General features: G+C 38.9%; 1 protein-coding gene and 1 long non-coding RNA gene across 3 annotated transcripts; one reads left to right on the plus strand and one right to left on the minus strand.

Moving 5' to 3' along the window:
• Positions 1-18,117: 18,117 nt before the first annotated feature.
• On the plus strand, positions 18,118-21,801 carry LOC138880439 (uncharacterized). The gene is made up of 2 exons (XR_011403092.1): positions 18,118-18,977; positions 21,422-21,801. It is a non-coding gene; the product is annotated as an uncharacterized lncRNA (long non-coding RNA).
• A 3,116-nt stretch (positions 21,802-24,917) lies between these two features.
• LOC104224599 (folate-biopterin transporter 1, chloroplastic-like) lies at positions 24,918-40,583 on the minus strand. 2 transcript variants are annotated; one of them, XM_009776282.2, is made up of 9 exons: positions 40,263-40,583; positions 37,285-37,514; positions 36,786-36,850; positions 36,543-36,705; positions 28,793-28,941; positions 28,447-28,692; positions 28,192-28,360; positions 27,994-28,086; positions 24,918-25,521 (listed from the first exon to the last, which is right to left on the minus strand). In XM_009776282.2, exons 1-9 carry the CDS (start codon positions 40,519-40,521, stop codon positions 25,366-25,368), a joined length of 1,530 nt encoding a protein of 509 aa, XP_009774584.1. In that variant the 5' UTR covers positions 40,522-40,583; the 3' UTR covers positions 24,918-25,365. The 2 variants fall into 2 exon arrangements, with proteins under 2 accessions (XP_009774584.1, XP_009774583.1); XM_009776281.2 differs by having other exon boundaries at positions 24,918-25,659; positions 40,263-40,582.
• Positions 40,584-72,089: the final 31,506 nt, after the last annotated feature.

Genomic DNA, 72,089 nt, shown 5'->3' on the forward strand with positions numbered 1-72,089 from the left:
TGCAGCGGTTATCTTTGGATTCGGAATGTATTTCCCTCCGGAATTTTCTCTACCAACATTGTGTCGGAAACCTGGTAAACCCATGGTCCCTGGTCATTTTCTATTCCCTCGACCGGTACAATGGCACTGCTGTGAGCATTTAAACTATCTTCCCCATGCACAACTATTTCTTGTTTATCCCATTCAAACTTGACCATCTGGTGTAGTATTGATGGGACTGCTTTAGCAGCATGGATCCATGGTCGACCCAATAGTAAATTATAAGAAACAGCTATATCCAACACCTAAAACTCCATTGTGAATTCAACTGGCCCTATTGTCAGTTCCAACACTATGTCGCCAAATGAATCTCTGCTTCCACCGTCAAATCCCCATACGCAAATACTATTCTTGTGGATTCTCTCCTCTTTTATTTTCAACTTGCTCAGAGTGGAGAGAGGGCAGATGTTCGCGCTTGACCCGTTGTCAACCAACACCCGGGTCACTACGGAGTTTTCACATTTCAAGGTGAGGTAAAGAGCTCTGTTGTGCTCAGTACCTTCCACAGGCAATTCATCATCAGAAAATGTGATTCTGTTTGCCTCAAAGATTTTGTTGGCTATTTTTTCCAAGTGATTCACGGAGATCTTATCAGGAACGTGTGCCTCATTCAAGATCTTCATTAAAGCTTGACGGTGCTCGTCCGAATGGATCAGCAATGACAATAATGAAATTTGAGCGGGCGTTCTTTTCAATTGTTCCACGATAGAATAGTCATGGAGCTTCATCTTTCTCAAGAATTCTTTCGCTGCTTCTTCAGTCACAGCTTTCTTTATTGGTGTTGGATTATTTTTAGTTTTTCTTAACTCTTCGGGAGTAAAACATCTTCCCGAACGAGTCAAGCCTTGCACCTCACAGACTTCTTCCTTGACTTCTTTTCCTTTGTACATTACCGTCACCCATTCGTAGTTCCATGGAATAGCCTTGTTGTTGATCACTGGTAACTGGGTTACTGGCTTGATAATAACCCGATCTATACGGGCTCCTTCCACGACTATGATGGGTTTGTTGGCCACCCCTGGTACAATCACCTTTGACCCTTCTTGCTTCGTGGCAACTTTGCTTGAAGATCCCTTCTCAACTACCACAGATGGCTCATTACCATTTTTGTTCTGCTTAGGTACCGAATTCTCCTCTGCTAACTGTTCATCTGGCTTGGCTTCATGAGGCCGAATCATCATGACGGTTTGTGATGGCTTCTTTGTTTCCCCATCAGCCCGTACTATTTCTATCATATTGGCCTCCTGATGGGCTGGCATTGGATTTCTGTTGATATTGGGAGTTTCGGGGGTTTGAACTTCAATTTTATTAGTATCAATCAACTCTTGTATTGCATTCTTTAAATGCCAACACTTTTCTGTATCATGTCCTGGTGTACCAGAACAATACTCATAGCTAACGGTGTAGTCCAGATTCTTTGGAGGAGGATTAGGCAGCTTGGATTATATTGGCCTTAGCATATCTAGCTGTCTTAGCCTGTGGAACAGACTAGTGTAGGATTCTCCCAATGGAGTGAAGGTTTTCTTTTTCTGTACCCTTTCACTCCTGAGTGCTTGATTAGGCCTGAAACCTGGTCCGGGATAGGTTCGCGGATAAGGGTAGGTACTTGGTATGACAGGAGCACGCCAATGAGCGTGGGCAGGTGGCTGATTGTATGCTTGCGCATGGTTGACGGAAAAATGAGGTTCTGACGGGTGATAGTAGTGTTGGGGTGAATTGTGGTGATAAGTTGGTTGGTGGGATCGATGTTGATTGTAGTAATAAGGTGAACCTCTGGACCCCGACCAAGTTCCTGAATCAACCATTGCCGCTTCCTCTCTTTTCTTCTTTCCAATCCCTCCTACTCCGCCTTGAATAGCTTGAGTAGTTGCCTTAATAGCCGAATAACTCATGATTTTATTCGTCTTGAGGCCTTCTTCCACCATACCTCCCATCTTCACTACTTCGTTGAATGATTTTCCTATGGCTGAAACCAAATGGGCATAATAAGTTGGCTCCAAGGCTTGTAGGAAGTAATCTACCATCTCACTTTCCTTCATTGGAGGATCCACCCTTGCTGCTTGTTCCCTCCACCGGAAACCATACTCTCTAAAGCTTTCATTGTGTTTTTTCTCAAATTTTGTCAAGGATAGTCGATCTGGGATGATTTCCAGATAGTATTGGAAGTGACAAGCAAATGCCTGTGCCAGGTCATCCCAGGTGTACCATCTCCCATGGTCCTAGCGGGTATACCACTCCAAAGCTGATCCGCTCAAACTTTGACTGAAGTAAGCCATTAATAATTCGTCTCTTCCCCCAGATCCTCGCATCTTGCTGCAGAAACCCCTCAAGTGGGCTACTGGATCGTCGTGCCCGTTGTGTAGGTCAAATTTGGGCATCTTGAAACCAACTGGTAATTGCACATTTGGGAACAAACATAAGTCCTTGTAGGCCACACTAACCTGCCCTCCTAACCCTCGCATGTCTCGGAACGATTGTTCTAAGCTTTTGACCTTCCTGAACATCTCTTCTTGTTCGGTATTTTTGACTGGCTTGTCAATTTCTGTTGGGAGGTCAAAACGGGGAGTAAATGAATGGATTTCGGAAGCTTTAAAAGTGGGCTCCGGGGGGTAGTATTGGTTGTCCTTGGCCTAGAACATAGGCTCACTAGGAGATTTGTGGAATGTAGCTGGGGGAGGTGCCACGAAGACAAGAGTTACTGGTGGAGGAGGGTATGGAACTGGTTTAGGAGGTGGAAACTGCGGTGTATGAGAGGTGGTGCCCCGGTAGTGCTGGTAGATGGGGAAACTCGGGGATAGTTCAGTGGAAGGATTATCCTGAGTTTGGGCTAGTAATGGGGTGGAGGCAGGGTTAGCTGGATAAGATGGGGTGATTGTCCTGTAGACCAAGTCCGATACATCTCGGCCATTTGTTGCTTAAGTTTAAGCATCTCTTCTTTCATTTTACCGACGTCCATCTCCTCTATCTCAATACATGTGTCGACAGCCGGGATAGACATGCTTTCGGGTATCAGTCCTTTTGATCTGGTGTGATAATGATAATATGCCAGTATACTCTTAGAAAAACTAACTGCTTGAATTCTGGAAATGAACAAACTTGTTAGTTTTGAGAGTTTAACACATATATAATTACACGTTAAGATGCAATGTTCCTAGACAAATAACCCTTTTCTATCGTCCATTTGCTCGGCTGCTTGTGTCATCCCAGCTTTTCTTGATCTTTCTTTTTATTGTCACTCACTCTTTATTTTATTCCTTCTTTTGATTGTGGTCGAATCTTATAGAGATTGCCTACGTATCATGTCTCCACATGAATCAGATCGTGCGTAGTTCCGGCGTAAAGCAATTGTCAACACTTTTATTTATTCTTGAAATAATACAAAGATGGACATTACATTTGGAAAACATTATAAGAAAATGGTTTAAAAACTCGACACAAACCCAAAAGACATAACTCTTAACAGTTGCGAACATGCTCCACTCCCCACTTTTGTTTTCAATCATTGGATCATCTGCTCACGGTGGGGCTTGACCCGGCTGACCTCCTAGCGTACGATACATTCTTTCTAACTCCATTGCCAGATGACGGGCAAAAATAGGTGCATGCTCTATAAACCTTTCATAATCCATCCCTTGGCAGTTCACATAACTTTGAGAGGTGTAAACCGTCAAATCATGGATTTGTGCCCTGAAATCTTGGAGACGTTGGTCTTGGTTTTGCAGTTGATGTTGGCGAGTGGTGGCTATATCTCTTATACGATCTTCGCGATCTAAAGCTGACTCTAATTGAGCTCGGAGTCTGGCCTGATCGAGTCTTGCCTGTGCTTTTTCTCTGTCGATGTCCGCGTGCTGATGTTCTCTATTGTACCTTCTTTCTTCTTCCAATTGTGCATGGAGTTGAGCTTCTGAATGTATCCAACGGTCTTTCTCTTTCTTGAATTGTGCTCTATCTTCTTCGGATTGCATTACTTGGCATTCCTTTTTAGACTTGGCCTCCTCGTTTAATTGTATGATTCTTTCTTTAGCCTTGCCTAATGCCTTTTCGGTTTTTTCCAAAATGGAGTCATGATCTTGCATTTTTTCCAAAAGATTGGCGATGATTTTTTTATCTTTCCAACTTCTTATTGGTGTTTCAGAAGCTTTCTTCATTTTTTGAAATTGAGCGTGAAGATTTTTGTTTTCACAAGCCAGACTCTTCTTTTCACCTTCTGCTTCTTGTGCTAGTAAGTCTTTCTCCAAATTGAGGTTCCTCAGACTTTCCTTTAAGGCATGAATAGTTTCTTTGTATCCCTTTTCCTTTTCTCCCCAAACTAATCGTTCTTGGATTTTTTTCGTTAAAGGTTTGAACATGGGGTCTTTTTATAGGCCTTCTCAGATCGGGTTCTGGTGCATCATCCACGCGGGATCGTTTCTCAAACCATCTTGCATATCCTGGATTTATCTCGCCCTTTGTAGTATCCGGAACTTGAGTATCATCTTTCAAGTACCGACATCCATTCCACATCTGCTGAATCAAAGCCTCGGGAAGAGTGGCTTCGGGGTGTAACTCGATCACTTGCATACTCAAATCCTCATCATCAGGCACCACTTGGTATCTCCCTAGTTGTCTTAGAACTCTCTGTGGCGCATATGGCTGGACGCTTCTCAATCCCAATAGAAGCAAATAATTGTTCAAGGTTGACATGTGTATCACTTCTCTTACCAGGAGCCATCCCAAAGTCCACTCAATTTGACATGCCATTAAAGATCTTAGATGAGATACCCAGGCTTCCACCCCTTCTGGAGATTTATAATCTTTTATTCTTTCTTCATAACTCTCGATGAAATTGTCATTTTGGACCATACTGCATGAACTTGGGGTGATGTTGGAGATGTTCAATCATCTACATTTGTAACAAAATTTTACACCCTTCGCAGACTTTTGCCCCTGATTTGCATAAAGTCAACGCCTGATAAATGTCTGAGAGAATGATCAGGGCAAGGGTGTGATTTTCCTTGGTAGTGAGGACCTGTACGATTTTTGCTGTGCGAATATCAATTGTTCGTTCTTTGTTTGGGAAGACCATGATTCCTAGAAAAGCCACCATGAAAGCGAAGCGGCGGTGAATCTGCCAGGTGTCTTTGTTCTGTTTGTTAGTAAGGCCCTTTTCATGAATTTCAAATCCGTCCGGCTTTCCGAACCTTGAATACAGGAAGTTGAAAGAACAACACCCTTTGACAACATTGCTTTTTCTGATTTGATTACTGATGTTCAGAAGACCAAAGAATCGATGCACTGAGGGAGCCTTTGGGAATATCAGATTTTGATTTCTTAAATCTCCGTCAAAACCAGCATATCCAGCTATCTCTTCTAATGTAGGAGTAAGCTCGAAATCAGAGAAGCGAAAGACATTGTGAACAGGGTCCCAAAAAGTTACTAACGCCGCAATCAAATCATCACGTGGTTTAACTTTCATAATATCTGTGAGAGTTCCCAAATGCTTAATGACCCATTTCTGACCATCTTCTCCTAACTCATGCCACCATATCTGAAGCCGAAATAGAAACTCATCTACATTTGCGAATGGTGGGTTTTGGGTGGTGCTCATTTTGTATCTGCGATTAGTTTTAACAAAATCAAGACTCCTTTTGAAAACAGACACTCATAAAAAGAAAATCATTTTTTTTTATTTAACAATTCTTCTTCCCTTTTTTTCAAAATTTAAAACTATTTTGGGAATTTTCTAAAACAGCTCATTTTATTTCTCGGCTCTCACAATGATTTTTTTTTCAATTAAGCTGGTCAACATGCAAATCCGAGGCAAATGAATGCACAAGTAGCAAGTAGGATGCATCAGGATGGTTTTTTCATTTCGGGTTCACCTGTCCTAGACAGACCCAACCCCTGTGTTGAGTCTCCAAGGTCAAATGTACATGATGCAAACAGACGTTCCTACTAGGGATCCGGTACGAGGCTGAGTTATTCTAAGTGAAAAACCTGAGGCAAATTGTTCTAGACCTGGCTTACCCAAACGGACAGGTTGAGCCGAAATGGGGGCAACGTACCGGGAGCACAAAAGTCTACCCGGCCTAGTTACTTGTCCCAACTTCGTCTTATTTGGTTTGACTTCTAACAGAAAGGTGGGCCACGCGCACGTGTGCACCATATATTCAGAAGACTCAGAAAAAAGAAGGGTTTCGTAGCAGTTTTTATATACACAATTCAGATAATATTGAAGCGGTAACAAGCAACATTTAGTACATTAAGCATAAATATGTGAAAGAAATCAAATAACAAACAAAGCCAACTATAACAGTTATTTTAAGCTCGAATTCTTGAACCCTAAACCTAGTGGTTCTGGGTTCGCAACTGATCCCCAGCAGAGTCACCAGAGCTATCACACCTCTCCTTTACACAACATTCCGGAGGGGGCGTGGTGTAAAGAGAGTTTTCTGATTAAAGGACAATCGAAACGGGATTCTTTATTAATTTCAGAGTCGCCACCTGGGATTTTTATGGCGTCCCAAGTCACCGGTTTTTAATCCCGAATCGAGGAAAATATGACTCTGTTTGTCATTCTGCGAACCAGAAATCCGAGTAAGGAATTCTGTTAATCCGGGAGAAGGTGTTAGGCATTCCCGAATTCCGTGGTTCTAGCACGTTCGCTTAACCATTTTTATACTTGGCCTAATTATCTTGATTTACTAAATACATTATTTCTTGTTGCATGATTTTTGTTGCCGCCTTTGGTTAGATTGTTTACAATTATAGACCTTCCTTGAAATGAATCACGCGTACGTATATTCGCATTATTTTATTTTAATATAAATGTAAAGAATTGTGTCACGCATACGTGTACACAATAAGATTGATAGTATTTTTTATATTCTTTATTATAAAAAATGAATTTATGGCTGAAATTACGAGTGCTTAAAATAAAATTACGAACATTCGTCACTCTTATATGATTAAATAGTGAACTGCACATCTCGGGTTATACGAAATAAATTAATTTAATAACCTCCAAAAAACCCCTTTTATTAAGAAAGTTTGCTCGAAGTTGCGTGAACGCATACTCCGAATTGTCTTTAGAAATGTAATCATGTCACGCGAACGTGTCCCCAATTACACAAAATATATTTTGATGGTAATATAAATTTTCTACAAATGTTTATTATGTCCATCTATTTTTAAATATGAAAGCCATGGGAAATCACCGAATGGAATGTCTCGAGATTTCTTTAAAAAAATCAAAATTTATTAGGTGTTGGCCACAAGTTATATTTTAAGTGTGTGAATTATATACCTCAAAACTATTCAAGTTAAAGGAATTAATGAGATAAAAAATAAATAAATAACGTGCAACTAAAACTACCATTTTTATCGTGAATACGGTATATGTATTTTGTTTATGTATTTTTAGTACTTGATAATTATATGCACAAGTTATTTATTATTTTCCTAGGCTTAAGACTAAGTGTATATGTTTAAAAACTTACCAAAGCGAATTACGTGTAAAACTAGGGAAAAAATTTAATTGATAAGCAAACTAGTAGTTTTCGAAGAATTTTCATTATTCTACTCGGAGCGAACTCTACTTTGTATATCTTTGACTTAAAATGTTGCAATTAGTATTCATAAATCCGACCTTCTTCTACACAACTTGTTTTTAGTCCAAAGTTCTAATTATTTGGTTAGTTTGCTTACGATGATTGAGTTTGGGATAGATAAAATCAAACCAATTTTTATCTCGGCTTATGCAAGCTATTTACAAATACTAAATCTATACTTTGTAAAAATCATTGATATTATTTTTATATACTATTTTTTAAGAAATGAGTTAATCGCATTCCTAAAATAAATGGGCCATTTGTTGTTAAGAAAGAGAACTAATCTACAAATTGATTTAATAAAATGATATTACATGTAACGTAAATACACATCTGAACCATCCGGAATATTCCAATATCTTAATCGTAACGAATTATATCGATTCACCTCTCACTTAGAGTTATTCGCATTATTAGGCCCTATTTTTTTATAAACGAGAATACTTATATCAACTAGAATTAAACAATATCGGACTTGACGAAGTTTACTAGCGTGGTTCCCCGATATTTTCATGTTACCAAGCGCTTAGTTAACATGGTCTAAATGCAAAGTTTAAAGAATAGTCAACTTTCTACCAAATCCCATGTCTCGATAATTCGAATATAACTATACTTAATGAGATTCTGAAATAAATAGAATCATTGCAAAGCTTATATTAACTTCAAAAGAGGATAATTAACTAATAGTTCTCATGTCAAGCGCAAGCTAATAGTTAACTAAAAAAAATTGAAACTCAACTAATGCCTTCTAATGGATAGCAGACATATTTGAAATTCCAGATTTCATTTCTCTATAATATTGAAACTTTGCAGTATCATGAGTCTAAATATACCTAGAAATGAGGGTGAAAGAGGTAGTATTCAGCAGTAGCAGCAAAAGAAGCCCAACAGCAGAAATAAAATGCCAAAACAATTCAGCAGATTTGAGCAAAACCGACAGAAACCGTGAAAACCAGACGAACAGTAGCAGAAATTTTAAGAAAATTTCAGATTCAATCAAACAGTATCACCAAACAAGCCCGGACAGATATGAGGAAACAATATTTCTGATTTTTCTTTCTTTCTTCTCTATTTTTCTGTTCTGTTTCTCTTTTCTATGTGTGTGTGTGCTCTTTTTTCTGTTTTTCTTTTTCTGTTTTTTTTTTCTTCTATCCTCTCTTTCTGTTTTTTTTTTCTCTATTCTCTCTGTCTGTCTTGTGTCTGTCCAGAAATCAGTCCCAACACACACTTTTATATAACTTGTTTCCTCTTCTTCCAGCCTACTGCCCGGACCCTCCTTGTTCTTTTCAAATCAGTTTTTTCCACCCAAATAGCACTAAGTCTGAATTTTCATTTAATCAAGCCACTAAGGACACCTTTTCCCTTAATTTCAGCCCCCTCCCCCCCATCTTCTTTTGTTCCCCAGTATTCTTTAAACAAATACATTATTAAACCCTACCATTAGTTGTCTATTATATGTACCCAAACCCACTTAGGAAAGTCTCAAATCAGTCCACTAATAAGTTTAAATATTCAGCAGCCCTTAAACAAGTATTCATGTAGTTTATTTTCCCCAAACTAACCCTTAACTACTTCTGAAAAATCTCAAAAATACCGCCCCTAATATAAAATCAGAATCCAATACAAAACAGATTTTACAATCTGTTCAAACTTAATTATCAACACTAGTTTCTGATTGAACAGCTATAACCAAATCAGATCAAGTAGTATCAAGATAGGGATCAATGAATCAAGAAATAATCACATTGAATTAACTAGAATGACAAATGGCATATATACAGGGAGTAAACTAACACAATTCCTAAATACAGAACATTGTAAACACATTGAACGGAACTATATGCAGCAAGATGATGACTAATTAAGAGAAAAAGGATTAAACACAACACACATGAGACCACTCGGATACTAATATCAACAAGATGCCAAGTGACTCAAATTATATGAACGACCTATTCAATTAATCGATTACGTATTACAATTGACACTTAAACAAATCAGTAACAAGGCAACTATCAAACAGTGTTATTGACGAACTTATAGACTAACAAGGAATTAATTAAGCGACGCAATTTAGGACTCGATTTCACAATTCATAACACATACAGTTAAGGCGACTATAAATAACAGACAAAATCGAACCAAATAAAAGGTCCTTTGAAGAATGAACAGAGTCAATGTGACTTAATAACAACCAAAATCAACATGGTAAATAAACAGATATGTAAATAATGAAAACAAACACGAAGGAAAGAAGGAAAATACCTCATAATAACAGAATCAATACGGACCCAGTCTTTGAAACTCTGATTCGGACACTTTGAAATCAAACAGACCTTAGTCGAAGTATTCTCAACTGAAAATACTTCGATTAAGGTCGATTAGACCTCAACCTTCTATTTAATTTGGGCAGATTCCAAGATCTGGGATTTTAGGGTTCTTGAGGGTCTGATTTAGGGCTCAACCGCTTCTGGTCAGATTCGAACCAAACCAAGTTTGGTTTGGTTACGAGTGAGGTTAGGAGAATGACTGGTGAGGGTTTGGGGTACATTGGGTAGGTCTAGGTTATGCTCGAATCTTCGATTGAAGATTCGAGACGATGTAGGGTGATTTGAGGTGAACAACTAACAGATCTGTAATGAGGGCGGTTAGGGGGTGCTGTAGTGTCAATTAGGGACTGGTTGGTTTGGATCTGAGTTTGGCTTGAATCTTCAAATGAAGATTCGAGAAACTCCAGGAAGATTCGAGCTTAGTGGTTACCAGATTTGGATAGAGGATGGTGAGGTGGTCTTAGGGTGTTGGTTTGGTGACCGGCAGCATAGTTGCCACCGGGTTTTAGGCGAGGGGGAGTTATGGCGGCTAGGGTTTGGGGCATCATCTTAGGGACGACGATGAACAGGAGAGGGAGGGAGGGGTGTTTGGTTAGGGGGTTGGGGTATGAATTTAGTTTATATAGGGGAGGGGTGGTCTGATCTTGACCGTTGGATCAGGTAAGATCTACGGCCTGGATCAATTCATTTAACCAAACGGTGTCGTTTGTGTTAGGTTGGGGGAATGGGTCGGTCTCAGACGGGAGTGGGTCGGGTCATGGGGAGGGCCTGGGAACCATTAGATTTAAAACAATGAACGGTCCCGATTAAATACGATCATACGTCGTCGTTTGGTTTAATGAAAGAACTGAACTGGACCGTTGGATCTATTTGATCAACGGTTCAGATAAAAATACCAATACGACGTCGTTTGATTGTCTGGAAATTACCTGGATGGGCACCATCAAAACGACGTAGCTTCTGCCCTATACTACGTCGTTTGATGGCTTTTGGGTTGACAGATTTGGGCTGGGTAGGAAGTGCAATTCTTTGGGCCTAAAACTGGCCCAATCCGATTCTTCCTTCATTTTTTTTTTGAATTCTTTTCTTTTTTCTTCTTTAATTTTCTGATTTAAATACAATTCCTAATTAATTGTAAAATCTAACTACAAATATTAATTAACACTTACAATAATTAACATGCAAATCAAAGAAAAAAATGAAATCACATAAGGGCACATTTAAATGACAAAATTACAACAATTACATATTTTTGTGATTTTTCTTTTTTTTGTAAAACCTGTTAATTCCTAAATTGAAAAACTAAATCCTAAATGCACATGCAACACATATTACATTATATTATTTTTTTTGTATTTTTAAATGCATTAATAAAATTACACACGCAAACAAACAGGAAAACCGTACAATATTTCCTAAAAATAACACATAATTAAAGAAAAATTTCGGGAGTTATTTTGGAGTAATTCGTATGAGGCAAAAATCACGTGCTCACACAATTTAGATATCATCTGTTGTTCTGCATGTTTAATTCTGCATCTAGATACCATGTCTATATGATCCAATTTCACTAAAATTCATGAATGTTCTACATTTAGATAATATGCCTATAGGATCTAAATTCTGCATATTGAATTCCGCATTTAGAGAACCTATCTATAGGACTTGTCTTAATTTCTGTATTACCACACTTAAACACCATGCTTAGGAACTAACGGGCTAAAATCAGATATCATTTTCAGTACCCCCTTTCGTAGAAATCATGCCTATAGGGATATTGCATGCTTCAATTCACGCTCGACTAGATATCATGTCTATAGAAATTAAAATGAGCAACACTAGATATCCTGCCAATAGGATCTGAAGCAAATTTAAAATCAGTTTGACTCTGAATTAGTTTTAAACCACCTTACTCTTTACTTTAACGCAGTTTAGAAAGCTTGCTTATAGGATCCAAATCGTTCGTCTTCAATTGTTACTATTTCACTTCATTCTGAATAGATACCATGTCTATAGGATCTCTCCTAAACGCTTAGGCAAGCCTTAGGTGCTAACAACCAAAGAATTGAATCCGCCTTTATTGATTGCTACAACCAGCAGGCAGGCCTGATTCGAACTTCTTATCTGAGTTATGTAATAAACTGGTCTGCCTCAACAATTGAAATTTCCCTTACCTTAGTATGTTAAAGTCAGACCTTAGAAGTATGTTTAAGTCATGCTATTTATGTGCTATGTTTGAGGAGGTATACATGAGCCTCTTGTTTGTTATATGTTTCCCCTAATGTGCAGCTCCTCTATGTTTTGTATGTCGCCTTAGATTTTTCACCTTTAAAACTAAAATCAGCCTAATATCCCTCCCCTTTAGGATTAGTAGTCCTAAAAATCCTCCATGACTAATAGGAAGGGACGGGTAGTAGCATGCAATAGACATCGAGACCAATTCGCGCTTTAATACCTTAACGGGGTGGGAAGGGTAGATATGATGACTGGTGCACTAATGCCACGTGTATTCCCTCTTCTGAGGAGTATCATACCGGGTATCGCATTGATGTGATCCATATTATAAATAAACCTAGGACATCCTCCCCCCTTTCTTCTTTTATATTTTCAAGTATTTGTAGAAATTATAACCCTTTCTTCTCAAAATTCACCTTTAATTGTTTCCAAACTCTTATGTGTGTAAACTTAAATCCCCTACTATTTGAGCCTATATTTGTCTATTTAAATTGTACAAATTCACAATAAACTATCTGGCCGGGAATCACACTAGTGGATCCTGAGGGGTGCCTACACTTTCCCTTAAGATAATTTCAAGCCCTTACTCGATCTCTGGTTATCAAACAAGCTTAGGATTAGATCTTATAGGTGTCCTAATGCACCTTAAATCATTAGGTGGCGACTTTTCAAAATGCAAAACCCAGTTCCCAAAAGGAATGAGTTGTCCCATACCAAATGTCACAAACCCGATCTCCCGATTGCATAAGAGGGGAAAAAGAGGGCGCGACATGGATTGTGTTTTGGAGGTCCGTAGCTTATTTAAGCTACCAAATGCCAAAAGTTGAATTTTTGGAGTTTCCAGACCGATAGTGAAATTTTGATATCGGGATCGGAATTCAATTCCGGAAGTTGGAATAGGTCTGTAGTGTTGAATATGACTTGTGTGCAAATTTTAGGGTCAGTCGGACATGGTTTGGTTAGTTTCGGCATCGGTTGTAGAATTTTGGAAATTCAAGTTCATTATGTTTGGATTGGAGGGTGATTCGTGGTTTTAGCATTGTTTGATGTGATTTGAGGGTTCGACTGAGTCCGTATGATATTTTAGGATTGGTTAGTATGTTTGGTTAAGGTCCTAGAGGTCTCGGGTGAGTTTCGGATGCTTAATAGATTGGAATTTGGACTTAGGCATTTTTCGATATTGCTGAACCTGCTATAACCGCCCCTACGTATGTGGGGCCGCAAGTGCAATGCCGCAGAAGCGTTTTGGTGACCGTAGATGCGGTCTAAGGCATGAGGTCAGTTGGTCGCAAATGCGGCTCAAGCACCGAGAAGCGGAACCGCATCTGCGAGGAATGGAGCGCAGGTGCGGCACCTGGGGGTTTAATGAAATTCCGCATTTGCGGATCCCTAGCCGCAGAACTGGGATAGCAGAAGAGGCCCCTTGACCGCAGATGCGGTAATCGCTGGGTAGAAATATGAAATTTTGAGGGTTTGAGTTCATAACTTCAAAAAATGATTTAGAGCTTGGTGGAAGGTGATTTCTAGTGAGATTTTGAAAGTAAATTTTGTGTTCCGAGGCCTTTAAAAAACTCTTTTTGTCTCACCTCGATTTGCGTGCACAATCCAGGCGTGTTTCCGGAAAGCTTTTATGTGAAATATAAGTAAAATAAGGAAATTGGCCTTTAAAATTAATTAAAGCTGACTTTGGTCAACATTCTTTGTAAATGGACCCCGGCCCATGATCTGACGATCTCGTAGGATCCGTAGTAAAATATGGGACTTGGGCCTATGCCCGGATTCAAATTCCGAGGTCCCAAGCCCGAGAAAAGAGTTTTTAAAGAAAATTGTTTGCTGGAAAATATAAAGGCTTTTAGAAGTGAATTGATGTAATTTCTTGATGGTATCGGGCTCGTATCTTGGTTCAAAGCCTGGTACAAGTTTAAAAAAATAATTAAGTTGAATCTGTGAAATTTGGTAAAGATCGAAATTTATTTGGTATAAAACGGACCTATAGTTGAGAAAATAAAAAATTTGATGTTCTTGAGTAAATTTATGAATTTGAGTTTTAATTCATGGTTGTTGATATTATTTTGATGATTTGATCACACGAGCAAGTTCGTATGATGTTTTTGGATTTGCGTGCATGTTTTGTTTGGAGCCCCGAGTGCTCGAGTGAGTTTTGGATAAGCCATGGAGTGATATTGGACTTAGGAAAAACTGCTGGTATCTGGTAGTTTTTCCCAAGCCTCTGATATCGCAATTGCGAGATCAGGCTTCGCAATTGCGAAGTGGACAAGCTTGGTAAATGCGACCCCAGTGTCGCAAATGCGAACCAAGCCTGGGCAAGCCCTTTTCGCAAATGCAAACACTAGGCTGGGAATTGGAAGCCCACCCCATCGCAAATACGACCTTTCCTTCGCAATTACGAAGATGGCTGGATTCAACAGGGGTCGCAAATGCGACAGTTTCTTTGCATTTGCGAAGGCGCCAGGTTTCCAAAGGGGTTCGCAATTGCGAACCCTGATTGCAATTGCGACAACTGAGATCTGCTAAATGAAATTTTAGACGGGATTTCATTTATTTTTACAACTTTTCAAACCCTAAAAAACATCTTGGGCGATTTTTCAAAGGCATATACGCTTCCAAATCATTGGTAAGTCATTTCTAACTCATTTCTTTCAATCTAATCCATCTTTTTACATGATTTCATTTCAAAATCAAGGGTTTTTCATGGGAAACTAGGTGATTTTGGGTAGAACTTAAGATTTTCAATTTTTGGGGATTTGGACCTCGATTTGAGGTTTGATTTCAAAACAAATTATATATTTGAGTTCGTGGGGGAATGGGCGATCGGGTTTTGGTTCGAACCCCGAATTTTGACCAAGCGTGTCCGGGGTCACTTTTTGACTTTTTGGGGAAATAATTAGAAAACCTATTTTCACGCATTAGAATTGGTTTATTTAGCATTTATTAATGTTATTAAGTAAATTGTGACTAGATGCACGCGAATTGATGGTGGAATCAAGAGGTAAAGCGGTAATTGAGGCTTGATTATGTTCGTGGCATTGAGGTAAGTGTTTGGTCTAACCTTAGCTTGAGAGAATAGGAGTTGTGGTCTTATTTGTTATGTATTAATTGTTGAGTACGACGTATAGGTGTGGTGACGAGTATCTATACGTCGGTGTCAAGCATGCCCGTGAGTCTTATACTATAATTGTTGTGACTCTGTTATGTATTGTCCATGCTTAATATGATGATTTCTAATGTTGAACAAGGTTCATGGAAGTATTCTTGGTAATTGAACATTGTAGAGCATTGGCTCAAGTTGAGAATTGAGTTGTGAAGTAATTGTGAAAAAGAGAAGAGGTTTATGATATTGTTTTCCTTGCCGGGATGTTATTGCTTATAATAGTGTTTCCCTTGCCAGGATGTTATTGCTTATGATATTGTTTCCCTTGCCGGGATATTATTGTTATACTATTGTTCCCTTGCCGGGATTCTATTGTGATTTTATTGATTCCTTTGCCCAAATTGCTTTATGATTGTTGCTTGGGTAAGGAAAAGTGTAAAAGCACGAAGGGTGATGTCGTGCGTGATATTTGTGAGTGAGTGTTAATGCACGAAAGGTGATGCCGTGCCGATATTGTAAATGTAAAAGCACGAAGGGTGATGCCGTGCCATAATATGAGTGATAATGCATGAAGGATAATGTCGTGCCATGATTATGTGAGGTAAAAGCACGAAGGGTGATGTCGTGCCAAATATATTGATTCTTATGGTGAGAACGAGAGTAAAAGCACGAAGGGTGATGTCGTGCACTTGTTATTGTTCTCCTTATTCTTGCTTATAGCTGAATTTTGGTGTTCCGTATGCTTCTTTACTAAATTTCTGTTTGTACATGATATTCCCCCGAGCATGTTTCCCCTTCCCATCTTTAACTGCTAGTTTCTGTTGTTATTATTTGTTGTATATGATATAACTGCACAGGTTTATTTAGTAATCTTGTCCTAACCTCGTCACTACTTTGCCGAGGTTAGGCTCGACACTTACCAACACATGGGGTCGGTTGTGCTGATACTGCAATCTGCACAGTGTGCAGATCCCGGTGCTGGAGTATTTGGGCAGTAGAGAGGTTGTTGCCTTCAGTCCAGCGGAGACCCGAGGTAGTCCTGCAGACGTCCGCAGGCCTTGGCATCCCCTTCTATCTTTCCATTCTATTTTTATATATTTCAGAGACATATTTGTATTTTCCATTCTGACCACTGTTTGTAGTATTCGTAGATAGTCCGTGACATTGTGACACCAATTCTGGGTAGAATTGTATTTTGGATTTTTGTATTAGTATTTAGTTAAACTATTATATTTAGTCTTCCGCATTTCTGTTTATTATGATTATTCCATTGTTGATCACCTGTTAATTCATAAATGATAAAAAATTAAGGGAAAAAAGGTAACAAAATCTGTATTACTTGGCTTGTCTAGTTTTTACAAGTAGATGCCATCACGACTCCCGAGGGTGGAAAATTCGATTCGTGATAGAGAAATTCTGGGTAACGAATTCTAACTCTAATTTGGTTCTAATACATTAATCTATTGTTATTTTCCTCATCTGATTAAGAAATTTGAGAGTAGAACTTTGGAAATGGGGGAAAACGTTCCCCAATGAGAAATCTGAGTTTTGAACAAGAATTTGACGTCGGATTGAGATGATTTTTGTACGAGTGAACTCGTGAGTGAATGGGTGTTTTAAATTGGTAACTTTTGCTGGTTCCGAGACGTGGGCCGGGGGAGGATTTTTGGGCGTCTTTCTAATTTCTCGTTGTAGCTTTAAATTCATTAGTTAAATTAGTTGCTTGTAGTTTTATTTATGTTATGTATTTGATTTGATTAGATTTGAGCCACTCGGAGTTGGATACTCGTGGCAAGAGCGTGATATTGGATTAATTTTGAGCTGGTTCGAGGTAAGTGGGTTTGCCTAACCTTGTGTGGGGGAACTCCCCTTAGGATTTTGGTACTGTTGTTATATGAATACCGTGTACGTGAGGTGACGAGTGCGTACATGTGCTAATTATTGAAAAAACTCGTTTTCATTAAGTAAATATCTATGTTTTCCTTTAATGGAGCAATACTAGTATATGAAGCCTCCTGTTTAGCTTAGGAAAGCATGCTTACGTGGCTTAACTGTCTTATCTGCTTAAACTGTTTTACTTGGATTCTGTGTAGCATGTTTAGGGTAGAAATTACCTGTTTATTTGATACGAACTTGAATAGAACTGTAGATTTCCTTCTCGAGAATGTTGCGTATATTGATTTGGTTGTATATTTATTTTGGGACTACAAAACGTTATTTCGGGAGATCTCCCTGTGTTGACACCCAATTTTGTCCTCCTATACCCGAATTTGTCATACTGAGCTGCTATTTTAACTTTAAAAAGTCATAATGATAGTTTTAATATTTTTATCTTAATTCGAGTATTATAAGCTCATCCTTTACCTTTATTATATTTTTTGCTACATATTTTATTCGTTAAATTAATAGTTTCCCTTAATATAAGGCATTATAATTTATTTTTAATTATATTTATGTAAATGTGTATTTATTTAAATATTTATTTCCGCCTCACATATTTTATGCAAGTATTTGAATTACCTTTTGTTAATTATCTTCTTTAACTTAATATTGTCATTATTTATAGTGTCATCATTGGCGTTGTTGTTATTGTTATTATTTTTACATTTTTTTAAAAGAATTTTTCTACATATAGCAACTTTTAAAAAATATAAAGCATTTACAATTTATTTTTAGCTTGATCAAATATTTTATAAAATAGGATTTTTTTCTTCAACTTCTTGTATTTTATTTACTAATTACCATTCCCAGTTATTTTATTACTAGGTCATTCTATACTTTACCCAAAATTCCCTAAGCCTAATCTCAAAAATTATTCCAAATCTTCTTCCCAATTTCCCGTCAACCCCATCACCGAACACCCCTATTCTCCTCCTTCAATTATTTGATCCATTTACCTTATTTAGCTTTTCTCTCTTTACTTTTTTTATTTTTATTTTTTCTTGCCTTAATTATCCTTTTCATTTTTTTTAATAATTGTCATTGACAATCTCTTCCCTAATCACTCAAATCAGAAAGTATTTCTTCCTTTAAAGAACGATTTTTAGCAAAAAATTTGGGGGTATGAATCTTTTTGGAGAATCTGTCCAAATTCAAGATCTCTCACAAAGTAAGATAAAAGCTTTGGTACTTTTCCATTTTTTCTTTCCTTTACAGATGATTGCTTCTTCTTTTTTTACCTATCTTGGTTATAAAAAGTCCGAATCTTTTCATGTGATTTTTTTTAAGTTTAAAGCTGCACACAATCTTTATTTGATCGGCACTCACTCTAACGGCTCTTTGCCTTTTAATTCAAGACCATATTTTGCAGAATCCTAATTTCTCTACTTCCCTTTTATAATTTGAACTCTAGTGTTGAGTTAGTCTTATAAATACATCAGTAGGATACGTACGGGGAGGACTACATTTTGATCACAGCTATTCCCTGCGATTATCATACATATTATTTACTAAGATTCATTACACCAGTTGCTCTTTAATTCTCGCTTTGCCGGCTGTAAGGCGAGGCAAAGTTTATTTCTTTTCATCCCTCTCGATATTTGGATTCTTTCATGTTCCTGCTATTCAAAGTTCATCGCTGGGATCGTTGGTTTATTTTTGCTGTCGAAGCTCTTTTCGCGGGCTATTTATTTGGATTTCAGGTTTTCTTATTAATTTGGCACTTTGCAACAGGTTAGTTTCTTGTCATTCTATTTTTAGTCTCCCTGTTGTGGTATTAGTTAAGTATAGAATAGTAGCTTTCAATATTTTTTCTTAGTTTCATGCGTGGTAGTTGTACATAGAGTAGTTTGTTTAAATGTTTACTCTGCTCGAGTACTATAAACAGTCATCTTGGAAGCGCCCAGGTACATCCCTCAAACTCTTTGTGGGTTGTGATTCTTTGAATTACATGTGACTTTTCACGCACTGGAAATTGTATGCCTAAATTTATTTAATTTCGGATCATCTAGTTATCATATTTGGGATTAAAAGATTGCATCAATGAAAGTGATACCACCCGATTTGTTAATACTCCATACTTAACTTTTTCCCAAAGAATCATGAACAATATCCATATGTTTTCATGATTTCTACTGTGAATGCATTAACACATAGAAGAGTGCTTTAGTATATTGATTAATTTGTCTTTCATAAAAAAAGAGAGGATAATATGACTGTTCCATACGTATGAACACTTTGTAGTAAGAGGGGTTATGTGCTAATTGCTATTTGTTTGGTTCATTACTTGTCCTCATGTTTTGGCATGCTTAAATAATTTACTTGTTATCTTTTAAAATCGTTAAATACATGTCTATATGGACTAATTAATAGAAAAAAAAATCAGATTTCCTATGTGCTATCTATATGTTAAGAGAATTGGTCAAGTTTTAATCATAAATAGCAACATAGACCGTTTAAAGCATCTTTTTTAATTTTCTGATGTTTACTGCCTAAATTTACAAGTATTATTTTAGTTCATTTGGAGCTCTATTCTAGTGATGAAACTATTTTGCAAGTACTTGAGTCTATTTTAAACTATTCGTAAGAATTGAAACATATTTCTAGCTCTGAAATCATTTCTTTCCTATAAGCACTATTTTGCTATATTTTAAATCTGAAATTTCTTTACAAGCGCCTTGGTTCCGAAAAATCAAGATGAATTTTGCAAGTATTTTTGCCATTCAATCATATCATTTACTTAATTTTTTCCTATCAGCACGTTTATCCCACTTGGCTTTACAAACTTTTGATGAGTAATGTGTTCTTAGTTATATATTGGCCATTAAAAGATTTAAATTACCTTTATAAATATTCTGCCATGCTTATTATTTAAATACGTCTTTTTACCATACTTATTCTCAATTATATTTGCTTCAATGTATCTAATCATTGAGTATTACATCAAATAACTTCGTTTATCTTAAGATTTATTTATTTTCACCACCTTAACTAATTGCTTAATAAATTCGGAGGCCAACATGAGCCCTTACTTGCCTTATCTGTCATTTGTTTAAGTCCTAATGTGCTCCCTCTTATGTGACGCTAATGAGAATAGAAACAGAAACTTGAGATTTTCGTTATGTCTAGAACCAACCCTTTAGAATAGTGTCCAAAGCCTCCTGGACTGTAGGAAGGGTAGTTTTGAATTAAGACGCGATTTAGAATTAAATAGTGTGCTCTTAAGTTAACAACTTAAAGATAGTAATGAGGGTAGCGGACATGATACACAAATTGCCCGATAGCTATTGTACATTTGGCTATAAAAGTCTTAGTAGACTTTTGCATGGGAGTTGATCCATCAGGCTTAAAAATTTAGGGCCCCCTTTTATGTAATTAAGTAGGCTTTCTACGATTTACAATCCTTACATTTTTTCATGACTGGTTTTAATTAATTGCTTTTAAATTGGTGTATATACTTGACCATTTAGGATTAATTTACAACTTAGCAATCTACATCCTAGTTTAATTCAATAGTTTTACATAGTATAAATTCGACCGGAACCCACAGTTGTGGACCTCGAAGAGTGACTAACACCTTCTCTTTGAGATAATTTGAGCCCTTACCCGATCTTTGGTGATGTTGACTAGTCAAATAGAGTTATCTGCAAAATAGGTTCTCTAACACACCTCAAACCCGTTAGGTGGCGACTCTCTCTTTTAATACCCATTTAAAAGAGTTGTCACATGTCGGACCTCTCTCCGCGAGGAGGGAAAAAGGGGCCGCGACACCCTGCATGTTTATTTTGGGACTACGGATCGGTATTCCGGGAGATCCCCCTGCACATTTATATTTGGGACTACGACACTGTATCCCGGGAGATCCCCCTATACTGGATATTTACTTTGGGACTACAGATCGGTATTCCGGGAGATCCCCCTGCACATTTACGATTTGGACTACGGGATGGTATCCCGGGAGATCCTCTACACATTTACGTTTGGGACTACGGGACGTTATCCTGGGAGATCCCCTGTTGCTATCTCTGTATACTGAGTTATTTCTTTCTATGATTTCATCTTTATTGACTATTAGTATTTTAATTATGTTGTCACCGTTCATACTATTTTTTTTTCTTGTTATATATATATAATCGGTAGGGCCCTGACCTTTCTCGTCATTACTCGATCGAGGTTAGGCTTATCACTTACTGGGTACCGCTGTGGTGTACTCATGCCCGTTCCTGCACATATTTTTCGTGTGCGGATCCAGGTTCTTCTGCTCAGCCATACTACCCGTGAGGCGAGGCGATCCAGAGAATTCGAGGTATATCTGCCGCGTCCGCAGACCTAGAAGTCCCTCTCTATTCTCCCTTCAATATAGACTTCTTGTATTTTTCCTTCGTTTAGACTTCTGGAGTTAGAATACTATGTATTTTTCTTTAGCTTGTGATCCATGAGATTTCGGATTTTGAGAGTGTTATATTCAGTCGAGAGTGTCACTATTGTATATACCGAGCGGCATCTTCAACTCTTTTAATTATATTTACCTGTTAGTTGGCTAGTTTTGCATCTTTAATCTATTTTCTGCAATTTGTTAGGCTTACATAGCTGTAGAGACTAGGTGCCGTCACGACAGTTCACAGAGGGAGAACTTGTACCGCGACATAAATTTTACGTAATAGCTTAAATGTTCAATGATTATGCATTCTTCCTAAAACTAAAAATGAAGAATGATCGTTTGTGAAAGTAAAATAATAATATAAATTTATAATAATTTTTAAATTGAATATATTGTCTGACATCATTGAGGGCTTATATGTGGTATCGTTTCTTTGGTTATTGTGTTAGTTAGATAGGTTCAACAATTACTATTTTCAAGAACTTATATTTTTTTGTAAATTTTATTTTATCACTCAAATATAATTTTTAATAGAATATTTATGTAATAGTTCAATATTTCATACTCATCTAGAGAGTGTTCACACGCAATGATTCATATTTTTTACCCTTTAAAACTAGCTTTCTCGTTGGACAAAATAATAATTTAAATTATTTTTCTAAATTGTAGGAATCATCATTTAAATATTTTCCTAATATTTAGGAATACTCGCTTAATTATTTCCCTAACTCTTAGGACTTTGATCTAAAAAATCATATTATTTAATTGGAGTCCTTCATATAAACTCTATTTAGATTTAGGGTATTAAATTCCAAGCATTTTTATGAGTATTTTTTTATATTGGGTTTACGAGTATTCTTTTGGTATAAAAATTTAGGTTTAGTAGTCCTTATTTTCTTTTCTTGGTATATGTGTCCCTATTTTCCTCTTCTATTTTTTTTTTAAGTTTAGGAGTACTTTTTCAAGGTTTACAAGTATTTTTATTAAATACTATAAGAAAATACTCATTGAATTTTTTTTTTCATATTTAGAATTTTAATATATATCAGCTAAACTTTTTTATTAAATTATATTTGGGAGTAACAAAAATATCTAGATATTATTCTATGGTTAAGCTCAAACCTAGATGGGAACTTTGCATCTATACCCGTTTTTTAGGTCACGTTTTAACTTGTGCCCGCTTTGCAAAAAAATTGCTAGTGTATCCACTTTTTCGCGTAACTTTAGCATACAGGGCTGAAGTAGCAAAGACAATCACGCAAAACTTCAGCATTCTAGTAGACGGGCCTGAAGTAGTAAGTGTGCTGAAGTTTTTGTTTGTAATTGCTGAACTTAAGCATAGTAGCTGAAGTTTTGTTCTCTATTTGCTGAAGTTTTTGTTTGTAATTGCTGAACTTAAGCATAGTAGCTGAAGTTTTGTTCTCTATTTGATGAAATTTTTGTTTGTAACTGCACTAAATAAGCTGAAGTTTTTTTGGTCTGGATTCATTAGTTTTGTCGTTAAGCTTTTTCAAAAACTTCAGCAAAAGATGCTGAAGTTATTTAGTTCATTTATAAAAACTTCATCACTAAATAAGCTGAAGTTTTTTTGTCCTGGATAAGCTTTTTCAAAAACTTCAGCAGAAGATGCTAAAGTTATTTAGTTCATTTCTAAAAACTTCAACTAAATAACTTTAGCACTAAAAGCTGAAGTTTTTGAAGAACCAGTATCCATCTTAAAAGCACAAATTGCATTGATATGGACAAGTGTAACATTAACCAGTTTTTACATCAAGAAAAAGTTCAATAGCCAACGATTTGTGAGGAACATTCAAGAATTCAGCTTTTGGAATCAAAATTAACCAAGGTATAGAGGAACCGTGTCCTTTAAATAGTTCTATTTTGCTTTGCCTGTGATCCTGATGAATTGTTTTTGAGTTCCGATGCACCAGGACATATCCAAAAAGGAACTGTGATAAAGACAACTACACACATGACTAAAGCAGAAAAATAAATTTCCAATGATGCTACACGAAGTTATCAAAACTTAAGCTTCCATCCGCCAGAAAGTTCACAATTACAATTGTACAGTTGCTTTAGCAGCACCAACAACAGCAGAAGAAAAAAAGAAGAAGAAGAAAACGAAGGAGGAGAAGAGGAGGAGAAAAGGGGCTGAAGTTGTTTAAAAAGTGGGTACGAGTTAAAACTTTTAAAAAAAATGGGTATAGGTTAAATGAGGGCGACCAAATAGGACGCTCCGTGCAATTTTTACAACCTAAACTGCGTTATTTGTGCATTTGTTAAGTAAAAAAGTAATGAAAATGTTGCCCATATTTTTAATAATAGAACTTCCCCCAAAATTAAGCCTAGAAAAAGTTAAAAAATTTGAGGAAGATGGTTCTTTTTATTTTAAATTTTCCTTATTGCAGGTTCTTTTATCCATATTAGTTCCCCCGGGGTATTTGCATCTATACCTGCTTTTTGTGTCACGTTTTAACTTGTGCCCGCTTTGCCAAAAATAATTGCAAGCGTACCCGCTTTTGTCGCATAACTTCAGCATACAGGGCTGAAGTAGCAAAGGTAATCACGCAAAACTTTAGCATTCTAGTAGTCGGGCCTGAAGTTCAACTCTAGAGCTAAAGTTTTTGTTTTGTAACTGACGAACTTCAGCTCTAGAGTTGAAATTTTTATTTGTAACTGGCGAACTTCAGCTCTAGAGCTTATGTATAGTAAGATGGCTTATCTATAATTTTTTTTTTGTAACTAGTAAACGAACAATAAAGTTTTGAATAGGTTAAAAAAATTGATTTCCCCTCACGTTTCTGTTAAAAAACAAAATAGGGAGGGAAGAAAATGCCAATTTTTCACTTCTAATTAGTCGCCCTGGCTAATGGACAGTATTTCATCTTGAAGAGTATACGAAAAAGTTAAAATTGTACAAAATGATCCAAATAAATCAACTGTTTGAGTATGTTATTATATAACTTGGTGAGAATTGTGTGATTGAGACCGAATATTTTAATGTTCCGGAGAGATATGGAGATCACTGGGAAAAGGAGGAGGAAAAAGGGGGCTGAAGTTGTTTAAAAAGTGGGTACAAATTAAAAAAATTTAAAAAAATAGATATAGGTTAAATGAGGGCGACCAAATAGGACGCTCGGTTCCCCCGCACTCCCCATTGTGGCTAGTACACCGAGTCAACCCATCTTGCCTTTTTTGTTTCGGATAAAGGTGTACAGAAAAGATTTTTCCTTTTCCTTTACTTTGATAAATGCATATACATTTTTCACCAACTTCTTGACACCAAGATAAAGTAACAAGCAAATTCAAAGAGTACTTTTATTAACTTGAAGCTAGAAGCAATTGGCATACTATACCAACAGTAAGTATTCCTATATGGAACGGTCAATGCTATAAATAGTTCAATGCCTTTTGGCAAAGATTTGATCATGAAATACCAAAAGTTACTCAATTTCTCAATGGGCATTCAAGACTTACAAGTTACACGATCATCCAGCAGTACATACGTTAAGGATCAACGAGGCTCAAGATCTATCTCGCCCTTTACTCAACTTCTCGAAACACATAAAGATCACTAGTCCCTTAAGCTTTTTCTATGGGGGGTGATTAATTCACATTACTCATCTGTTCAGTCATTCGATATTAGTATTTGTATTCACACGTGTATTCTCTCCTATTGTTTTCTCAAAAAGCTGTAGCAAAAGCTTAGCCAGACTCAGGATGCGCACAGCAGGCAAGAATTCAATTAGATTTCATCTCTATATCGGTATTTTCTTTTGTATCCGGCTCATCATCAGGAAGAAGACCAAGCAAGGGCAAAGGCAATAGGGAGCTGAGATTGCAGAGAACTATCAGAAAAGCCAAGTTGTCAAACCTGTCCTTGGTGACACCAAATACCTGCATTAGACCGGCACCAATTAGACCACCAAGGACACTCCCTCCATTGGATATGGACATAAGGGTTGCGAAAAGAGTTGCTTCCATTCCTTGTGGACATATTCTAGCAGCCAGTACTAGAACAGGCATGAAAGATGCCTGAAACAGGTAAGTAGTTAGATGATGCGTGTTGCCAAAATACTCTAAATTCTATATTAGAATATAGAAGTTTACCCATTCAATTTCAGTTTACATCTATACTAATAAATAATGCAATTTTTTATGCAATCATTCATGTGCAAAGATTACCTGTTGCTATCTTCTTACAATTCGTATATGAAGTGCCTCAAGAAGGTGATATCACAAAAATTCGAACAGAACACCCATGTTTCCTCCATTACTCTTATCAGATAACCATTCTCTAAACGCACCGAAAAATCTATTGTTAAAACAATGTTAGTGTTCTATAAAAAGCCATACACTATTTTTATTTGTTCTCTCACATGCATCAAGCACATAGTCTAGCTCAGTAGATGTGGTGAAACTTCCTCCTTCGTACTTCAACTTCTGTTTTCAGAATTCTGAAAACCATTACATTTACCATTCATCTTTGGGCGTCCAGCTTGGTACATGAAATTGATACTTCTGGTATGAATTAAATGTTTCACAGTGCCAGTGACACAAGATTGCTCCTTGCTTTTTCATTCAGATTTCTGTTTCATGCTTTAGATTGAGCTTCAACTAACTATGTTATTTAGCAGTTTATATTGGTCCAGAAATCAAATAAAAGACTGAGAAACAAATGTAAAGAAATTCAAACAAATAGAAAAAAGCTCTAAAACATCAATAAAATTTCTACCAAGAAATTTTTAACGGAAGCGAAAGAGTATCTCAAGTATCTGGAAGTTTTATGTAACTGGGTTCGGATAATTTGTTGGCTGTGGTTTTCATGATATTTACAACTTTACATTTTTAATTTGTTTCTCCCTATACTGGTGGCGTTGTTCAGAAACAGGTGGAACTTTTTTTTTTTTGGTTGTAAAAGACGAAAAAAATTTGGTGTGTCTTAAAAACCACCACTTTGAGAAAAGCCTTTTTTTTTTGGCTGCAAAAACTGAAAAAGATTTTTAAAATTGTTTTCAACCAAACAGAGAAAAGTTCTTCAGTCTTTGCAAAAACTGAAAAGTACTCCAGAGGTGTTTTGCAGTTTATAGTTTTTCAGTTTTTGCACAATATGGTGTTCGGTGAAAAAAGAAATTCAGAGAATGTTTTCAACCCCTTCTGGCAATAAATGCCAGGATACATGCGAGATCTTAAGGGTTTTTGCCTTCAAAAACTTAAGCTCTTTTCCTTAAGGTACAATTCGTGTAGAGATATCTTAACCTTATTCAGGTAACTTCCATTCAACCACCCACAAATGCATGCTACTTTGAAACGGTTTATCCTAACACAACCTAAACAAGAAGACAGAATATAAATTGAAAACTAATGTTATACGAAAACTCAAGGAAAAAACATACATGTGAAAGAATCTAAGCATCCAACACGAATCTTAAACTAGGGGAGAAGTATACCAAAATATTTTATAAACCCCGTCAAATGCCCTTCTATATCCAATGTGGGAGACTCAACAATCTCCCGTATAGGTAATGCGATTTTGTGTTCACAGTAAATTTAATGTGGATTGACGGGGCTGAGAATATTCTTGCCAAATGTTTGCTCTAATACCATGTAAAAGAAACTGAAAGTCTAACACAAAACCTTATGGTAATAATAAAGTATCCAAGACCTTGATAAATCTCTTTAAATGCCCTTTTATACTCGAGACTATATAATTCAACAGTAGAGATATAGTTTTTATAAAACAGAACCTTAATGAAGAGCTACCTTCTACTTTATCAAAACTCATGCTGGCCAAAGAAAATCTAGTTTTACATGACATAGCAGTCCTAAATACACAGTTTTAAATTCATATCATTTACCTGAAATTAGCATCCCAAAGAATTACTATATAGTTTATGTGCAAGTATATTTTAACAAATTTTAATTGTCTTTATGGCTGCTATAGACTATAGTTATTAATTGGAATGCAGACCTAATTGGAATCCATTAGACACCCTACATACATGAAAAATTACTTGATCACTGTCATTATGTCCCAGTTCGATTGTTTCAATGAAAGAAGAAAAAAACTCTTCAAGTTTTTTGTTTTTCATTAGACAAATACATCTCTATAGGTAGGTTCGGTGAGTTTCTTGCAAGTCGCAAGTTAGCCATTATATCCTTCAATTGTTTTGTGTGCCTTCGCTGTGCATCTTTATATGATTAGTACTCTTTTCTTAAGTTATGCTTTCAGATTTCGAACTAAGCAAGATTGAGCTTCAGAGTGCTTTTACTCTATATATTACTATGTATTCAGAAAAAAATATAAATTAGATCAACCAAATATGAACGGATTCTCAAGTATGGAACCAAGTACAAGAAAAAGATTACCTGACCCAGAACAGTTATAATCAAGGAATCCCCAATAGCAAACCACTCATCACTAATGCCAAACTGCCGGTTCAATCCAGTCACCAGCAGAACCTTATACAAAACCATCATACTTTGAAGTAAATCAAGGCCACCATGACCCCAAAACAGAAGAAAAATCATAAAACTGAAGTAGAAAAGATGTGTTGGGATATGTACCTGGGTCATCCCAAGAGCTGTACCAATGAGAGTCATTACGAGGAATATTTTTCTTAAAGGAACTTTCTTCAAAAAACAATTATAAAGCCCCACACCAATAAGTGATGCAACTGAAGTGACAAGCTTAACACGTCCAAGGAATTCAGGAGTGAAACCAAGTTTGTTTGTCCTACAATCAGAACAAAATTCTATTAGAACTAGTAGCTTTCATGTATGTTTACATTAATTAAAATTTAAACCTGAAACTGAGCATACGTGAAGTAAAACATAGCAGAATCTGATTGTGGTGTTGCCTGCCATAAGAAAATAAATAGGGTGGGAAGTAGAACGCTGGGCTGCTTAACAGTTCCCCATAACTGGATAAAATTGTTTTTTGAGCTCTCGATGAAGCCATTGCCTAAAGAAACTCCCCTCGCTGGGCCTCGTACTGGCTGCTCTTTCACAAGTACAGATACTGCAGATGTTATAAGAGGAAGTAATGATGTTGCACCAAAAACAAACCTGGAGAAATCAAAAATATTTAGACTTAATCCATCCGGACCATTACTACTCACAAGACAACAATCACATGATATTTAGAAAGAGTGACCAAGTATCATACCTCACACCGTAAGCATCCACAAGGGAGCCACTAAAGTAGGCACTCACAATTCCTCCAAATGCGGAAGAACCCCAGCACAATGACTGAAGAGATCCTGACATGCTTTGAGACTCACCACGTGCCCTCTCAACAACCATGGAATCTACAACCTACATGATTGCTCAATTATATATGCCAGAAGAATGTGGTGGAAAGATACCAGCTACAGGAAGAGGAGCGTTACAAAGAAGCAAAAGATCAACTCAGATTCATTTGGCCGGTAACTCCTTTTCTATGAACAAGCGTAACAGCAAAAAATCAAGTCCAATAATTTTTTTGAAATGATTTTTTTTTTTTTGAAATGACAAGTCCAATAATTCCCAAGTGGCATTAATATTTTCAAGATTTAACACAAGGATCGGTTGATATGTTGCAGCGTGTTCATGGCAGTGGGTGGAGAAAAAGGTTCACCCACAATACATTAGTGACCCGATAATTTCACTAACATGTCCAACAAAGAATATACCGTTCATCCACACTACATTATACAACTCTTGGATTTGCATTAAAAGTCGATAGTGGTGCTGTTCAATTTCAAACTAATGAAGGCTTAATCTAAAATAAGTTCTTATGCCTCCACCTTTTTTTATGACGGTGGTGTCCGGGCTAAGCTTGCGCACAGCCGCACACCTGGGCTATTCCACTGGGTACCTACTCCCTCCTACCAGCACAAGTATCGTGTAACTCTACCCACCAAGAATTAGGCAAATGGGAAGAAATCGCCTAGTAGTTTTTACATTCGCTGAGATTTGACCTGAGACCTCATTATTCTTATGCCCTTTCCTTTAAACAAAAAGGAGCTGCAACATCGTAACTTCTGCTTTATTCATCACTTAGATTTAAAAGATCATCACTCGCTAATGATTGGTTGATGTGCTATGAAACTACAGCACATTTGATATCATTTGCATAAGTTTTTACTATTCTTTAAGCATATTTTGTGTCGTTTTTTATGATAATTGTTGTGTTTAGGGATTTTGAGGTTAAATGGTAAAAACAAGCAAAAATGCACAAAGTGCCCCAGATTTGATGACATATGGATCTTATCTTGAAGGCACGGGATGCAAGTGAAATGCAGATTAAAGCTGAGAAGAAGGAAACTGAAGGCTTGAGATAGGGAACATGCGGATTGTACATTCATAGTCTGTTGAGAGCCCAAAAGTACTGAATATTGTCCAATTGAAGGTCGGCACGGAGCCAACACGCAGGCCGTGCATTCCACATGTGGACCGCATCCAAACACCTGTTGAAGATCTTGACAGTCAAATTTCTGAAGATTGACATGCGGAGCCAAGATGCGGGCTGCAACATTCCACATGCAGACCGCATCCCAAATGCTTGCTGAAGATCCTGAAAGTCAACATTCTGAAGATTGACATGTGGAGCCAAGATGCGGATGGTATATTCCACATGCGAACCTCATCTCAAACGCCTATTGAAGATCCTGAAAATCAACAGTTTGAAGACCGACATGCTGCTCCAAGATGCGGACCGCAAGTCAAGATGCGGATGAAAGTCTAGAAGCCCTAATTTCAACATGTGAAAGCCAACCCCGACATGCGGACCGCATGTTCGATATGCGCTCAAGAGAGTCTGTATGTGACACTGCGGGGGCATTTTTGACATAATTATTGTCGCATTTTGGACCATTATAAATAGTATAGTTGGGATTTTTGTAGGGGTATTTGGTCTGAAAAGTGTCCCTCTTGGATGATTGAATACACCATTCCTTTGAAGCTTTTGAGAAGAAGATTCCTTTACTTTCTCAGCTATAAGATTTTAATGCTTAGTGTTGTTACTCTAATTATCATGATGTTAATGTGTGTTTACCATTGAATATACATATAATGAGTTGTTGATTTCAATTCATCTTCTCTTGCTTCATTTATGGTTGGTGGTGGCAACCATTAACCTATGCCATTTTATTTAGTGGGTCAGGGTTTGGTAAAAGTGAATAGCAAGAACTCAAGGCTTTAAACCTTGTTTAATAGGAATCACTTAAGGAATAAGAGGATTCTACTTGCCATAAATTGGTCACTCTTATTTGTAACTCTTTTGTATTTGGAAAAATCATAAAGAGGAGATTCAATCAAACTATGGAAAAATATTGGGTAGTCACTTAGAAATTTCCATTAGAAATATATCATATTAACACTTATAGCATTACATTTCATTAAAGGGGACACAACTTTGGTTTCTTAATCCAAATAGTTAAAATTTTTAACACAATAGCGTCTCTTAAATAGCTTAGCAATATCAAACCCTTTTCAAACAAACGGGAAAGAATTACAACCATAGTCAAGTACCACACTAGTAAAGTAAACTTTTCACGCCTATTCTCTATGAGATTCGACCCCAATTTAGTTGGGATATTATATTTGACATCAACCGCCTTACACCATTTATATAGGTGTAATTTGAGTGTATCAACTTTTGGCGCCGTTGCCGGGGAATATGACTTTAAAATTACTAATTAGTGTGTACTGTACTTGAAGACTTTATTCTATTCCATCACACTTTATTTACCTTATTTTGTGCAATTAGGCAAGCATGGGTGAACCCGACAATATGTTTGCGAATATGGATCAAGTTATTGATGATATGAATGTCATTGTCCCTCCGAGAGTTGATGTGACTACCTTCAAGCTGGACGTCAGTCTCTACACAATACCAAAAGTTGAGGGGTTCTTTCGGAACTCTACCGATGATGACCCAAATCAACATCTCAAAAAAATTTTGGGCGTCATTGCACCAGCAAAATTATGTGTCAGATAATGCATTGAGGTTGAGAGTCTTCAAATACTCTCTAGTTGGAGAGGCAAGAACATGTCTTCACAATCAACCTCCAGACTCCATCCATAGTTGGGGCGAGCTAGTGTATGTCTTCCTCGAGAAATGGATTCCACCAAGCAAGAGGGCGGAACTCCAAGACAATTTTTCTTTTAAGAAATTCCCAGGGAAACAACTTCATGAAGCTTGGGTGAGATTCAAGCAATACTTGGTAAGAACACAAAATCATGGGTTTCCAGAGAACATCTTGTTGGAGAAATTCTACAAGTGTTTGGATCCCATGAGCCAATCTGTAGCTAACAATGCGACCAATGGGTCTTTCATGGATAACATTTGCGATAATCATCCAAATCCTTGACAAGGTCGCCAAACATAATTAAGCATGGCATTCGAGCGACACGAATTGTGGTGTTTCATATGAGTCCCCTTTTTTGACCACTATCATCAAGGAAAATTAAGAGAGACCAAGTGATTACCGGTCTTGCCACCAATGTGAATGTTTTGACAAAAATATTCACGGAAAACCAAACAAAGAAGGTGAATGTAGGGGAAGATGTGCAATCGATGCCGAACTTTAACTATCAAATCAAGAAGGCCAATACCAAGAATACCCTCAGATGGAATATGAGGAAGTGATTTATGTCAACAATTCTTAAGGAGGGTATCAAATACAAAATTAGGGTCGGGGCAAAAGAATCAATGGAGACCTAACCTGCAAGGGCAACGTAACCAACAATGGCGAAACGACCAAGGTAATCTGAATCAAGGAAATTGGAACAATAACAAAAACTTTAGGAATCAGAGCTCAAATCCCTATGTTCCACCGAAAGGCCAATATTCTAACTCTCAACATTATCAAGTTAGTTCCAAATTGGAGAATGTGCTTGAAAGGGGTTTGCAAAACCAAGAGAAGTCCAACATTTCAATGAAGAACATGTCCGAACGTGTGTGTTCTCACACCACTTCTATTCAAAAATTGGAGTTGCAAATGAGAGATCTTTCAAGAAAGAAAATTTAAAGCAAAAAAGCACGCTCCCGAGTGACACAATTGCGAATCTAAGGGGTAATGGGGTGGCCAAACATTTCATTGCATAGCTATTATAACTCGAAGTGGGAGACTACTTCAAAATGAGAGTAAGAAAGTGATTGAAGTGAAAGATGTAGAAAAAGAAGATAAGGCACATGTAAAAGGTTCCTATTGTTGTTGAAGTTGAAAAGAGTTCCTCAAAAAGCTAAAGTTCAGGATGTGGGCAATCACAAAGGTGAGGAAATTAGAGTTGAAAAGTAAGACCAAGTCACCGAGTTGGAACTCCTTCTTCAAGATCTTTTTGTCAAGAAAGTGCTTCAGCCTCTCCTTGTACATGGATGCACTCTTGTAAGCTTGGAATCAAAACTCATACATCTCATTGAGTTGAGATGTTCTCAAGTTAGCCGTTTCGTTCTATTCAAGGTTCAACTTCTGCAATGTCAACATAGCTTTATGCTCTAGCTCAACTGGCAAATGACATGCCTTACCAAAAACCAATCAGTAAAGTGAAGTCCCAATAGGAGTCTTGAACGCTATCCTATATGCTCAAAGAGCATCATCTAACTTCCTCGATCAATCAGTCCTATTTGCATTAACCATTTTGGCTAGGATGCTCTTGAATTCTCGATTTGAGACTTCAACTTGGCCACTCATTTGAAGATGGTATAGAGTGGTCACTTTATGCTTTACACCATAAATCTCTACCAACCCTGCGAAGGCCTTGTTGCAAAAATGAGCTCCACCATCACTAAGGATAGCCCTTGGGGTGCCAAATCTAGTAAAGATGTTTTTCTTTAAGAAGGTCGACACACTCCTCGCTTCATTATTTGGCAAAGGTGCCACTTCAACTCATTTCGATACATAGCCTACGGCCACCAAGATGTATGTCATGCCATACGAGCTCACAAAGGGACCCATAGAGTCAATCCCCTCACACATCAAATATTTTCACCTTCATTACAAAGTTTAAAGTCATCTCATGCCTATCGACCCTTACCTTTGGTAAATGGATGGCCAATAGTACCACTCAAGAACTTTTGCCGCAGTCCAATTTCCACCATAATGACCCCCAACCGGAGAGCTATGACATGCCTTGAGCATAGGCATCACCTCGTCTTCGGGGACACAACGCCTAATGATGTTGTCGTGTCGGCGCATATTCGGAACAAATAGGGCTCTTCCCAATAATAGTACCTACACTCCCTAAAAAACTTCTTCTTTTGATAAGATTCTATTTCGTCGACACTAACCAAGAACTTAGCGATATCGGCAATACCATGGGGATAAAGTATTAGACAATGCCAAGAGTTGCTCATCCGAGAAAGCATCATTAATCTCAAGTTCTCTGTTTGGTCTCCCCGCTTCCTCAAGTCTAGATAGATGATCCGCAACTTGGTTCTTTTTCAAGAAGCTTGCCATGGGGTTTGCAATTTTTGAGAAGTCTTTGATGAATCGCCGATAGAATCCGGCATTGCCCAAAGAAACTTCTAACACCCTTGACGGGGGTAGGAGGAAGAAGCTTAGAAATAATCTCGATTTTGGCTCGATCAACCTCGATATCTCGCTTGGAAATCTTGTGACCAAGGACATTTCCCTCATCCACCATAAAGTGGTGTTTCTCCCGTTTAGCACAAGGTTGGTTACTTCACATCTTTTAAGGACTTGATCAAAATTATCAAGGCAATCTTCAAATGAATTACCAACCACGGAGAAGTCGTCCATGAACACCTCCAAGAAGTCTTTCACCACATCCAAGAAGATAAAACCACGCACCGTTGAAATGTGGTTGGGCATTGCATAACCCAAACGACATTCTACTAAAGACAAAGGTCCCATATGGACAAGTAAATGTTGTCTTCTCTTGATCCTCCAAGGCTATGTTGATTTGATTATAGCCGAAATATCCATCCAAGAAGCAATAGAATGAGCTTCCTGCTAGCCGATCAAGCATTTGATCAATAAAAGGCATAGGCAATGGTTTTTGGAAGCAACTCCATTAAGCTTCTGGTAATCCATGCACACCCTCCATTTGGTTACTGTCCTCATTGGGACGAGTTCATTTTTGTCATTTTGCACCACGATTATGCCTCCTTTCTTTAGAACACATGGTACGGGGACTCACCCACGGGCTATTCGCAATGGAGTTGACAACCTCGGCATCAAACCATTTGATGATTTCTTTCTTCACCACCTCTTGCATGGTGGGACTCAACCTCTTTTGGTGCTCCACACTCAGCTTGCTATCCTCTTCAAGTTGGATCTTATGCTCACAAATACCAGAGAGAATTCCCCGAATATTCGCTATTGTCCCATCGATAGCCCTTTAAAACTTCTAATAATCGCTTAACCTGCACATCATTCAAGAAAGAAGAAACAATTACAGGTAAAGTATCATTAAGGTCAAGAAATTCATATCTCAAGTGTGGTGGTAGTGGTTTGAGCTCAAGTTGTGGTGGCTCAAAAATTGATGGCTTGGCGAGAGGAGTGACCCGTTTTCTCTAAGCCAAGAGAAACCTTCTTTGATTTGTAGGTGTACGAACCTAACCCTTCAAGTGCATTCACGGTCTCCACATGCCCTTCCCTATCATCACCATCAAAGTTCACCAAGATTGCCGCCAATGCTTCACCGAGGCATTCTTCTACCATTTCCATCTCAACCACATCAACAACATGAGGGGAGCTTTGGCGTAATTGGTAAAGTTATTGTCATGTGACCAGGAGGTCACGGGTTCGAGCCGTGAAAACAGCTTATCACAGAAATGCAGGGTAAGACTGCGTATAATTCGGCACTTCCCTGGGCCACGCGCATAGCGGGAGCTTAGTGCATCGGGCTACCCTACCACATCAACAACATCAATAATCGAGAGGTTCTCATATGCACTTGGTAGCTTTATGCCTTTGCTGGCTTGAAAAGTCACCTCTTCATTATTTACATGGAATTTAATTTTATTTTTCTCTCGTCCATAAGTGCTCTTAGTTGCAAGGAATGTTCTTCCCATAAAGATGGTGATTTCCTTATCTACCGCACAATCAAGGATGACAAAGTCGATGCGAAGAAGGACTTGCCCACTCGCACAAGCACATCAATGGTTAGTTTTGGAGAAACGCCAACAACATCTGTGGAGAGCAATCACATGATTTTGCAAATTCAAAATTTTTGAAGAAGTAGTGCTCAGAATGAAAGAAGAGCAGATACGTGCAGTGCATCAGTGCTGTAAAGGTCATTTAGTGTGGCTAGCTAGCACTGTCTAACTAGGTTAAGCTTAAGGGAGAGTGTTTCCAAAATCATAAGCAGGTCCTTAGACTACTTCCAATTTGAAATTCCCAAAACCACAAAGTGTTTCCTTTCGTTCTCCTCATTTCTTCTAAGAACAAGCAATGAAAACTCGGAAATGATAAGGGATACAACAAACAAAAAGAGATAAAAATTTAAAAGCCGAGTAGTTGTGTACTACCTACTGACACATATTTGACACACCGATGAACTCTAGACAACCTTTCTGAACTTTTGAGACATCCTTTATCATACTAGTTTGATAAGTTTTTCTCTCGAATGAGTTGCTGAAAACTTAGAACATGTTAAGGTACAACTGAGTCTCTGATCTTACCTACGGCCCTATTGCCAAGGTTGCAATTAAGGATTTCCTTCAATATTTCAAAAGACATAACAAACTTCCGCCAAGCTAGGTCATGTATAACTAGCAAGAATTCTTTATTAATGCAATGAAATACCTGCAGGAACAAAAATGAGAGCATAACGAGTACTCAACTAAAGGTCAAAAGGCAAACAGATTGTCGTTAACCTTCGGACCAGTTAAAAAGTATAACCATGCAAAGAACATAACAACACTAGTATGAATTTGTTGAAACTAACTAGGTACAAGAGAAACTTACAACGTCTGAGAAAGCGACAGAAAGAGAACCAATAAGTATGGAGAAGGCAGCACTATACTTGCTATCAACGAAGGTGGCCATCAAAAACCATGAGAATGCCCCAAGGAGCCCTGAGAGTACCAAGTATGATCTCCTCCGATATCCAAAGAGAGGGAAGGAATCGCTACACGGGAAATACTCATTTATTGAAATCTTTCATTAAATAGATAGATGGATAAGGATGAAAGGAAAATTGATACCAACCTGATGAACCCATACAATGGTTTTACGAGCCACGGCAATGATGAGAAACCAGATATGACAGCTGTCTAGTCAGTCACATATAAATTTGTCAGTGAGTCGGTCTGTGTACTCAACAAAAATGGTGAGGGGAGAAGTGAGAAGAAACGTGTAAAGAAGTCTTCCTTTTAAACGTGCGAGAAGGTGGACACTTTCGGACACTTTCGGATAATCACAAAATGGAAAGGATAGTTTTAATTGAAAAAGAAGGAATAACTGAGTGTCGTGGCAGTCTAAGTTCGAGAGAGAATTGTATCTCAAATAACTGAATGTAACTGTAGTCTAAATTCTGTAACAACTCATAATTCTGTATGACAAAGTTACCTATCCAAATTTAGAAAACAAAATATACTAAAAGCACTTTTGGCTAGAATCTGCAGTTTGAATCTGATGAAGATGATTTTGTTAAACTAGGGAAGATTAACAAACGACGGAAACAAATTACCCTATCAAGATGACGTACCTCTGCAGGATCTAGGTGTAGGTCATCTTTCAAGTAAAAGCTAACAGCAAGCCTAGAAAGGCCCAGGACGCCTTGAACAAAATATACCATAGCAACAGCAATGTTATCTGGGGTTAGATCCACTCCAAAGCAACTGATTGGACGAAGAGAATATTTGTTCTTGTGAGGAATAGTTTTATTGGACAAGACAGAATCTTCTTGGACAGTGGTTGTCAGCTGATCCCCCTTTCCTGCATATGACCATATTGGAGAATGTAAAATAAGAGTGAGACAGCTGAAAAGAAATAGTAGAAAAGGAGCTCACATAAGCCACCATGTATGAGCATGAGGGTGCTAAATCCATGATGAGACTCTTGAAACATTTTTCTTGACAACCTACTGAATACTAGCACCAAAAACGGAAATGACGTATAACAGCAATTTCTCGCTCATAGAAGGGCAGGTTATATTTAGGAAGTTTTCCAAAAAGAGTCTAAACTAAAGAGATTAAGATCTGCTAAATTATACTGATAACTATACATAGCACATAAGTGGGAGGCTAGTAGGCAACCCATGAAAAATGAAAATTGGTAGCTTTAGTCTAAGGTGCACTGGCTCTCTCAGCTATGATCAGACGTGGATATCCCTGATGATTGAACATCAAGAGCCATGAGGTACAATCCACACTCAACTATAAATTATCCTGGGAAGAATCCTTCTCCAAGGAAGATTATTTAAAATCTCCAATATGACAATCATATGCTCCCTCTATATGACCTTAAAACTCCAGTTTCATTTTAATCCATCCTATAATGCTTTCTAGTTTCTTGTGTTAAACTATTTCCTCATAGTGCATGCCAACTCACTCTTCCCCGATCTGCACAAACAACAATGTAGAAATTGACCGCACTTTAATATATCCGAAATGGTTGAAAGTCATTTTAACCGGAACTTAGGATGCAATCACAAAAGGACTTGATGAATCTTCACATTTGTTCCAGAGTTGTTAAAGGCCCTTGAGGCATGATTATGTCCTAAGCACCTACTCTTTGTTACAGGCCGGCTTCAATGCCCCAGGCATTGTCTTAAAAAGGACAATATTAAACCATAAAAGTAGGCGATGAGGCGATATACTAATAGTTAGATAATATATTAGTGATTAGGAATAAGAATTAGAAATGAAGTAAAAATTAAAGTAGTTGCTAACCTAACAACAACAACATACCCATTATAACCCCACAAATGGGGTCTGGGGAGGATACTGTGTACACAGACCTTACCCTACCTTGTGGAGGTAGAGAGACTGTTTCTGAATACCCTCGGCTCAAGGACAAAAGTAGTTGCTAACCTGAACAACAAATTTGCTTCGTATCACAATTAAAGTGATTCTTGAAGTTGATTGACACGGTTTTTAATTCACGTATTCCAATTAATTATAGATTCTCAGGGCTTTGATCCATATAGTTATCGCTTGTTTTTCATTTGTTTTTTCTTTGATTACAATTTTATTTTTTATTTATCTGCACCTATCTTCACTAACGCTCGTGTTTTAATTGCGCTTTCTGCTTAAATTTCCAGCAGACTCTTGGTGCTTTTCTACATTACTTGTCTTCGATGCCACGTGTAATATATGCGCTCATGAATGGTATGACAATTGAAATAGAGCTGAAGAATAATTACTCTAAAAGTCTCTCTTACAACCCTAACATCAGAGCCATTTTTCCTTTTGAGGGAAGGGGATGGGAAGGGGTGATATGGGACAAAAAATTACAGATAGTAAATCCAAAGTGATAACCAGTTACCTATGTTATGCTTATTATGATTATTCTAGAATTATAGGAAAGTTATACATATTACACTTAATATCATGTACATTCATGATATCTCTTCCCTAATTATTGAAATTCCGCATGTCTGGTTCCATGTCAGATATGATTTCCTTGTCTGTGTCTGCGGCCATGTTAGCTAGAAAGGGGGAAGAGAAGTGAAAAAATTTCAGTCTACATGAGATGTATTTCTTAAGTGCCGAGAGTCCAATGTGGGACAATTTCCTACAAGTCTCCACGTTAATAAGTACAACAAACCGGATTGCATGCTGACTTCAAAAGAAGCTGAAGACATCCTGGTGCTTTCCTGAATCCATCGATCAAACAGTTAACTAACACCAATGTTCCAGGTATCACTCTGCACCTCTAAACTTCTCCTCTACATCCCGAAGATTTTCTCCTGAATTTGATGCATTCAAAGAACCAAGGAAATCTTATTACAAGTTCCTTCCTGTGAGCTTGGGCGCAACGGTAAAAGTTGTTGCCGAGTGACCAAGAGGTCACACGTTCAAGCCACGGAATCAGCCTCTTGCAGAAATACAAGGTAGGCTTGTGTACAGAAAACACAATGTGTTTTGGCCCTTCCCTAGACCCTGCGCATAGCGGAAGCTTAGTGTACTGTGATGCCCTTCTCATTCCTTTGAACGATACATGCATAAGAATGTTATCCATACAATTCGATTTGAACCAACACTGTGCTCCTACTACTTCAGATGCACTAAATGATTAATATTCTTTGGAAATACATACCATGACTACATGGTTTTACCGCAAGACCTTATTAATCCGGTACGGAATATTAACAAACAGTAAAACTTCAATTGCCTGCTATCCCAACACGAAACTATAACTATCAACAACCACACACTCGAACCTGATTTATATATTCAGAAGCTGTTAACTCGTTCTATTTACTTTCCTTGATTTCAGAGAAAAAACAAAAGCCTTAAAAGAAAAGCTAATAACTTTACATTTCATTTTTCATAATTCTACTAAGCAAAATGTGGAATAAAGTATATACGATAAGAGGATTCAATCCAGCCAGTTAAGGAGTGAAGTATAGTTGATTGATTGAGTTAACTAAAAATAAATTAACATAAAATGAGGTAATTAAAAGATGAAATTAGTCACATCCACACCATTAAATCATTTTTATGATTGTAAGTAACTCACGGTTTCTAGAATCTAGCAACGGTTCAGTCTCGAGATCTCGCCGGGTGGAAGCTGCCGGAATCTGAACTGAGACTGACATTTTGGAGTCCGGTGGCTCGAAAGGCGGTTTCCGGCGGGAGGAGCCGGCGGCGATGGTGAAGGAAGGCGGTTTCCGACGGCGAAAACGAGAGAGGAGTGGAGAGAGGGAGAGGAAGGGGAAAAGAGGATTAACGGAAGGCAAGATCGAGAATGAGATTGAATTGGTAGTTATTGTAGCCATTTTTTAAATTTATGAAAAGTTTCGATTCGTACAGTCTTGTCTGATGTTTTTTAATTGAGAAATTATAAAATGAGCACACAGCCGCACACTTTATGAGCACTTTTAACGACTACAAATGTACCAAAGAATAACATGATCCGCGTCCAGTCCAAATGTCGGAATTGCCCCTGATTAGCTTCACCCCGATTTCTTCGCCACTTATCCATTTCCTTGGGCTTCGACAATAGAAATACATCCATTTCCTTCTGCCAATAAGCTTATGAGGAAGTGGGAAAAATTGAACAAATGGGATCATTTAAGGCAGTTGTTTAAATTGTCTCTGTTTAAAAATTTTATGAAAAAATAATAATCTGACAGGTCATAAGTTTTACAAACCAATCTTAACTTTTCCACAAGCTATATCGGAGGAATGAAATATAATATTTTTACAAATTATGTCAGGTAAGTCATCACTTTGTTACAAACAATTCACAAAAATTATGACGGATTAGCAAAATTTATTTAGTTCTCAAGTTATGATGAGCAATCATAACTTTGATACAAATTGTTCACAAAATTCTTGTGGATTGACAAAATTTGCATGTGTTGTTTAATTGTTCACAAGTTATATAAGAATGATAAAATTTAGCTTTATCTCCATTCCACCTTTTATTAAATTGCTTGCAAGTTCTACCAGTTTATTAATAAACCTTCTGTATTCTAGAATAGTGAATTTAGCTGCGTTTCACGTGGGTATGAAAGATATTTCATCTTAAAGATATAAGATTACAGATTTACTGTAAAAAAAAAAAAATTATCGTTGATAAGCAAATAAATTGTCACGACCCGAAATCTCAACCATATGACTGTGATAGCGCCTAACATTCACTTGCTAGAAATGCCAACATTAGCTAATTGAATAACCATTTTTAACAGTTTAAAAGCATAACGGTAACAATAATAACTAACGATTGGTAAAAACTAAGATACATATGATAAATCCATATATACCACAGTCTATACTAATCCCAGAAATCCGATGTCACGAATACATGAGTGTCTAGAATACTACAAATATGATCTGAAATGAAATGCAATACTGTCTAAAACTAGAGTAACAATAAAACAAGATAGAAGGGGACTTCAGAGACCGCAGATGCCAAGCAGCTCTACCTTAAGTCTCCAGACAAGTTAATCCGAGCGACTCCTTTACGTATCGCTAGGATCAATACTGAGATTTGCACAAGAAGTGTAGAAATGTAGTATGAGTACAATCCACCTTATGTACTCTGTAAGTGTCGCGTCTAACCTCGGCGAAGTAGTGACGAGACTATAATAAGACACTCATAATAGACCTGTACGAATAACAATGACAAAATGCGGAAATATAGATAAAGCAGTGAACTCATAAAAACGGATCCGAGTGTCAACTACCAGAGGGCCCCAGAATAATATGATCTCAAATCTCATATCATAGTACTGAGAAAAAAATCTACAACTACTAACAACTACAGTACACCATACTCTGTTGCGGCTCACACCATACTTGTTGTCGCATGCAACCCGATCCCAACATTTATCATAATATTTGTTGCGGCGTGCAATTTGATCCCAATATCATATCATATTATTATCTATTGTGGCGTACAATCCAATTCCAATATTAATTCATTATAATATTGTTGTGGCGCGCAACCCATTATGCATAAATATAAACAACTCAACACAACCAATGACGGAATCTCAACACGAAAGGGAAATAAAACATACAAAATATCGAGGAACTACCAGTACAAACAGAGGATAACCAATGCCTCTTATTCATAATTCTCTATACATCACCAATACAAGAATAGCTAACGAACTCCTACAAATCCAAATAACATAATAAAGTGCAACAAGTAATGTAAAGACAATAAATGAGAGTAAAACATGAAACAATGATGTTATACAATTAATTCAGGTAGGAACATATAGTAGGTAAACAGATATTGAGCGAGAAATGAATAAATCAAACAAGTAGCAATTACTGAAGCTTTATGGTTCTTGGTGTGGTCGCATCTACGGTGGGCTTGGCCGCAGATGCGGAGCCGTTGGTGCGGCTGAAGGATCGCAAAAGCGAAGAAGGAAACTCTAGGGAAAGTCCGTAGATGCGAACCTTGGACCGTAGGAGTGGAGCCGCAAGTGCGGCCAGGTATGCACAACTGCGAAAGATGGCTTGGCCAAGGGAGCTTCATAGATTCGCGTGTGTTTACCCTAAAAACGAAAAACAATTAAATTTGTATTGTGGTTTTAAGGATACGTGATTTTACTTAGTACAAATTGAGCAAAAATGTAATTGATATTGAAATTGACAGCAAATAGAAATTAAAGCAAACCAAACGAACCAAGTAGCCTTGGCCCTCAAATTTGATCACCCTTGAACCAAATGGAGATTTAGTTGATACAAGAACACAATAACAGAGTAACAAACCAAACAATTATCTCATTGGAAAGTATGAACAAAGTGACAGAGTATTAAGAGCTTATGAAAAAGAGAGTATATTGCTTTATGTAACGTGAATGTGTTCTCCTTTACAAATGATCAGGCCCCATTTATAGTAGGGGAGTCCTGCTTTTGGTATAATTCTAAATACAATAACAAATCCCAAGATTGGCTAATTAATCGGCCTCTTCTTGATACGTGCCGGGATTCGCACCGTGATCTTCGCCCGATTGCGGATATTTCATCTTTTTGTTATTCGACCCAGTAAGCTTCCCTTGAATTCCATCTTATTCCGTCTCGATCTTGGTCGGTTTCGGTTTGATCGGTTTCGGTTTGATCGGTCTCGATCTTAATTGGTCTCAGGGTCTCGAGCTTAATCGGTCTCAAGGTTTCAAGCTTGACAACCTATGTCCGCACCATAGTTTGATATAAATCAAAGCCGATCCTTGATTTATCATGCTCCAACCTCGATCAGTCGCACAAAAAGGGCAAGTTCAATTTTGACCGTATATAAATAGTCCCCTCATTTTTTGGAGAGTGATGACAAGAAACGATTTGATCCCTCAATCTTCACCTCGATACACCGTGACATAAGCATCATGACGTAAGCAACAGAAGCAACTAAAACGTTTCGTCGATAAAGTTTCCCAAGCATTTAATGCGTGCCAGTCGACGGTCGGCCACTACCGGATTTGAATCATCATCTTAAACCTATAAATGTATCTTTCTTCTTTTGTCCAAACTTTACTTTCAAATCTTCTTTGCCCTAATTTTCAAAATTCCTTTGCCTTCCTCAAAGCTTTATGCTTTCAGATCTCTAGTGTTTCTTCGCCTGTTTCGTTACAAAATACCAAGTGTTTCTTCTCAGTTTCCATTCTTCGTCATTCGTAAAAATAAAATGGCTAAGACTTCAAAAATTGTTCCTCAAAAGGAAAACGCTTCTTCATCAAGGCCCGCCAGTGACAGAGCTGTGGCGGAACCTCCCCTAGAGGACTTTTCTTCGACAAAGTGCCCTATTATTGTCAATTTTATGGTAGAGAATACATCCTCGGTACCGGGTCGATACAAACCGATGTCGAGGTACATATGCACAATTACAGACGATCTCCTCGACCAAGTTAAAGAGGACTGCAACTGGGTCGACAAGCATGTGGTGGTTCCCTTGCTTGAGGAATCAATCACTACCCATGTGGAAGGGTTTTTTAGTGTTTACACTTATCCTTTCACATTGAGTACTTTAGAACCTATCATCATTGCCTTCTGCAAGAGGTACGATGTGACCCTTGGCCAATTAATCCATCATTCCGGAGGATCGTGATCCTCCTCCGACTTTTTGTAAGCAAGATCGAGGGGCATCCTTTTACCCTCGATCACCTTATGCGTCTCTACAGTCCCCTGCTTTATCAGGGGGGATTGATCAAGCTTTACCGCCGAGCCACCAAACCCCCATTCTTGAGCATAGACGAGACCTGAGATCGAGGTTAGATGGGTCGATTTGTCCGAATAAGGACATCATACCTAATCCCCGCCAAAGACATGCAGTTCCCTAAAAAATGGAACATGAATCGTAAGTATTACTTCGCCTTGAATATCTAACTTTGCCGTTTTACTTCTCATCTTCTTTCCTCATCTCTGTTTTTTCTATGTTCCAGTTGTGGCCCATGTGCCAGAAGTAATCCTCGATCTTAAGCAATGGGCTGAGGGCTTTGTGTCGCAGAAGTCATACTCCGAACGTTCTTATACGGAGTTGTCAAAGGGTTGTCACACCTCCTTTTTCACTACGCCCGTAAGGGCGTAAATGAGTTTTTTTCCAATTAAAGGACAATCGGAACGGGATTTAACTATTAATTATTCAGAGTCGCCACTTTGGAGATTAATGGTGTCCCAAGTCACCGATTGAATCCCGAACCGAGGAAATTTATGACTCTGTTAATAGTCCACGAACTAGAAATCCGAGTAAGGAATTCTGTTAACTCGGGAGAAGGTGTTAGACATTCCCGAGCTCCGTGGTTCTAACACGGTTGCTTAACTGTTGTATTTGATTTTATCTGATTTTAATACATGTTAGCTTATGTGCCTTTTATTCGTAAACCGCTTTTTATCATTATTTATTTAAAAGTATTGCAACGTCATAAAAACGCGTTTCGAACCACGTCACAATCAATGCACCCGTGGTTGTCAACACATTTTGACTTCGTCGAGATTTGGATTTGGGTCACATCAATGTGCACCCGAGTTTAAGAAAGTAATTTAATTAAAAAGTGCCTAAAGATTCTAACGTATTATTATTTTGGGGAAGGCCGTGAAATTCGCTAAACAACCTTTCCAAACTTAGTCATTTAAATAATTATGTTGTTATCTACTTAATTTGTCCCTAAAAATCCTGATGGGTTAAGGTCATACTTTTCGAATCCAAGTTCAAATATCCAGGGAGAATGCAGAGAAATGGGTCTTGAGCCCATAAGTCCCAAATCATGTAGTTTCATATGATGCGAGCTCAAAAATCTTACAGCTCTAGGCATTAGGCCTAATGCAGGCCAAAGTTTTAAACCAAAGATAGGCATTTGTAAAGCCCGGGGATCGAGCCCTTGGGGGCACCTTTTGGTTTAACTAATTGCCTAAGTTTTTAATAAGCCTAGGCCCAATTCAAGTTACCACCTAACCAAAACAGATCTGGGCTGCCTATTAATACGCCCAGGCCCAAATAAAAACTGGCCCAGTACGAAGCTATTGAATATACAATTCAGATTAAAACCAAAATTGAAACCAATCACGTGTATAGAACTCAAAATCAATTATAACTTTGCAAATTTAACTTCAGCAGATTGTGGAGCTTAAGCAAAACTGAAAGCTACAATTACATAAACATGGAATGCACAGTCTGAACGGTCTAGAAATGGTCTGAATTAATAAACCTTAATACAACTCAATCCAAACGAATCAAATACATATAGCCATTTATCAATCAACTGATTACAGCTATATACATCTAACGAACACAGATGGACCAAGGTGATTGCATTTCATCCCAAATTGTGATTACATCAAAGGGGATTTTGAAATGTACCTGGAAATTGGAATGTAAATAGAGAAGAGGAGATTAGCAGCAGTAACAGTTCAGCAGCTCAGAAACTAAGGTAATAACCCAGTCACAGTCAGTGAAGGAGCATTTCAGCCCACCCAGATTCAACAATTCAGCAGAAATGAGTTGAAATGCAGGGCAAACTCAATAAATCATCCCAAAACACATTCAGACATACCAACCATTTAAAACCCTAGATAAATGATTCCCAATTTGACTTGTTTGATTTTCAAAACCATTCGAAATTAAATCAGGAAAAAAAATGTTGTAATTCTGCTAATAGAATTTCAGATCTGGGAAACTGAAGAACATATTTAGTGTGATTCTTTTTGGGCTCAAAATTCCTTACTTCCCTCAAGGCACTTCATGCCTTTTATAGGTGATCCCAAAAGGGTTCATCAGATTTTTGGTTTTCTTTTTGGTCCCTCCCCTATTTTCAGTTTAGTCCCTTATTTCTTGACTTGTTTCCCAGGCTAATATCCTAAGCTGGCTGAAATCTACACTAAAATACCCTTCTAGAAGGCCCTAGGATGCTCTTCTACCCTAAACTACCTATACTACCCTTACCCCTATTTTGAAATTACTATTCCCGAAGAAACTACCCTTTTCCATGCCTAAACTACCCCTGAAAGCTTCTCCAAATCACTTATTCTACCTATATTCTCAGCAGCTAACCAATCCTCTGAATTAATTCAAAGTTAACCAGGACTGCTTAATTAGAAGTCAGACATTAACCAATTGAACTAAACAATCCTAATTGTTCAAATAACCAAACCCAAACAACTTAAAGAAACAGGATCAGTCAATATTAATGGGAAAGAAAAAAATGGTACTGAATCCAAACTAATTAACAATTGAAATTATGATTAACTAATAAACGACACATACCTCAATCTAAATCACAAATGCTAAGATACTTTACTTGATCAAGGAACAAAGAAAATTTAAACTATACTAATGCACACAAAACAAAATTGTAAAACAGAACACCTTAATGAAGACGGAAGATAGAATTGGAGACAAGAGGCGGCGTCAGCGAGAGGCTAGAGATTTGGAGACATGCTCTTGGGTCTAAAGGTTTCAAGTTGAGTAGGACGAAGACGGAATACCTCGAGTGCAAATTTGGAGTGGAGCCGACGGAAGCGGGAGTTGAAGTGAGGCTTGACGCTCAAGTCATTCCCAAGAGAGGTAGTTTCAAGTACCTTAGATCGGTTATTCAGGGGATCAGGGAGATTGACGAGGATGTCACACACCGTATAGGGGTGGGGTGGATGAAGTGGAGGTTAGCATCGGGAGTCTTGTGTGATAAGAAAGTGCCACCATTACTAAAAGGTAAGTTTTATAGTGCAGTGGTTAGGCCTGCCATGTTATATGGAACTGAATGTTGGCCGGTAAAGAACTCACACATCCAGAAGATGAAAGTAGCAGAGATGAGGATGTTGAGGTGGATGTGCGAGCATACAAGGATGTATAAGATTAGGAATGAAGATATTCGAGAGAAGATGGGTGTGGACCCCATGGAGGACAAGATACGGGAAGTAAGACTCAGATGGTTCGGGCACATTCAGAGGAGGAGAACTGATGCACCGGTGAAGAGGTGTGAGCGACTGGCTGTAGTGGGCACGCGGAGAGGTAGAGGAAGACCTAAGAAGTATTGGGGAGAGGTGATCAGACAGGACATGGCGCGACTTAGGATTACTGAGGACATGGCCCTTGATAGGGAATTATGGAGGTCGAGCATTAAGGTTGTAGGTTAGGGGAGAGTGTGAATATTTCTACAGCACAATAGAGTGAGACTATCCAGTTAGGAGTTAGACTAGGAATGTCATTGGTCGTCTATTGATGCAGGGCTTTACCTTCTAGTTGTACTATACCAGCCATCTATTTCGTATTTCGTATTTCGTATTCTGTATTTCATATCTCTTATATATTGTTGTTATTTTTATTATGCATTTTTATGGTACTAATATATCATATCCTATTGCTTTTTTGAGCCGAGGGTCTCCTGGAAACAGCCTCTCTACCCTTCGGGGTAGGGGTAAGGTCTGCGTACATATTACCCTCCCCAGACCCCACTTGTGGTATTATACTGGGTCGTTGTTGTTGTTGTTGTTATTGTAGAACACCTTAATGAAATCAGAAACTGTAACTATGCAAGTAAAAAGGAAACAAGAAAGCTCACTGAAGCACGAGAAGTTCAAGCTGGTTGCTATCATCTGAATCTTTCCAGATTTTTGACTTGTAACATCCCTAACCATGTGTTTTCACCATAAACACATGGCTAAGGATAGTACAGTCCAAAATCGCAGGTGTGTTAGGGTTTTGACCAAAATTTTCAGATTTGAAATCCGAGCTACTTCACCGGGATTCGAAGGAAAATAGTCATGGATTTGGGTTGAGGGAAGTCTGGGGATAGTGTGGTGTGATTTTGGACGGGTTTGGACAAACTTGCGAACTGGCCGGAAAATTAAAATTGATATTCGACGAGTTCTGGCTGGATTCGAGGAAAAGCAAATACAGGACTGGAAAGAGGTGGAAGAGGGGAGTTGATGGTGTTAATTGGGTGACTGTTGGTGTAGTTGACGTTCACCGCCGGCGAGGGATTTGCGGGCGGCGTGGATTAGGGTTTGTGAGGGTGAAGGAGACGATACGAATGGGGTGGGGGCATTTCAGACACTTATATACCAAACATCCTGGTTAGATCCGGACCGTTGGATTGATGAGATCCAACGGTCGTGACTGAGGGCTGGGGAAACGACGTCGTTTCATCGACTGGGAGGAAGACCGGGTAAGGGATTGGGCCTGGGTTGTTTGGCCGGTGGAAACGGGTATTGGGCTAAGGGCATTAGATCAAAAAATGGCCCAGGGGTCTTTTGAAAGTCCACCCTTTTCACACTCTATTTTTCTTTCTCTTTTATTTCTTTTATCCAAATTGTATTTTGTATTTATATATATATATATATATATATATATATATTTATTTTTTCTGATTTTATAAAATTGTAACAATTAAAATAAAGTCCTAATATATTTCAAAACTAGACTAATTAAATTCTAAATTTATTAAAAACCTATTTTACGCCAAATTTACGATTAAAACAATTAAAATGCGAAAGTGAGCTATTTTGTAATTTTTCATGTTTGGTTCTAAAACAAACTAACCCCTAATCGGTCCTAAAAATATAAAATTATATCCTAAATGCAAATGCATATTTTTGTGTTTTATATGAATTAACATGCACAAATAAAATGCAACCACTATCAGAAAATGATACCAAAATGCATAAAAAATTGTAAAAATAAGAAAAAAATATTTTGTTGGAATTTTGGGAATTATTCATATATAGGGCAAAAATCACGTGCTCACAGTTGCCCCTCTTTGCTCGAAAACATGAAATGTTTTCGGTCAAAGATAAGTGAGCAAATACGAGCGATTTTTGCCCGTTCAAATATTCCGTTGAAGCATTTTTGAAAAGTTTGACCGCACCCTACTTCAGAGGTTGCCTACATATCCTGGGCTAAACAGGAATCAGGTCAGTGTAGTTCGGGAATGTCTGGTAGCTGGGACTACCAGGAGCTGTGATTTCACTGCGATTACTGTTGTTGCTGCTTGCTGACTTCCCTTATTACACCGTGTAAAAATAAAAGAAGCTAAACTATCTGTGCTCTATGAATTACAAAAAGTCCTATCTAGATTCTTCAAACTTGCTCTTATACTTTGTCTTGTTGCCTCATTGTCTTGTGCTTTCTCGATAAAATTCCCTGTTGCTATTTCCCCTGGTTAATTGAGATGTTATTCCCTCTCTCCAAACTGCTGAACTTGAATAAACTCGAACTCGAATGTATTCCTCTGTTATCTAGACGGGCTCCTGACTGCTGAACTTAAAATTGAAACTACTCCTCTATTATCCAGGCGGGCTCCTGACTTCGACTACTTAAAAATTTAACACCTCCATTCTTCAGGCGGGCTCCTGACTTCGACTGCTTAAAATATTTAACACCTCCATTCTCCAGGCGGGCTCCTGACTTCGAACACACCAAGAAATTGATTGAAAACTAAAATCTGAATTGTGTGACCTCTGTTCTTCAGGAGGGCTCCTGATTGCTAAAATTAAATTGTATGTCTCTATTCTCCAGGCGGACTCCTGATTGCTAAAATTCAAAATACGTGTCTCTGTTCTCCAGGCGGACTCCTGACTTTTAAAATTTAAACTGTATGTCTCCGTTCTTCAGGCGGACTCCTGACTTCCGAAACTTGAACTGTATGTCTCTATTCCCCAGGCAGACTCCTGCTTTCAAATTAGATAAGAGATTTGATTGAAAACTAAAATTCGAATTGTATCACCTCTGTTCTTCAGGCGGGTTCCTGATTGTATGTCTCTATTCTCCAGGCGGACTCCTGCCTTCTGAATTTGAATTCTGTACCTCTGTTCTCCAGGCGGGTTCCTGACTTCAAAATAAACAAAGAGATTGATGGGAAGCTAAAAACTTGAATTGTATCACCTCCGTTATTCAGGCGGGCTCCTGATTGCTTAAAATTTGAATGGTATGTCTCTATTCTCCAAGCGAACTCCTGATTTCTGAATTTGAAATTTAATGTCTCTATTCTCCAGGCAGACTCCTGATTTCAAAAATAAACGAACCAAGAAAACTTTCTGCCCTAGTTTGGGGAAACTGGGGCTTGTTACCACCTACTAAGAAGGGTTAAAAACTAAACTTGCATGCTTTTAAAAGTTACAGACTGAGATGTATTCCTCTATTATAGGGGCGGGCTCCCCACCTCAACACTGTGCATTTTGCTCTAAAATGCAGACTTGAAACAACTTACATCTCTCTATGCTACTCTTCATTTTCTTGTATTTTAACCATGCCACGCTTGCGATTAAACTGGGTTAATATCTGCTCTTCCCTCACGGAGAATTCCTCCTCGACAACTAACTTTTCTGTTCCCGTTTCAATCAAAGAAAATTTCGTTAGTTTAAAACGGTGGTTAGTTGATGGCATTCTTGCTGAAAAATCCTTCCACTACCTTGCTTTGTGTTGACTGACTTCCTTGAACTGACCCTGAACCGCCCGACTTTCTGACTGACTTTCGAATTCCCCAACCTCTGACAAACCGAATGTTTTGTACCCGTGCTGTTGTTCCATACCCTCGACCCCTTTGTCTGAACCTTTACATTTCCCGAAACATTTCCCAATTCTTCCACCAATGAAACTTCCTGCGACTTCCCATATTCCATTTTACATCATGTTGCTTTGCCATGCTCTAACAACATTAAGCTTTACCATTTTCGGAAGATGGTAGTGAGCTTTGAAGTCCTTTTTGCTTGCATTGAACAAGACTGACACTGAAACATCTTAGCTAGATAAAACCCTCAAAAGAAAATGAGATGCAATGATTTTTTGAGTTAAGGATAAGAAGAATCCAAAACCAGATGGCTGTTTAAAAATAAAAGGAAAAGAAACTTATCTGAGCGAGACAACTGGTACCAATGGTCATGACATGAATTTTTGATTAATCGGCCCAATCTGGCCAACTAACCAACTTCCAATTGCCATATTTTGTTGCTTAGAACTTCCATCAATTGTTTGAATTACCCAGACCTTAACCTTGTTTTCCTGCAGTACCACGCAACGGTTTCCATCAACAGACCTTTCTCAGTTTACCATCCCTCATCTCACTTTCGCCTTGAGGTGCCCGTGAAGGTTTTCACAACTAAGACTCTTTCATTTTATTTTCTCTCAGCTCCCGTCGCCTTACGGTGCCCGTGAAGGTTTTCACCAATAAGACTCTCTCATTTTTATTTTTGTTCTTTCTTGCTTGAACCAGAGTGTTGCCATTGCTACGAATTACCGCTACCTGCTCGACCTGGCATTTCTTAGAAATTGATCAGAAGGTCTTTCTTTGGACCGTAGTGTAGACTTTTGGATTGGGTTAGAAAGAAAGGTATAAAAGGCTCAAAACAATTCGAATGGGTTTAAATTACAACTTTCGGAATCCAATTTTTCACAAAAATCACAACTTCTGCCCCAGTTTCTTGCTTGGGGATTTTTGGATTTTTATTTTGGTATGACTGAACCTCGGAGTAAGGCTGCTTATGTACCCTTTCGGGATCAAGTCAAACGTAGTTCACTGTATCATAACTACCTTTGTTGTTGTGTTTTTCTTTCTTTTTCTTTTCTTCTCTTTCTCTTTTCCTTCGCTTTCATTTTTCCTTTCTCTTCTCCTTCGCTTTCATTTTTCCTTTCTCTTCTTTTCTTCTTTTTTTTTTCTTTTCTTTCTTTTTCTTTTTCCTTTGTTTTTCTCTTCTTTCTTTTATGTTCGGCACCTGTGTTCCCTGATAGTGCTATTGATTCCGAAAGAGGGGCTTGAAAAATAAGTAAGGCTCAAAGGGGATGACAAGGGATAAAAGTGTTTGGATAGCAGGATAAAACGCCTTCATCATTTCAATCTTTAAGATATGTCAAATACAAACAGATACATTCAAAAATAAAGAAATCATACATAATATCTCTTGACCGCATCAGAATTGATGGCCATTTCTATACATTTTCCTTCCACATCTGTCAAATACAATGCTCTGTTAGACAACACTCTGGTTACTACAAATGGTCCCTGCCAGTTTGGGGCAAATTTTCTTTTTGCTTCAGCCCAATGAGGCAAAATCCGCCTCAGTACTAACTGTCCGACTTCGAATTTCCTTGGACGCACTTTCTTGTTGTATGCTATTGCCATTCTTCGTTGGTACAGTTGACCATGACACACTGATGCCAATCTCTTCTCGTCAATCAAATTCAACTGCTCAAGACGGCTTTTCACCCATTCATCATCATCGATCTCGGCCTCCGCAACGATTCGCAGAGACGGGATTTCCACCTCTGCAGGTATTACTGCCTCGGTGCCATACACCAATGAATAAGGAGTCGCCCCCACCGAGGTACGAATTGTGGTGCTGTACCCTAACAATGCAAACGGTAATTTCTCATGCCACTGTCTAGACTCTTCAACCATCTTCCGGAGTATTTTCTTTATATTCTTATTGGCTGCTTCAACCGCACCATTTGCCTTGGGACGGTATGGAGTAGAATGCCTATGGGTAATCTTAAACTGCTCACATGTCTCCTTCATCAAATGACTATTAAGATTAGCCCCATTATCCGTGATGATTACCTTCGGAATCCCAAACCGACAGATGATATTTGAGTGCACGAAGTCGACTATAGCTTTCTTAGTCACAGACTTGAACGTCTTAGCTTCCACCCATTTGGTAAAATAGTCTATAGCTACCAGAATAAACCTGTGCCCATTTGACGCTGCTGGATCAATTGGCCCAATAACATCCATGCCCCATGCAACAAAAGGCCATGGTGCGGACATCGTATGTAATTCTGATGGTGGAGAATGAATCAAATCTCCATGCACTTGGCACTGATGACACTTACGCACAAAACTGATACAATCCCGCTCCATCGTGAGCCAATATAACATGCTCGGAGAATCTTTTTTGCTAGAACGTACCCACTCAAATACGGTCCACAAACTCCGGAATGTACCTCAGTCATGATAGATATGGCCTGTCTTGCATCCATGCATCTCAACAACCCGAGGTCTGGAGTTCTTTTGTACAACACTCCTCCACTAAAGAAAAACCCGCTTGCCAATCACCGATTGTTCTTTTCTGATCACCGGTGGCCTGTATCGGATATACTCCCGCCCTAATGTACTCTTTGATATCATGGAACCACGGCTCGCCGTCAATTTCCTCTTCTATCACATTACAGTAAGCATGCTGATCACGGACCTGAATCTGCAATGGATCAATATAAGCCTTATCTGGATGATGCAACATCGACGCCAAAGTAGCCAAAGCGTCGACAACCTCATTATGAATCCTTGGAATGCGCCTGAATTCTATGGCCTGAAACCGTTGACAAAGATCATGCAGACACTGCCGATACGGTATAAGCTTCAAATCCCGTGTTTCCCATTCTCCTTGAATTTGGTATACTAGTAGGTCCGAGTCACCCATGACCAAGACTTCTCGTACACCCATATCTACAGCTAATCTTAATCCCAATATACACACCTCATATTCTGCCATGTTGTTCGTACAGTAGAAACGAAGCCGAGCTGTAACAAGGTAATGCTGACCTATTTCAGAAATAAGTACCGCTCTTATTCCCACACCTTTCATATTTGCAGCCCCATCAAAGAAAAGTTTCCATCCCGGCTTCTCAGCTTGTTCCAATTCATCAATGTGCATTACCTCTTCATCAGGGAAATAAGTTTTCAAAGGTTCATAATCTTCATCGACGGGGTTCTCAGCCAAATGATCGGCTAGTGCCTGTGCTTTCATCGCAGTCCATGTCACATAGATAATGTCGAACTCTGTGAGCAGGATTTGCCACTTTGCAAGCCTCCCTGTGGGCATGGGCTTCTGAAAAATATACTTCAACGGGTCCAAGCGAGATATGAGGTAAGTAGTGTATGATGACAAATAATGTTTCAACTTCTGTGCTACCCAAGTTAGGGCACAACATGTCCTTTCCAGATGAGTATACTTAACCTCGTAAGATGTGAACTTCTTGCTGAGATAGTAGATAGCCTGCTCTTTTCTGCCCGTAACATCGTGTTGCCCCAGTATACAGCCGAATGAACTATCCAAAACTGTCAGATATAGAATCAAAGGCCTCTCTGGTTCTGGTGGGACCAACACGGGTGGGTTCGACAAATACCCCTTTATCTTATCAAAAGCCTCCTGACATTCATCAATCCATTTGACCGCAGCGTCTTTTTTCAACAATTTGAAAATCGGCTCACAAGTTGTCGTGAGCTGAGCAATAAACCTGCTGATATAGTTCAATCTTCCCAACAAACTCATCACCTCGGTTTTGTTTCTTGGAGGTGGCAGTTCCTGAATAGCTTTGATCTTCGACGGGTCTAATTCAATACTCCGCCGGCTGACTATAAACCCCAGCAACTTCCCATATGGCATCCCGAAAGCGCACTTTGCAAGATTGAGCTTAAGATTGTACCTGCGAAGCCTTTGAAAGAACTTTCTCAAATCTCTGACATGGTCAGATTGCTGTCTAGATTTCACGATCACATCATCCACATACACCTCGATTTCTTTGTGTATCATATCATGGAATATGGTTGTCATGGCCCTCATATAAGTTGCCCCAGCATTTTTCAAACCAAACGGCATGACCCGATAACAATACGTTCCCCACGGCGTGATGAATGCCGTCTTTTCTGCATCTTCCTCGTCCATTAGAATCTGATGATAACCCGCGTAACAATCCACAAAAGAGCCAATATCATGTTTGGCACAATTGTCAATCAGTATATGGATGTTGGGCAGTGGGAAATTATCTTTTGGACTTGCCTTGTTAAGATCTCGATAATCGACACACACCCTGGTCTTGCCATCTTTCTTCGGCACAGGCACGCCATTAGCTAACCAAGTGGGGTACCGTGTAACCTGAATGACCTTTGCCTCAAACTGCTTGGTAATCTCTTCTTTGATCTTCACACTTATGTCCGTTTTGAACTTTCTCAACTTCTTCTTGACAGGGAGGAGTGCCGGATCAGTGGGTAATTTATGAACCACCAAATCGGTGCTTAGACCTGGCATATCATCATATGACCATGCAAAAACATCTTTGTACTCATGCAATACTTTAATTATCTCCTCCTTGAGTTGTGGCTCCAGATGAACACTTACTTTAGTTTCCCGCACATTGTCTTGGTCCCCTAGATTAACTGCTTCTGTGTCATTTAGGTTAGGTTTGGGTTTTTCTTCAAAATGACTTAATTCTTTACTAATTTCCTCATAAGCTTCATCATTGTTACAATCCACCCCATCATCACACTCGATTTCTTGTATTATTACTTCCGAGCTAGATTGGCTTTTAAAATTGGGCCGAAGATTCCTCATGCATGTCATATCATTGATATCAGCATAAAAAGAACTGTACAAAAGAAAAGAAAAAATGGAAACAAAATTAGGAACGAAGAAAATTGCATTTCATTGAATGTAAAGATAACTAGGTTTTAACTCATCCAAACGGACGGAACATAGCAACTGGATTACAAACCCTGGAATAATCCAGGTGACAAAAGGAAAACAAAACCCACTACCATGACTCCCTCCGAATTGGAAGAGGAGTAGCTTCCTAATTGTTGATGTTAGCATGTGGTTCTATGTACTGTATATCTGCTCTGCTTGACCCTTCCCCGACCTCAACCATGTTCACTTCAGCAAATACTCTCTCGAACACCTTATCCAAGTTCCCCTCTGCCCCAATCAGTGAACCTGACACCTTTGCCAATGACTGTTTCTTGCTACCCGGCCTGACGAAAGACCTGGACAAGCGTGAAATTGGTTTGGGAAGAATCCAAGCTTTCTTTTTCAATTTACGAGCCCTTTTAACATCTGCCGCCGTTGGTTTGAACCCCAATCCGAAGGTGTCCAGATTTTTGGGCAGAGAAACAGGTTGAACAATGCCCTGAAGTTCAGCCCCCAGACCTTTTCCTGGCACGAACCCATTACTCAGCATTTCTGATACTACCATGACGGTCGCAGCTGCCATCCCGGGACATGGAATGCTTTTACCCTCGGGCACTCTGCTCACCGGACCGTGTCGAAGACCTGATAAACCCATGGTCCCTTATCATCTTTAGTTTCTATAAAGGGCACAATGGCATCACTCATGGCGCATGTGGGATCTTCCCCATATAATACAATTTCTTGTCTGTCCCACTCGAAATTGACCATTTGGTGCAGTGTGGAAGGCACTGCTTTGGCCGCGTGGATCCATGGTTGACCCAACAAAAGATTGTAGGACACTACAGCATCCAACACCTGAAATTCCATAGTGAACTCGACCGGGCCAATAGTCAATTTGAGTACAATATCCCCTACTGTGTTTGTTCCCCCTCCGTCGAACCCTCGAACACAAATGCTATTTTTGAGGATTATACCATCATCAATCTTCAACTTGTTCAATGTGGACAACGTGCAAATATTAGCACTCGACCCGTTATCGATCAGTGCCCGAGTAACCATTGAACCTTCACACTTGACCGTCAAATAGAGAGCTTTATTGTGTTCTGTGCCTTCCACATGCAATTCATCATCAGAAAATGCTACCCTGTTCACTTCAAAGATCTTGTTGGCAATTGTCTCCAGATGGTTCACTGAAATTTTGTCGGGCACATGAGCTTCATTCAATATCTTCATCAAAGCTCGGCAATGCTCGTCAGAATGGATCAATAATGACAACAACGAGATTTGGGCCAGTGTTTTTCTCAATTGTTCAACAATGGAATAATCTTGCACTTTCATCTTTTTCAGAAACTCTTCTGCCTCTTCTTCCGTCACAACTTTTTTGACTAGCACTGGATTGTCTTTAGCACCCTTAGCCTTTCTCAACTCTTCGGGAGCAAAACAACGTCCCGACCGAGTTAGTCCTTGTGCTTCACAACTTTCTTCCTCAATTTCCTTTCCTTTGTATATCACCACTACCTTGTCATATTTCCACGGTACGGCTTTGCTATCAACCACGGGTAATTGGACTACCGGTTTTATGACAACTGGTTCTATGTAGGCCCCTTTCACAACAACGACGGGTGCAGATGATGACCCTGGTACCACTAACTTGATTGGCTCTGGCTTTTTTGCAGCAACAAATGGTCCTTTTCCCGTTACCAACACTGGCTTATCTCTTATTGCTTTTAGCTGAACCACTGGCCTTGCGCTCACTGTCTTTTCTTTGACCTTGGCTTCCGTAGAACGGATCACCATAACCGTTTTCGAGGGTTTTTTAGGCTCTATCCCCTCATGTATCAGTTCAATCATATTGGCTTCATAATGCGCCGGTAACGGATTTTGATTGATGTTTGGGGCCTCTGGAGCCTGTACTTCAATACGGCGATTATCAATGAGTTCTTGTATTGCATTTTTCTACTTCCAACATTTTTCAGTATCGTGCCCCGGCATCCTTGAGCAATACTCATAGCTAACAGAGTGGTCCAGGTTTATGGGAAGGGGGTTTGGTGCTTTGAACTCAATTGAGGTCAACATTCCTAACTGTTTCAATCTATGGAAGAGAGCGGTGTAAGATTCTCCTAGCGGAGTAAATGTTTTTCTGTTTGGGGCCTTCTCACTTCTAAAAGCTTGGTTTGGGCGGAAGCTAGTTACTGGTCTGTTTGTCCTAGGTGGTGGATAGGTGTTTTGTGGGGGTGGGTGTGCGTTTTGAGGATTCGGTGCACGCCATTGCGAGTGCACCGGAGGCTGAGTGTAGGTCTGGGCGTGGTGGATAGAAAAGTGTGGTTCTGATGGTGGATAGTAGTGTTGCGGTGGGCCATATGGGGTATATTGGTAGTTTGGGTGGTGGGGTCTGGGTTGGTTGTAGTAGAGTGGAGGGTTATTGGGCCTGGACCAAGCACTAGCTTCAACCGTAGCAACTTCTTCCTTCTTCTTCTTTCCAAGCACACCACCAGTACCGCTTTGGATGGCCTGGGTGGTTGCTTTCAATGCCGAGTAGCTCAAGATCTTGTTAGATTTCAATCTTTCTTCAATCATGGCTCCCATCTTTACCACTTCATTAAACGACTTTCCGACATATGTCACCAGATGACCAAAATAGGTAGGCTCCAATGTTTGCAAGAAGTAATCTACCATCTCACTCTCCCTCATTGGAGGATCAACCCTTGCTGCTTGTTCCCTCCAGCGGAAACCAAACTCTCTAAAACTTTCTCAAGGCTTCTTTTTCAGTTTCAACAATGACAGACGGTCGGGGACTATCTCAAGGTTATATTGAAAATGGCCAATGAATGTCTGTGCCAAATCATCCCATGTATACCATCGACCGGGGTCCTGTCTCGTGTACCATTCTAGTGTGGATCCGCTCAGGCTTTGACCGAAATATGCTATCAACAATTCATCCTTCCCCTCAGCACCTCTCATTTTGCTACAAAAGCCACGCAGATGGGCTACTGGGTCACCGTGCCCCTCATACAAGTCAAACTTCGGCATTTTAAACCCCGCAGGCAATTGAACATCAGGGAAAGGGCACAAATCTTTGTATGCGACACTGACTTGGTTACCTAAACCATGCATGTTCCTGAAGGATTGCTCCAGGCTTTTGACTTTACGAATCACTTCCTCCTGTTCTGTATTCTTAATCGGTTTCTCAACCTCTCCCGGTATTTCAAAATGGGGAGAATAGGTATATGGCTCAGGCGTTTTGAAAGTGGGTTTGGGAGGGTAATATTGGGTGTCGTGAGCTTGGAATAGCGGCTCACTAGACGATATATGTAGTGGGGCTGGGGGAGGTGCCACAAAGAGTAGAACCATGGGTGGGGGAGGGTTCTGTTTAGGGGGTGGAGTTGGGGGAGCATATGAAGTGGTACCATAGCCCTGGGCGTGATAGGGGAAGGCTGAAGATGCGTGGGGAGTGGTAGGCTCCTGAGCCTGAGCCAGGGGTGGGATGTAAGATGGATTAGCGGGATATAGTGGTGCCGGATGTCCCTGAGACCATGCCCGATGCATTTCAGTCATTTGTGCTTTTAGTTTCCTCATCTCTTCTTTCATAGCACCCACATCTGTTACCTCAACTTCATTCGAAGGGTCTACGATGCTGATTTTCGAGTCCTGCCCTGTCATTTTTACTTTATCTTTCGACCGGGTGTTGTACGGGTGAGTTGCCAGAATTGCCAATCAACTAACCACCTGCCTGGACTCACACATTTAGACAACCACTTTGTTAGCGATTAAGTTTTAACAGATTTAACAACCGCACGTTGGCATGAATGCACTTATACAGTTAATCATTTCTATTATGCGTTTGCTCGATTGCATGCGTCATCCCGGCACTTCGTTCCTTGTTTCTTTTTACCTTTCTTTCAAATTTCATCACCTCATCCCTCTCTTGTGCTCTTCTCTTTCTTTTATTTCTTTCTCTTTTTGTGTTCTCACTCATTTCTCTTTTTGTTTTTCCGCTCTTTTCGTTCTTTCTCTCTTTCTTTGGTTTTTCTTCTTTTTCTTTTTTTTTTCTTACGATTACGGTGAATCCTATGGAGATTGCCTACGTATCGTGACCCCGCACGAATTAGACCAAGCGTAGTTCATGAAAATAAATGCAAAAATGAAGGGTGAAAATAAGAATTTTTTTTTTGAAATTTTCAATTTTCATTACTAAAACAAACTATTACAAACTAAACACTTTTCGGAATGAAGCTAACAGACGCAAATTAAAAGCAAATACAAACTCTAAGACTGCAGACATACTTGACCTGGAAAGATAACGGACATACGAAAGACTGACTCAAAATGGTAGAAAATTACAGACACAGACTATGCATACTCTAGTGCTTCAAACTTAGGTGTCCGCGGGGCGTCGTTCGGCCTCGCCGCGGGCCTAGGATCCAAATCCCTTTGAAGCTGCTCTAATTCATTCATGGTTCGTTTCACATAGATCATTACTGCTGAGACAAAAGTAATATAGGTCATGTCTTCACAAACCCGACATCTCCTGAAAATGGCATGAGCAATGGCTTTAATCCTGTCTTTTGTTTGCTTCTTTTCTATAAGCATGTCTTATCTGATCGCTGCACGTCTTTAAAGCTCGAGAGTCCTACAAGTGTTGATCTTGCAACTGCTGCACTTCTACCTCTATTTGGGCCAACAAGTCGTAACAGTGTCCACTTTCAATTCCAAAATCTCTAGCCTGCCTAACCGCTTTACCCTCAAGGGCAACCAGTTTTCTCTTTAAATTGGCAACAATTTTCTCCTGGTCCCTTTTCAACTGATTCAAGTACTGGCGACGCTCCTCTGTTCTTGTAGCCCACTACGTTTTAAGCTCTGCCATGATATTCTCAGATTTTTCTAATTCATCCTGCCATTCCCTGACTTCGTTTTCCAGCTTTTTTATTAATTGCTCATCTGATCGGCTCCTTGGTTGCTTATCGACGGTTATCCTTAATTGCCTGATTTGGGCCCTAAGCGCCTCGTTTTCTCGATCCAGTATGTTCTTTTCACCTTGATCTGCGACAACCTGTACACTGTTCTCGAATTTTAGACTCTCAACTTGTTGCTTCAGTTTACCAATCTCAATTCGATAACCTTCTTCCTTTGCTAACCAATCCCACTGCTCTTGGGACGACTTGGCGAAATCTTCGAGATGAGGTCTTTTAGCCGGTCTCCTACATGCCACGTCACCTCTGAACCAATCATGATACCCTGGGGCAGCTTCCCCTTTGACCCTACCTGACACACAAGTGTTCGCCATCAAATGTTGACACTCACTCCAGATTTGGCGAACCTCTTCCTCGGGGAACTGACCGTCAGGACTAATTTCGACCACTTGGGTACTCAGATCTTCATCTCTCGGTACTACTTGATACCTCCTGAGTTGCCTTAGAACCCGATATGGTGCATAGGGCTGGATGCTTTTGAGTCCCATCAACAAAAAATGCGACCGGGCTGCTGGCATATATATGACTTCTTCGACAGGCAACCATCCAAGCACCCACTGTATCTGGCTGGCATTGAGGTTCCGAAATAATGATGTCCAGGCCGTGACTCCTTCAGGTAGACTAGCCCCTTTGATTCTTGTGTAAAATTCTCCTATACAAGTTTTCTCAACTGAACCATAACTCAATAGTTGAGAGCGAGGGCACAAATGCTCAGTCATCCACATTTGTAACAACAAGTTACATCCCTCGAAAAATTTGCCCCCAGCTTTGCACGCAGTGAGGGCCCGGAAGATGTCAGCCACGATCATAGGTGCTAAAGTGCTTTTCCCCATGGTTTGCAAGGTACTGACGACCCCCGTTACTTTCAAATCAATATTACCATCTTTCCTTGGGAATATTATGAGGCCCAAAAAGGCTATCATAAATGCCACCCATCTGTGTTCCTCCCATTTTTGTCGGTTACTTCTACTGCATAGCTTAAAGTCTGGATTATTGAACCCGCCCACGTGGCCATATCTATCATATATGAAGCGGAAACTGCAGAAACCCTTTGCAAAATCTGGATGATGAACTGTTTGGGGTATTTTCAAGGAATCCAAGAAACGGTGTATGGTAATGGCCCTAGGAGCAATCAAGTATTTGAACCTCAATGGAGCTTGATCACTTCCAATATACCCCGCTATTTCTTCCAATGTTGGGGTGAGCTCAAAGTCTGAGAAATGAAATACATTATGTGCCGAATCCCAATAGGCGACCAATGCCCTGATAATATCCCCCGAGGCTGAATGTTTAATAAATCCGGAAGGTCTTTCAAATATTTTTTCACTTCGTCTTGCCCCTCTTTGCCTAAATCATTCCACCATAATTGCAGCTCAAAAGGGATTTTGGTCATTATTGAAAAGGGCTCATTTATCATCGTGCTCATCCTGCACATTTATTAAAGCGTTTGAGCAAAAAAAAAAAACTTTTATTCGACTCAAAATAAAAACTATCTATATTTTTTCAAATTTTTTTTAAATGAAGGACTCGATTCTCAAACGCGGCCTTTCGGTACTTCGGGAACAAAGATTTTAAGGCTGCAAGAGTCAACCGGTCAACAATCAAAATTGACCAAGATGGTCGTTTTGCAAAGTCAGCCTTCCGCCGTTCCGTTTGGGAACATTTGGCTATTTTTGACAAAACGGCATCACCCAACTTATTTACGACGAAAATAAAAATTTTGACATTTTTTTTGGGCTATTTTTGTAAAGGGGAGGTGGGACCCGATGAGGGTTGCCTACGTATCCCACGCCCTGTGAGAATCAAACCATGCGTAGTTTGGGCAAATTAACCGAACTATTTTAAAACATGATTCTTTTCCATTTTTATTTTTGGCATTTCATAAGCGAATAAAAACTATTTTTACAAACAAGACTCTCTTTTTCTTTTTTCTTTTCAACAAATAAAACAGCCTATTTTTCCAAGCTAAAAATAACAGACTCTTTTTTCATTTTTCATTCTCCACAGACAATAAAACAACCTATTTTCCAAACTAAAAATAAAAGACTCTTTTTTCCTTTCCTTTTTCAACAAATAATGAAACAACATATATTTTTCAAACTAAAACAAAAACTTTTCTTATCCTTTTCTTTTTCAACAACCAACTTTCCCAAAAAATAAAAGACTTTTTTTTCTATTTTCTCTTTGCTTTTTTTTTTAGTAAAACAAAATAAAACATTTCCCCTTTTTTTTTTTCAAAATTTCGGCAGTGTTTCGCTAGTAAATGATTTTTATTTCTAAAATAATCAATTAACTCCCTAACCGATATTTCTTTTTTTCCTCTTTTCTCTTTTTTTCTCAATTTTCCAACATTCCCGAGATTTAGAAACCGGTCGACATGCAGGTCCGGAACAAATAAATGCACAACACAAGAGAATGTATCAGGATGGTCTTTTCATTTCCGGTTGCTAGTCCTAGACGGACCCAACCCCTGTGTTGAGTCCCCTAAGTCAAATGCAACATGATGCAAATAAGCCTTCCTACTAGGGATCCATCATGAAGTCACGTTATTTTATGTTCAAAACCTGGGTCGGTGTTCTAGACTGTGTACCCGAGCGGACAACTCGAGTCGAGGAGGGGGCAACTTACCGGGAACCAAAAGGCCATCCGGCTTCGTAACTTGTCCGGCCTCTTTCTTATTTCAAGGTATGACACTAACAGAATAGGGAGTCTCAACCAGTAAGCACATCCCCGGAGGTGAAGAGAGAAGGGTGTCGACACAGTTTATATACAGTTCAGAAAATATCAAAGCGGTAACATTTAGCACATTCAGCATAAAACATGTAGAAAATCAGATACAATTAAATTACAACAATTTATCTAAGCTCGAATTCTGAACCCTGAACTAGAGATTCTTGGTTCGTGTCCCCAGCAGAGTCGCCAGAGCTGTCACACCTCCTTTTTCACTACGCCCATAAGGGCGTAAAGGAGTTTTTTTCCAATTAAAGGACAATCGGAATGGGATTTAACTATTAATTATTCAGAGTCACCACTTGGGAGATTAATGGTGTCCCAAGTCACCGATTGAATCCAGAATCGAGGAAATTTATGACTCTGTTAACAGTCCGCGAACTAGAAATCCGAGTAAGGAATTATGTTAACCCGGGAGAAGGTGTTAGGCATTCCCGAGCTCCGTGGTTCTAGCACGGTTGCTTAACTGTTGTATTTGATTTTATCTGATTTTAATACCTGTTAGCTTATGTGCCTTTTATTCGTAAACCTCTTTTTATCATTATTTATTTAAAAGAATTGCAACGTCATGAAAACGCGTTTCGAACCACGTTGCAATCAATGCACCCGTGGTTGTCAACACATTTCGACTTCGTCGAGATTTGGATTTGGGTCACATCAATGTGCACCCGAGTTTAAGAAAGTAATTTAATTAAAAAGTGACTAAAGATTCTAACGTATTATTATTTTGGGGAAGGCCGTGAAATTCGCTAAACAACCTTTCCAAACTTAGTCATTTAAATAATTATGCTGTTATCTAATTAATTTGTCCCTAAAAATCCTGATGGGTTAAGGTCATACTTTTCGAATCCAAGTTCAAATATCCAGGGAGAATGTAGAGAAATGGGTCTTGAGCCCATAAGGCCCAAATCATGTAGTTTCATATTATGCGAGCTCAAAAATCTTATAGCTCCAGGCATTAGGCCTAATGCAGGCCAAAGTTTTAAACCAAAGATAGGCATTTGTAAAGCCCGGGGATCGAGCCCTTGGGGGCACCTTTTTGTTTAACTAATTGCCTAAGTTTTTAATACGCCTAGGCCCAATTCAAGTTACCACCTAACCAAAACAGATCTGGGCTGCCTATTAATACGCCCAGGCCCAATGAAAACTGGCCCAGTACGAAGCTATTGAATATACAATTCAGATTAAAACCAAAATTGAAACCAATCACGTGTATTGAACTCAAAATCAATTGTAACTTTGCAAATTTAACTTCAGCAGACTGTGGAGCTTAAGCAAAACTGAAAGCTACAATTACATAAACATGGAATGCACAGTCTGAACGGTCTAGAAATGGTCTGAATTAATAAACCTTAATACAACTCAATCCAAATGAATCAAATACATATAGCCATTTATCAATCAACTGATTACAACTATATACATCCAACGAACACAGATTGACCAAGGTAATTGCATTTCATCCCAAATTGTGATTACATCAAAGGGGATTTTGAAAATGTACCTGGAAATTGGAATGTAAATAGAGAAGAGGAGATTAGCAGCAGTAACAGTTCAACAGCTCAGAAACTAAGGTAATAACCCAGTCACAGTCAGTGAAGGAGCATTTCAGCCCACCCAGATTCAACAATTCAGCAGAAATGAGTTGAAATGCAGGGCAAACTCAATGAATCAACCCAAAACACATTCAGACATACCAACCATTTAAAACCCTAGATAAATGATTCCCAATTTGACTTGTTTGATTTTCAAAACCATTCGAAATTAAATCAGGAAAAAAAATGTTGTAATTCTGCTAATAGAATTTCAGATCTGGGAAACTGAAGAACATATTTAGTGTGATTCTTTTTGGGCTCAAAATTCCTTCCTTCCCTCAAGGCACTTCATGCCTTTTTATAGGTGCTCCCAAAAGGGTTCATCAGATTTTTGGTTTTCTTTTTGGTCCCTCCCCTATTTCCAGTTTAGTCCCTCATTTCTTGACTTGTTTCCCAGGCTAATATCCTAAGCTGGCTGAAATCTACACTAAAATACCCTTCTAGAAGGCCCTAGGATGCTCTTCTACCCCTAAACTACCTATACTACCCTTACCCCTATTTTGAAATTACTATTCCCGAAGAAACTGCCCTTTTTCATGCCTAAACTACCCCTGAAAGCTTCTCCAAATCAATGATTCTACCTATATTCTCAGCAGCTAACCAATCCTCTGAATTAATTCAAAGTTAACCAGGACTGCTTAATTAGAAGTCAGACATTAACCAATTGAACTAAACAATCCTAATTGTTCAAATAACCAAACCCAAACAACTTAAAGAAACGGGATCAGTCAATATTAATGGGAAAGAAAAAAAATGGTACTGAATCCAAACTAATTAACAATTGAAATTATGATTAACTAATAAACGACACATGCCTCAATCTAAATCACAAATGCTAAGATACTTTACTTGATCAAGGAACAAAGAAAATTTAAACTATACTAATGCAAACAAAATAAAATTGTAAAACAGAACACCTTAATGAAATCAGAAACTATAACTATGCAAGTAAAAAGGAAAGAAGAAAGCTCACTGAAGCACGAGAAATTCAAGCCGATTGCTATCATCCGAATCTTTCCAGATTTTTGACTCGTAACATCCCTAAGCATGTGTTTTCACCATAAAAACATGGTTAAGGATAGTACAGTCCAAAATCGCAAGATTTTGTGTTAGGGTTTTGACCAAATTTTCAGATTTGAAATCCGAGCTACTTCACCGGTATTCGAAGGAAAATAGTCATGAATTTGGGTTGAGGGAAGTCTGGGGATAGTGTGGTATGATTTTGGACGGGTTTGGACAAACATGCGAACTGGCCGGAAAATTAAAATCGATATTCGACGAGTTCTGGCCGGATTCGAGGAAAAGCAAATACAGGACTGGAAAGAGGTGGAAGAGGGGTGTTGATGGTGTTAATTGGGTGACCGTTGGTGTAGTTGACGTTCACCGCCGGCGAGGGATTGGGGGCGGCGTGGATTAGGGTTTGTGAGGGTGAAGGAGACGATATGAATGGGGTGGGGGGTGGGGGGGCATTTCGGACACTTATATACCAAACATCCTGGTTAGATCCGGACCGTTGGCTTGATGAGATCCAACGGTCGTGACTGAGGGCTGGGGAAACGACGTCGTTTCATCGACTGGGAAGAAGACCTGGTAAGGGATTGGGCCTGGGTTGTTTGGCCGGTGGAAACGGGTATTGGGCTAAGGGCATTGGATCAAAAAATGGCCCAGGGGTCTTTTGAAAGTCCACCCCTTTCACACTCTATTTTTCTTTCTCTTTTATTTCTTTTATCCAAATTGTTTTTTGTATTTATATATATATTTTTTTGATTTTATAAAATTGTAACAATTAAAATAAAGTCCTAATATATTTCAAAACTAGACTAATTAAATTCTAAATTTATTAAAAACCTATTTTACGCCAAATTTACGATTAAAACAATTAAAATGCGAAAGTGAGCTATTTTGTAATTTTTCATGTTTGGTTCTAAAACAAACTAACCCCTAATCGGTCCTAAAAATATAAAATTATATCCTAAATGCAAATGCATATTTTTGTGTTTTATATGAATTAACATGCACAAATAAAATGCAACCACTATCAGAAAATGATACCAAAATGCACAAAAAATTGTAAAAATAAGGAAAAATTATTTTGTTGGAATTTTGGGAATTATTCATATATAGGGCAAAAATTACGTGCTCACAAGGGTCAATCGGAAGCCCGTAATCATGGTAACCTTCTTTTTCTTATAGTGGTTTCCATTCGGTTTTTGAATTGCACTTACTCGTCATTTTTCCTTTTGTAGGCCTTGGGAAGGATGTAGCTATGAGGCCTCCATCTGCTGAAGAAGAAACCCTTCCCCCTCCACCTGTCTTGAAGCCGGTGAAGGAGAAGGAGAGGAAAAGGGCTTCGACTTCCACGAACTCTAAGGGCCAGAAACCCCAAAAAAAAGCAGCCCATAAACCCAAAAGGAATGTCATCCCTCTAACTTTAGAGTCAGTCCAATGGCTAAGGGATGAGGCCGAAGAAGATGAAGAAGAAGAAGACTCCGGCCTGGTGGCCCGTATACGAGCTGGCACCAAGATTCAAGAGACTACTGAGCTGGTGGAAGCTGAAACTACTCTACCTCAATTTGACAAAGTCCCTGAGCCAGAAAGAGCTAAAGACAGTTCACCTCGAGGTGAGAAGGCTATCGAGGAGGAAGTCGATGCTGGTGCCCCAAAATATTTACTTGGGGTGGTAGATATCGGAGATTCCCCCTCATTTACTTCATCCACTGAGTCGATGATGCATGAAGCTCAGGCGGAAGGGTTCCATGGAACAGAAGACCCTTTCCGTGGATATTTTGTTGAAGTGGAAGATGTCACCGGTCTTGGTAACTTGGATGTACCGAGGAAGAGCTCGAGAGAGGCTTCCTCGAGCTTTAAACTAACCAATAAGTTTCTGCCCCCCAGTGTCGATCCCGGGCGTAAGCTATCAATTATAATCTTGGTCCCGGAGGATGCTCGGGTTCTTTATCCCCCTATAGGGGTGGCTAGCTATCTCCGATGCTTGGTCATTGAAGAAGACCAAGCCAAGATGGATGAGGTGGAAGCTGCTTGTTTGTTCAACGAGGCCCAGCACGCTCTGAATCGGGTAAGTTAGAAGGCCATTCCATTATCTTTTTAAAACTTTGAGTTGTAGATATTTCTAACATTTTCTTCCTTACTTGTAGGCTTCGGTGTTGCATCAAAAGGCCTTCCTTCGAATCCGAGAGGAGCGCAAGGCTGAGGTTTGGGTCCTTACTAAGAAAAGCGATACCTACAAGCTTCTCACTGAGAAGCTTCAGGAAGACTTAGTGACGGCTCGAGATGAGCATGCTGAGATATACGAGTAGGTATTCTGAGTGCTTCATGATAGTGAAGATGAGTTGGAGACAACAACTAATGATCCGATTTGGTAGGTTTGATAGAGGCTCGAGCAGATCAAGGACCTTCAAAGACAAATAAATGAAATACGAGTCGAAGCTGAAAAGTTCAAGGGGTGTATGGACATCTTAGCTTCAAAAAAGGAGGTCGTCCAGGAAGAGTTGGAGTCGGCCGAATCTCAACTTCGGGTTGCAAGGGAGCAGGTCTCGGTACAAGCAAAGAAAATTGAGGAGCTTCAGTCAAATTTAGCCAACTTGGCCAAAGAGCTTGAGGTGGCCAGATCTGAGGTGGCCATGCCAAATATTAAGGCCCAGTCTAATGAGACCCAATACAAAGTCGATGTTGAAGCCACCCTTGCGTAGTCCAAGAGCATGGTGGATCATGCAAGGTGGCAAGCTTGAAGGGAGGCCCTTGAGGGGGCCCGTGTTCAAAGCTTTGATATATCTGCTGAAATCGAGATTGCCAGGGCAGAGGAAACAAAGGCTCGAAAGCTGGCTTTTCTCGAGGAAGACTCCAAGAAATTGAGTGAATCTGGCGGTGGAGAAGACTTTGAGGGCAAAGATGCTTCTTCTGATAAGGATTATGCTGTTTAGGCTTTGTAGTTTTTGTAATTTTTCATTTTTATATTGATGTTACACCCCATGTTCTCGTACGTGAGAGTATGCCATAAGTAAATTGATGAAATATCGGAAAGGAGATGTTACATCTCGCATTTTCGTACGTTAAAGTTTCGTCGTAAGTTAATCAACATAAGTTACAGAATGAGATTATTTTGAGATTATAAGCATTGTGCTATTTCAAACAAGTGATAAGTAAATTTGTGAAAGTGAGAGGGTAAGCAATCGAAGAAAATAAGTTTTGTCGAAGTTTGACAATTTGGGATAAAATACGGTCCGAACTATAATACCCGATATTTATGGACTAGTGCCATACAAGGTACAATATGACCATGATAGTATGATGTATAAAGTGTGTTAAAGTGAGTAGTATTTTAAGTAAATTAAGATAATTCTTAATTATGTGGATAATTGGTTAATTATTGGTTTAATGAGCGATTAACCATGTAATTAAGGATTTGTGGATAATTAGTAGGTGGGGACAAAACCCCCCACATGGCAGCCCACCATTCAAATTAGTGACTCTTAAATTTCAAGGTGGCTCATTGGAGAGAGTTTGGTGCCTAGGTCATCATCTAGCGGGGCCTACACCCACAAAGGTTTAAAAGAATCCCTTTAGATCACTTAAGGGAATTGATGTCTCTACAATACGAGGGATTAAAGCTTCAACCCATTTCATACAAGGATTCATATGGTTGTGACGTGACTATATTGAAATAAAAATTCAAACAGATTTCTTAGCATCTTAGCAACGAGAGATTTTGCAATTTAAAGGGAGCACGATGCAATCTTTCTCAAGAATATCATATGAATTTTTTCCTACTTCGATCTTGCCATCACGTGTTTTGTTGCAATTAACGTGTGTTAGAGGGATTGTCAAGAGAATCGACTCAGGCATGTTAAGGCTAAGACCTTCCTTCATTTTGGAATGAGCTCGTAACTACATGAGTTTGATAACAAGGCATAAAGAGAAGTTCACACTCCCGAATTTATATACATTATCCTAGTCTCATAAGTTATAGTATTCTCCCTTATAGGGACTTTATATTCAATTGAGTATTGTCTTCTTCCAATCAAGAGAGTAGAGGGTATATATATATACACACATAGTATTACAGTATTTCCACCATCATTAGGCTATAATCATAAGGCAGGACCCTATTAGGTAACCTCTGATCAGATGGTAAGTTATATACAGAGCCTACTATTGCCGAACGCCTATGAGCGAGCCCAAAATGGCCGAGATACAGAGTCTAGTTTGGCCAAACGTCTATGAGCGAGCCTACTAAGGCAGAGCAGTTACACGGTTCGAGCCTTATTGGGTCGGACATTTATTTTACTTACTATATTAAGAGAGTTGAGTTAGTATCAACAGGTAAGTATATCTCCAGATCATCTTTGACTCCCAGTTACTTCCAGTTATTATATTATCAGTTTAGTTTTTGCTTTCAGTTATTTTATTGCCTGCATTTTATGCGTGCAGATTCAGATAAACAGATAGGTAGAGCTCCTTAGTAAGTGTTGCCCGTGTTTAGCTTGATAAGTAAGCTCCACGTCCTTCGGAGTTGCCGTGTCTAGAGTTTTGTGTACATCTTATGTATATATGTTTTGGGTAGGTCGGGGCCCTGTTCCGATCACAGTACATCTATTAGTAGAGGCTTGTAGACATATCCTGTCAGTTAGTGTAGTATGTTGGTCTTGTAGGCCTTGTATGTATATTTTGGTTGGTTTGTCATCTATAGTTGTTATGATGGCCCTGTCGGCCCAGCTTTATATGGATGTTTAGTCAGCATTAGTTTCCGTTCAATTTTATATTTTGCTTCACAAATTGTTTTGCAATGTGGCCCATGGACAAAGTATGATATTATATGTTCAGAGTCCCTTAGTCGCAAATTGGTACATAAGGATAGGTGAGGCACCGGGTGCCAATCTCATCCCCAAGTTCGGGGCGTGACAAAAGTTGTATCAGAGCAGTTCTGTCCTAGGGAGTCTACAAGCCGTGTCTAGCAGAGTCTTGTTTATGGGTGTGTTGTGCACCATACTTATAAGCTGGAGGCTACATGGCATTTAGGACTGTCACTCGTTCTTCTTACTCTAGATCATGTGGTAAAGCTCAGTTGTAAGAAATCAATTTCATAAACTCTATCTTATTCATGATACGACGATGCCTACATCTAGAAAGACGGTTGGTAAGAGATATAGTCACGGAAGAGTTGAGTCAGAGGAACTCATTTTTTGCATCATGCTTATGATGGATAAATATTAGGTACCAGCAGATCATGTGTATACTAAGATGTGTAAGTTTCTTAATAAGTATCCCTAAGGCAAGAATGCCTATCCACTTTTACGGTAAAAAAGAATAAGAAAATCGAAAGATAGACATAAGTTTCAGCAAGTAAAAGAAGCAAGTTGAAAAAGGGTACGAGGTACCTAGCTAATGAACATTATCAGTATTTACAATTCAGGCAGAGGAATATAAGCCTTTTGAGTTACCTTCAATAATAACAGAGGTATGTACAATTGGCCAAGCCCATCTCATTTATGCCCCATGGGGGCTAACAGAAGTAGTATAAGAGAAGGACGAATATCAGGATCCGACTGGGGTTAGAGTGACCCAAAATAATAGATGGATTAGTTGCGTTAGTTGACATTTTTGAAGGATGTTGCAAAATGTGCTAATAGATCTCCTTGTGAGACACCCAGATGGTATAGTCTAAAATAGTACAACTAGATATGAGTACTACAAAAG

Source organism: Nicotiana sylvestris, chromosome 1 (genome assembly GCF_000393655.2).
Source record: "Nicotiana sylvestris chromosome 1, ASM39365v2, whole genome shotgun sequence".
In the NCBI taxonomy this organism is placed as follows: Eukaryota; Viridiplantae; Streptophyta; class Magnoliopsida; order Solanales; family Solanaceae; genus Nicotiana; species Nicotiana sylvestris.

Bases quoted from the DNA above. Each gene is read 5' to 3' on its own strand.
- LOC104224599 (XM_009776281.2), bottom strand. From the start codon at position 40,521: ATGGCTACAATAACTACCAATTCAATCTCATTCTCGATCTTGCCTTCC. The intron at 37,515-40,262 runs GTGAGTTACTTA...GGTCATATGCAG, and splicing joins GTTGCTAGATTCTAGAAACC to GAAAGGGGGATCAGCTGACA. The intron at 36,706-36,785 runs GTTGGTATCAAT...TTTCCCGTGTAG, and splicing joins CCATTGTATGGGTTCATCAG to CGATTCCTTCCCTCTCTTTG.